The 72089-nt window shown below is 39.7% G+C and overlaps 6 protein-coding genes across 6 annotated transcripts; 4 read left to right on the forward strand and 2 right to left on the reverse strand.

The window, feature by feature from the left end:
• The first annotated feature begins 406 nt into the window (after window positions 1-406).
• On the forward strand, window positions 407-4794 carry LOC111598409. The gene is given in 4 exon segments (XM_023313648.2): window positions 407-980; window positions 2817-3014; window positions 3365-3673; window positions 3746-4794. Coding segments are annotated over 4 exon segments (1599 nt in total). The 5' UTR covers window positions 407-833; the 3' UTR covers window positions 4691-4794.
• An 11452-nt stretch (window positions 4795-16246) lies between these two features.
• Window positions 16247-17200, reverse strand: LOC111598456. The gene is made up of 3 exons (XM_023313711.1): window positions 17162-17200; window positions 16512-16852; window positions 16247-16402 (listed from the first exon to the last, which is right to left on the reverse strand). The coding sequence occupies exon 2, from the start codon at window positions 16850-16852 to the stop codon at window positions 16595-16597; it is 258 nt and encodes an 85-aa protein (XP_023169479.1). The 5' UTR covers window positions 17162-17200; the 3' UTR covers window positions 16247-16402; window positions 16512-16594.
• Window positions 17201-37299: 20099 nt separating this feature from the next.
• LOC111598435 lies at window positions 37300-38263 on the forward strand. Its single transcript, XM_023313676.2, has 2 exons — window positions 37300-37338; window positions 37396-38263. The coding sequence occupies exon 2, from the start codon at window positions 37406-37408 to the stop codon at window positions 37907-37909; it is 504 nt and encodes a 167-aa protein (XP_023169444.1). The 5' UTR covers window positions 37300-37338; window positions 37396-37405; the 3' UTR covers window positions 37910-38263.
• On the reverse strand, window positions 38168-51538 carry LOC115482959. Its single transcript, XM_030223465.1, has 3 exons — window positions 51289-51538; window positions 50440-51233; window positions 38168-38230 (listed from the first exon to the last, which is right to left on the reverse strand). Exons 1-3 carry the CDS (start codon window positions 51446-51448, stop codon window positions 38168-38170), a joined length of 1017 nt encoding a protein of 338 aa, XP_030079325.1. The 5' UTR covers window positions 51449-51538.
• Window positions 51539-64110: 12572 nt separating this feature from the next.
• On the forward strand, window positions 64111-64898 carry LOC111598455. The gene is made up of 2 exons (XM_023313710.2): window positions 64111-64353; window positions 64417-64898. The coding sequence occupies exons 1-2, from the start codon at window positions 64123-64125 to the stop codon at window positions 64726-64728; spliced, it is 543 nt and encodes a 180-aa protein (XP_023169478.1). The 5' UTR covers window positions 64111-64122; the 3' UTR covers window positions 64729-64898.
• A 1205-nt stretch (window positions 64899-66103) lies between these two features.
• Window positions 66104-68136, forward strand: LOC111598432 (angiopoietin-related protein 3-like). The gene is made up of 3 exons (XM_023313674.2): window positions 66104-66115; window positions 66953-68061; window positions 68097-68136. Exons 1-3 carry the CDS (start codon window positions 66104-66106, stop codon window positions 68134-68136), a joined length of 1161 nt encoding a protein of 386 aa, XP_023169442.2.
• Window positions 68137-72089: the final 3953 nt, after the last annotated feature.

A 72089-nucleotide genomic window follows, 5' to 3' on the forward strand; every position in this document is an offset into this window, starting at 1 on the left:
ATAAGCATACAAACTACCGTAAATTTACGTGCATGCGACCATACATACATATGGACAAAAACGCATGCATTAGTTAAATTTCTCTTTATTCGATTGCCTAAAGTATACAAACATACATTTGTAATATAGTTAAACATAAGATGTGTAACGGTTTGAAAGTCACTGACCGGCTTGTAACATCTGTTGACGTTGTTTACAATATTACTACTGGCTTAAATGTGCGTTTGTATGTGTGTTATTTTTCTGGTAACATCGCTGCTGCCCTTCTATGCTCATACTCCCAATTTTACATGCACGCAAACACTAGCGTACATTGCTCTTACACACAAGCACACATACACTCAAAGCCGCCTCTGGTACAGCGTCGCCGTTGCCGTCGCCGTTGTTTTCATTTCTTTTCGCCGCAACAGTCGCTGTCAAAACGAATTTGAACGCCCCAGCGAACGGTCGTGTTGAACGGAAAGAAATCGGAGAAGTTCGGAAAAAGAAGAAGACGAATAAGAAGTTGGAGAGCAGAAAAGTGTAATACGCAAAAGCAAACAAAAGTGCAACTTTTTTTAAAACATTTTTGAAAGACTGTGTGTGTCTGTGACTTTGAAACCGGTTGTTAAATGCGCGCTGCAACTGCAACAATCAACTTTAAAACAACAGCAACAATACTCGCAGCAAAGCAACGCCGTCAGCTTGCACATTTTTTTTCGCTTGCCTGATACAGGGACAACAAAACCAATAACAAGAGCAAGAAAGATAAAAAGAGTTTAGCTGCTCAATTTTACCGTTAAGTTGGGATCGATATCGAAATACCAGCAAAAACAACAACAACAACAATAAACATGGCCCTCTCCATTGTAAGCCGCAGTCTATTGCGTACTTCGAGAGAAATCCTGGAACGCAATATGGCCGCAACGGTGGGCGCACTGCAGCAGCAGCAGCAGCACCAGCCCCTTTCCACCTTTTCAACAAGCGATTGCAACAACAATGTAAGCGTTTGTATACGTCTCTGTGTGTGTGTATTAGTTAAATTAATTTATGAAAAGAGCGGATGAGCAAGCGAGGAGGGAAAGGGGCATCTGTTACAGTTACAAGAAAATGAGGCCACCATGTGTGCGACAGAGATAGCATAGAAAGTTGGTTTTCAAAAACAATTTGTAAGCGTGGCACAGGCAAGAAGAAGAGAATACCAGGCATTACTTATTACTTAATTTTTTTTAGATATATAGATCACTATATAGACATGTGTACATAAAGTCATAGTTCTGCGTCAATAGTTTAATAACACTATTCCTCCCTTTACTACTGCTATAGCAGCAATCAATACTGCCAAAGACGCATATCTTTCAATGCACAAACAACAACAACAACAGAAACTACAATTCGCCGCTGAGTGAAGGCAACTTTCAAACCATCCCCAAAAAAAGAAATAGAAAAATAAAAATGGGGCGACTCGGCGAACTGCGCAAATTCTGCCAACAAAAGCATGCGCAAAGCGCCAAATAACAATAACAAAAAAAAAAATAAACAGCAAACGGCTGCTGATTTATGTTTACCTGGCGAAACGGAAATCGTCAGCTAAGCCTAAGCCTACCAATGGCTTGCGTTGCGGCGATAGTTGTGTTTAGCCGCGCCACAAACCCATTTCTTCCTCTTATTTGCAGACTGTTCTAGCAAATGCATGCACCAGTTGTGCGCTGCTAGCTTCATTCTCTACATTTTCGCACTGTTGTTGGCTTTTGATGTGCGCTTTGTGCTACTTTTCGGCATAAATTAAATGCTATATGTGAACCTGCTTTGTGTTTTGGCACACGCTTAACTATATTTAGATGGGTTTGTATGTGTAAGGTTAGTTAGGAAGAGGCTTATGATCAGCATTTGTTAACTAATTCATACGATATTCCAAATTCAACTATTGTTTTTTAAGATTAATGATGTCATCATAATTATCATATCGATACCAGCTACAGTATCCATTATCAACAAACTTTTGAGCTCCTCGTAGTTGTTGACAACTTTTGTTGCTTGTAATTAAAAACAAAAGAGCAGAAGAGAAAGAAAATCAAAATAGAAACGTTGCATACAGTTATCAACAAATTGTCAACATGCCATAGCAGATTTGAAAACTCATTAATATGTTCATGCACAGACACATGCACACAAAAGATTCAAGATGTTGTAATCAGTCATGTACACATATATGTGTATATACGTGTGCCTGTGTGTGTTTGTTGTCTGAACAGTTGATCTGTAGTCGTCTTGCATGCTCCAGCTCCTAAAGCCAATACGCACAAGGTCAAGGGGAGACAAAATCATAGACCCATTAATAGTTGGACATGCACTGTGGTTGTATGCGTTTGCGCCACGTGGAGACTTGAGCCAGCGGTTACTTTTAAAAGTTGACAACTGTTTAAGGGTCTCAGGGTCGCTGTTAAGCTGCTGTGGAAACCGGTCCACAAGAATCTAGAACTGACCTTAACAAAACAAAAACAAAACAAAACTATAACAATAACAACACAATGCGTGCACATCGCATATAATTAAGAGCGTATTATTTGTTTATAAGTGTACATATAAGCTGAAGGGCGTGACGCAGCGTGAGCGCCAAAAATTGTGAAACAGTTCGCTGTTAATGCAACAGTAAACAACATTAACAGAGTTGATTTATGTGGCTGCTTTGTTGTTTTTTCCAAACAGTGAATTCGAAATGGAGTAGGCAAGCAGTGCGTTGGTGTTGCACAAAACAACAAGCAGTTGTATTGGACCATGACTTCCAAACTGTAACAATAAAAACTAATGATTTTGTATTTTAATGGCTTTTGCAGCGGCTGGTGCCAGCTTCAGCACATGGTGCATGGAGCCTTGTCTACCGTCCGGCATCTGCCCTGCAGAATGTACGCCAATATTCAAAGAAAACTGCTGGCGCAGCCACTATGCGTCGTCAAGACAGTGATTCGGATTCGGATTCGGATGACGAGTTCGAACGACGTCGCAGAAATGCCAATGTGAAGCATAGCGAACGGGTAAGCAAGCCACGTGGCGAAAACTAGTAAACTCAATGTTTGCGTGTGTGTGTATATGTGTATGCGTGAGGTTGGGTGTAAAACATGTTTTGAAAGATGGAATTGGCTTTGGCTCAATGTCGAATTTTGAACTCGCGACGTCTGCGCCGCCGTCGTCGGTGACGCAGGCGCAGACATGAAAGCAGTGCATGGTTGTTGTCTTGGCTGTTGCTTAACTTTAACAGTGTATGTTTGAATATAAGCAGTGCACGCAAGCAGTTAACAGCTTACAGTTATATTTGAAATTTAAGTTTAAATTCAATTTAAAATTAATTTTTTTTTTCGATTTTTTGTTTTTGTTTTAATCTTAGGGCGACTCTGCGTTCTGGCGCCGCAAAATGCGCACCTTGCATCGCATCATGGATGTTAACCATGACGGTGTCATCTCGTATGATGACTTCAAGCTGTTGGCGAAACGGTTCAGCGATTTGGGCCATTTGTCAGACGAGGTGGCCGAGGAATTCAACGAGGTGATCAAGCAAACCTGGGAGGAGCAATTCGGAGAGATAACCCCATATAATCTTGTGACTGCTGAGCAGTTCTTAACCGATTTGCATCATCGACTGAACGACAAGAAAATGGCTAAGCGCATTGGACGCTTCTTGCCCTATTTGTTTAAGGTAAAAGTTAATAGAATTTGTGCCATAATTTGCTAAATGCTTAATTCATTTTCATCGAATTGACTGTTCCAGGCTGTTGACTTCGATCACACTGGCCACTTGGATCTCGAACAATATAAGCTCTTCTTCCGCTGTCTGGGACTATCTGAAGAGGATGCTGCCATTTCATTCGCTGTGATAGACAAGAATGGCGATGGCCAGGTGTCGCTCAAGGAGTTTGTACATTTGGGTCGCCAATACTTTTTAACCGAAGATGATACCAAAATATCGAAAATGTTCTGGGGCCCGCTAATTGCTGATCATTGACGCGTTGCAGTCACTGCTGTAGATCAACATTATGTTCGCGATGCAAACAACCAACACAAGCCAATGCTGCCAACAACGACAACAACAACGATTCCAACACGCGCGCAGAAGGCGTGCGGCAGTTGGCCTTATCTACAGCATGTGGCGCTGCATAAATCGGGACCATTCACAAGGCAAACGACAAGCGACATTAACAACAACAACACGAACATTAACAACAACATCACCAGCATCAACTGCAACAGCAACACCCACGCCAACACCAACACAAACACCATCAACTTGATCACAATTAGAAACATGAGCATTTACGATTATTTACGCCAACATTTTAATGCGGCCGGGAAACGCAATCGTCGCTACTCGACAGACAGCGACGAGGATGTGCCTCCGCCCTCGCCCAAGGTGCGCAAACACAATCATAGCAATCACAACAATCACAACAACAATAACAATCAACAAAGAAATGGCAACCAGGAGAGGGAGCAGCACGGCAAGCACGGCCCTAATTCTAATATGCATAGTTATGATATAAGATTTTTTTTCTATATTAATTCGCTTATACTATTCACAATGTCCTGCCGTCAATACGAGGGCGAGGATCTAAAGCATTTTATTGTTAAGCACATACGAGAGTTCGATCGGCTACGCCGCAAGGCGCGCAAGCGACGCAAGCGTAAAATTAAGCCAACAACTTCGTTGCCATTGTAAAAGCAAACCGAAGTCGAAAGCGAATGTTTTAGACTATACAATGTAATACAAATGATATATATACAGGTGATCCTGATAAAAATAAAGAATACACACTAAAATCCTAACAGTCCGTCTAATGCAATCATATTTTAAATTTGAATGTATAAATATAAATACTACTTAAAGCTAAGAAATTTATTAACAGGATATTTCTGTATATAAGAAGGTGAAGGTAGACCAAGTTAGCAACAAATTAATACAATCAGGCTGAAGAGCTGGCTAATTTGACTAATTAAGAAAATCCATAAAGTTAATATCAGAATATGTTTAACAGAGAGTTGACAAGTTCAAATTTGACATGAGCATAAATCTCAACATGAACTTGGATGAGCGTTACAAAATGAACATCTCAAAAGTCTGTAATGAATTTAATAAATTTGACATGAGGATAATTTCATAATTAGTTCATTAGTTAGTTGAGGATAATTTTTATGAGTTACAAATCTCTTGGATTGCCATCACATAAGGATTTATATATAGAAATACGTATGCTTTAAAGAGAGTGCTCGACTAGTAGATACCCTAACCGAATGCTTTGTGATTTTGTTGATTTTTGTAAGCATTTTTCAGCTGTCTTAAATACATAAATAAATACTACATGTTGCCTAAAATAGAGTATTAGAAGAAGAAGAGAAGCGCGAATATTAGAATTGGCTGAGAAAATTTGAGTTTGATTCGAATTAGATTGAACGTAAAAATAAGATGAAGGATAAATGGTGAAGTAAATTCACAGAGAAATGCATAGAGCAGCTTATTATAAGAATTGTGAGAATCACATAGAGAGGTGATTGAAAGAAGTTAACTCGTGTCCTCAGATGAGATCCGTGAGGTTCCTATTGAAAACGGCAGACTTTCAGATGAGAATCGTGAGAATCGCTTAGGGAGGCGATTGGCAAAAAGAAATTTAGAACATTTTACGTTCTCTCTCTTCTGTCTCTCTCTTCTCTCTCTCACTTATTTCTGCCAAAAACAACGCAAATTGCATGCAAATGGCGCCACTTCCAACTGCCACCTGCCACCTGCTACTCGCCTCCGCCCACGCAGACCGCAGCAGCAGCAGCTGGACTTTAGAAAAAAGCCGCTGCCCACATATCATTATGTAAGCGCTGCAAAAACACAAAAAAGAAAGGATTTGCGATATCAACTGAAAAGTGTTTAGCCTTAAAATGAAAAAATAAAGCTAATAAAAAATGTGTCGCGCGTAAATCTCGGCGTAGACACCGACTTACTCTGCCCCGCCCACTGCCTACCGCCCATCGCCCAGCAGCCTAGCAGCCTGCCAGCCTGGCCAGACCGTAGCTCATTATGCACATTTGTTGCCATGCCACGCCCCATTTTTTGCGATTTTTTTCTCCTCGTTTTTTTTTTGCATTTGTAGCTAATAATTTTAATGTTATTCAAAATTATGTAGCAAAAAAAAATGGATGTAGAAGAAGGAAGTGGAGTAAAAGATGCTGAGCTGACCATGTGAAAGCATTTTTTGGGGCGTCTCGCTCACGCACACACACATACACACTCGCACACACAGTTATAAATTGCATTTGTATCTAAAAGGACATTAATTCGGTGTGTGGTTCACAGCGCCATCTAGACCCACCGGCGGCAAGCAGTGCGGGCAAGCAGTCAAACTGCGTCCCCTGCTTGTGTGTGTGCATTTATATATATACATGTAGGAATGTGTGTGTGTGTGTATGCTTTGTGCATTTCTTACTCGCCTCAATATTTTATAATTTCATTTTTTTTCTTCGTTGTTTTTCATTTCTCCGCGCTTCGCCTAGCATAAATAGAAAAAAAATAAACAGCCACGCACATGATGTCCCGTTTGCTGCTTATCCCCAGCCGAACTCGGACACACAACCACACACACATACACTCACACACACATGCTGTCACATATTGCTACATCTTTCATTATGTAAATGCACGCTTTACACATTTTTTTTATTTCTCTTTTTGTTTTTTGCCTTTGCTGTCCAGCACTTACACTGCCTGCCCATATAGCTCTCTCTGTCGCTCATCAGCGGCTGGGGATTTGCGCGCGCTGTATGTATATATAGAAAAAAATATCGCTGCATATATAAATATATATACATACATATGTATATATGGTAAGATGTTTTCTGTGTGTCTTTTACAACTATTTGCAGCTTCAACGTGTTTTATCACGTTTTAAAAGCAGTTTTTAAAAATTAAAAGCACGTCCTAAGTCCACATTTGGTCCGCACAGCAGCTGCTGCTGCTGCCCAGAAACGAACTCGAGTGCACGGCGAACCCTGGAACAAAAACATCAAAAAAGAACCCAGCCAAATTGACATACAACCAACAACTGACCACTAAGTGCGCCGCTATCTTGACGAAACAATTCAAGACAAACTGAGCTGGCAAACTGACAAAGGAAATTATAAATAAAATGAAGAATAAGGTGTAAGTGAAAGAAGAAGAGCTCTGTGGGAAATTTGTGGAAGAAAGAGAGAGAGAGAGAGAAAGTGGGAAAGGAAGAGAGTGTGAGGAAAGTGATAGATAGAGAAAGATAGAGAGAGGAAGATAGAGAAGGAGAAGAGCAATTTAAATTGTAAGAAAGAAAAAGAGGTTATGGATAGAGAGGGAGAGAAAAGGGGAAATAGGAAGAAAGACGCGGAAACGAGTTCAGCTAATGACTTGCATTTTAGAAAGATATTACACATATCTTAACATATATATGATTTCGATAAGGAGATAAATTCATCAGAAATTCATCTTCATTCAGCCTTCTTCTATCTCACTTTGTTTTCATGTCAGCCAATAAAAATGATCAGAAAATGTTATGAGATTCGCATAGAGAGGCTATACTGCATGCCACGATTGTTTATCGGCAGCATGTGCCTATCGATAGCTTCGTTTATATGCAGCTGAATATATTTAATATGTTCTTATATTACGTGAATTTCGTGGGCGTGGGCGTAGGCGTGGCCATGGACAAATCTGGCAAAGTGTGCTGCAGTTGTTGCTGTCGCAAATGCCTTTTGCGGCGGGCATAAATTTCAGCGCTAATCATAGAGATGCGACAACAGCAGCAGCAGCAACAAGAACGAGCTGGTCCACAACAAGGAGGAGCACTTATCCAACGCATGGCCATAAAAAGTGCGCTAATGTTAACCCGTTGCTGTCGTTTGAATTACAACATTCAGTAGAGCAAGACCGCAGCTAACAGGAGCGTGGTGGGGGCTGGCTCCGCCCACAGGCGCCCTTGCAGCATCTTTACATATGCAGGCAACAATGTCTTAGCCTAAAAGTAGGCAGCTTTACGTAGCTCGCATGATAATTTAATTACAGCAGTGGGATTGCGAGGGCGGTCGGTGGTCGGTGGTCGGTGGTCGGTGGCTTTCGGTTGGCGGTTGCGCGAGGCAGCATCAATCTCGGGCTTAGGCAAGACAATCTGCCCATATAGTACACCTATACATATCCACATTATCCTTGGCACCTCGGCGAGCCAAAGAGCGCCAGATACCAAGCAGTTAGCAGCAACTTATCATTTAGATTGGGTATGTGCGACTTGCCATTTGGCACCTTTGAATGAAATATACATACATATAAGCAAGCTGCATATTTGCCAGCTGGTAACGGAATTTATCCGCAGGATAAACATATTCCATTGGAATTTGACAAGAATTTGTCAGAGATAGGCTCTGTGTGTGCTAAACAAATAGTTATCAGACACTTTAACTGCATGGTAAATACGTACAATGAGCAAATGCCTTACTGACATGAGCTGCATATTTGCCAGGCAGTTAAGCGGCTGTTAAATTTTGTCCACTATTAAAATCATTACAAATTTCAACGTGTTCAAATTGCCATTTGCTCATGCTTAACATGACTGGCAAAAGTTACCAGGCACTTAATCTGCCTGGTATTTTATGATATTTTTTCTCAATTTTATCTTCAAAGTATCTAAAATTTAACTTGGAGTGTATAGCCTTGAGCACAGTTCCACAGTCATGGCAATTGCTCTAGAGATTTCAGCGCGTCAATACGCCCCATTGCCCATTCGATGCCATTTACAGGGTATAATTATATATTAAATTAAGCCATTTGCATGCGCGTATTTTTGGGGCAGAGGGGCTCAGCTAAGGGCCACAGCGCTGTCGCTTCTCAACCCGGTCGTGTTGTAGATTATTAAAAATTATGTCTCACAGTAGGACATGCATTGCGCAGGCAACTGTTAGCCCAGCCCCCAGCCACCAGCCCCCAGCCCCCCTCTGCACGCCACGCCACTCTCCAATCCCAGCTCCAGTCACATAGGCCACATTAATGTGCTACTCAGTCAGCGTTGCGATAAGCAGCAGCAGCAGTAGCAGCAGCAGTTGTAAAAGTGGTAAAAAATTTTCTATTTTCTGGTTTTTACTTTTTTTTTTATTTTTAAACATTTATTATTGTTGCAGTTGCTGCTGCTGCTGCTGCTGTTGTGTTGCAGACGCAAATCCACGCAAAAATTATATTTTGACGTTTGTCAGCGGCTGGGGCCAACGGGGTCCAGGTGGGTGGCAACAAGATGTGGCCTAAGCCAAAAAAAAACCAAATGGCATAAACTTTGAGCCTTCCCCCAAAAAAACGATGCAAAATGCACTTTGGGGGCCTGGGGGGTCAAGTGTAGGTGTTGCCCCACATTGAAAATGATCAAAAGAGGCAGATAGAAGATAGAAGATAGAAGATAGAAGATAGAAGATATAAGATAGAAGATATAAGATATAAGATATAAGATATAAGATATAAGATATAAGATATAAGATATAAGATAGAAGATAGAAGATAGAAGATAGAAGATAGAAGATAGAAGATAGAAGATAGAAGATAGAAGATAGAAGATAGAAGATAGAAGATAGAAGATAGAAGATAGAAGATAGAAGATAGAAGATAGAAGATAGAAGATAGAAGATAGAAGATAGAAGATAGAAGATAGAAGATAGAAGATAGAAGATAGAAGATAGAAGATAGAAGATAGAAGATAGAAGATAGAAGATAGAAGATAGAAGATAGAAGATAGAAGATAGAAGATAGAAGATAGAAGATAGAAGATAGAAGATAGAAGATAGAAGATAGAAGATAGAAGATAGAAGATAGAAGATAGAAGATAGAAGATAGAAGATAGAAGATAGAAGATAGAAGATAGAAGATAGAAGATAGAAGATAGAAGATAGAAGATAGAAGATAGAAGATAGAAGATAGAAGATAGAAGATAGAAGATAGAAGATAGAAGATAGAAGATAGAAGATAGAAGATAGAAGATAGAAGATAGAAGATAGAAGATAGAAGATAGAAGATAGAAGATAGAAGATAGAAGATAGAAGATAGAAGATAGAATATAGAATATAGAAGATAGAAGATAGAAGATAGAAGATAGAAGATAGAAGATAGAAGATAGAAGATAGAAGATAGAAGATAGAAGATAGAAGATAGAAGATAAAGATAAAGATAAAAGATAAAAGATAAAAGATAAAAGATAAAAGATAAAAGATAAAAGATAAAAGATAAAAGATAAAAGATAAAAGATAAAGATAAAAGATAAAAGATAAAAGATAAAAGATAAAAGATAAAAGATAAAGATAAAAGATAAAAGATAAAAGATAAAAGATAAAAGATAAAAGATAAAAGATAAAAGATAAAAGATAAAAGATAAAAGATAAAAGATAAAAGATAAAAGATAAAAGATAAAAGATAAAGATAAAAGATAAAGATAAAAGATAAAAGATAAAAGATAAAAGATAAAAGATAAAAGATAAAAGATAAAAGATAAAGATAAAGATAAAAGATAAAAGATAAAAGATAAAAGATAAAAGATAAAAGATAAAAGATAAAAGATAAAAGATAAAAGATAAAAGAAAGAAGATAGAAGATAGAAGATAGAAGATAGAAGATAGAAGATAGAAGATAGAAGATAGAAGATAGAAGATAGAAGATAGAAGATAGAAGATAGAAGATAGAAGATAGAAGATAGAAGATAGAAGATAGAAGATAGAAGATAGAAGATAGAAGATAGAAGATAGAAGATAGAAGATAGAAGATAGAAGATAGAAGATAGAAGATAGAAGATAGAAGATAGAAGATAGAAGATAGAAGATAGAAGATAGAAGATAGAAGATAGAAGATAGAAGATAGAAGATAGAAGATAGAAGATAGAAGATAGAAGATAGAAGATAGAAGATAGAAGAAGATAGAAGATAGAAGATAGAAGATGGTAGATAGACGAGTGGCAACCCTGCACATGTGACAACCCTGGCGCGCGTGTACCTTGGGGAAGCTGCGTCTGAGATTTGTTTTACGAAATTTATATTCTAAATGTTGTGGCAATCGCGATCAGTTGTTCGACCTGTAAAGACGTGAATTCGAACAGCCTTCGCTTAAGCTCTACTGCTGCAGAGTTCTAAAAATAGAACTTTGCGGTGCATTCTTCAACGCAACAGCAACAAAAACCGCACACGCAGCGTTTTCTTATCGCTTGCTTCCGCGTAACTCAATTGCTTTAATTGCAATTTACGAAATTTCGTCGCTTGGCGCGAGTGCGCCTGCACTCAAAAGCACAATCCGCGATGACATCTAATGTCAATGACCGCGCTACAGCTGTAAAGGTAAATGCAGAAATGCAAGCCCAGCTTAACGTTGTGATGGCAAATAGGCAAGCCTCCATCATGCCAATAAACTCAAAAATAGATATCGCCTCCGTGCAAGGCATCACTAACAACAAAAACACGAAACGTAAACAGCCAAATTCACCAAAAACCATCAAGAAAAGGCTCATCTTCGACGAACCAAGCACCAGCAATGCAGCATTAATATCAGAAAATCGATTTTCACTGCTCGTAGAAGAAGATGAAGACTACAGCGAATCACCTGTAGCTCCAGAAGCCCCAGTATTGACCGACCAGCAAACTACACCGAAACCTCGTCCGCCCCCCATATGGTGTCCAAACATCAAGTCTGTGGCCCTACTTCAACAGATAATAGATAAAGTAATTGATGCTAAATCATACGTAATTAAGCCAAAGAAGAATAACATAGGTGTATTAACCCAATGCAGTGAGGACTATCGCAGAGTTATAGACCACTTTACTAAGCTGGAATTGGAGTTCCACTGCTACCAGCTTAAGGAGGACAAACCATATAGAGTCGTGTTCAAAGGGCTTCACTCCAGCACTGATACAACACTAATTAAAAAGGAATTGGAAACCAAAGGCCACACAATTACAAATGTGCACAACCCACTGAGCCGTATGGACAAAACACCGCTAAATATATTTTTTGTTGACGTGGCTCAGGCCCCCAACAACAAAGAAATTTTGGACATTCGAGTTGTCTGCAGGCAACGCTGCACAGTGGAACTGCCAAGAAGATACAACGACCTGACACAATGCCATCGCTGTCAAGAATTTGGACACACACAACGCTACTGCCACAAAGCTCCCAGATGTGTGCGTTGCGCCGGGAAACACGCATCCAAAGACTGCACCCGCGAAAAGGACCAGGCACCAACTTGTGTGCACTGTGAGTTACAGCACCCAGCCAACTATAAGGGCTGCCAAGTATACAAGCGGTTGCGCAAATTGCAATCCCCAGCACAAAAAAGGAGTCCCACACAAACACCGTCTACGGGTCCGAGTACTGCTTCCGAAATTACAAGGCCCCGGAGCATTACCCAAGCCACGAGCTTTGCAACGCCTATTAGTGGTGTTTCTTACGCACAGGCCGCTAGAGGTGGACCGTCAAATAAGAATACCACAAGTGACACTTTGTTCACTGAAATGCTTCAGCAACAACAACGTCAGTTTGACGCAATTAATGCCGAGCTCAAAGCGATGCGAGAAGTACAATCCCAACAAGCAACCATGCTAAACAGTTTAATGGCCATCATAACCAAGCTTGCCTACAAATAATGGCTTTACGTGTGGGTATCTGGAACGCCAATGGCCTGAGAAACAAGACTCAGGAACTGGCTGCGTTTCTCTCACAAGAAAACATAGATATAATGTTAATAACAGAAACTCATGAGTGCCCCACTACACAAATTTTCGGATACGAACACTATCAGGCTCATGGTGAAGGAGCAAACTGCTTTGGTGGATCCTCAATCCTCATACGAGCAACAATACCGCATACACCTTTACTGCCAATTTGCAACGCAACAATGCAGGTCTCAGCCATCACCCTGCCTACGTCTATTGGAGCGATCGAAGTTGCGTCAATTTATCTTCCGCCAAACACTGGTCTGTGTGATCATCACATGGAACAGGTTCTAGGCCAAAGGTTGAATAAGACCCTCATCGGCGGCGACTGGAATGGATGGCACCCATTTTGGGGAAGCAATAGTGCGAATCGTCGCGGAGAAGTCATATTTGAGGCGATTCAAAACTTACAATTCAGCATATTGGCGACTGGAGCCCCCACCCGTTACCCAATTAATGGACACAGGCCCTCGGCAATCGACTTCGCTGTCTACAAAGGCATCTGTGACCGGCAATTGACCATTGAAGAATCCTTGGACCTATCCTCTGACCACCTGCCACTAATAGTCACAATCCACGCGCAGCCACAGCCCTTGCCCATTAGGAAACAACTACTGCCAGCAGGATCAGATTTAGGAGTCTTTAGGCGCGAGCTCCATTACTCTTTGCACATAGAAATGGAACTTAACACTCCTGAAGACGTGGACTACGCAGCAAACAAACTGCAGGAAGAAATAGTCAAAGCTGCGCACCAAGCCGCCCCACCATCTTGCCAAACAAGACAACAGTCTCCGTACAACATCCCCCTCACCTTGGAGGCCCAACACCTACTAATACACAAAAGATGGGCCAGGAGACGCTGGTTAAGATTACGCACGCCTGATGCCAAATCCATGTACAACGAAGCCACGAGGCATCTTAAAGCTGCTCTCGCCCTGCTTCAAAAGAGGTGTATCAGCGATGCGCTGGTACGAGCTGAATCGCCCACTGACGCAGAGTTTCAATTATGGAAATTTACAAGAAAGCTCAAACGGCAGCCAACACGTCGTCATCCCATTCGGAGCATTTCTGGTTCCTGGCACATTGGAGACGAAGCTCAAGCTGAGGCTTTTGCAAACCACCTTCAAGACCAATTCACGCCGGTGATTACCGCAGAGGCCTCAGAAATCGAAGCAACAGAAGACATCGTTCTCTCGCCCCTCCCAGCTGAAGACCAGATAACTGGATGTACAAAAGAAGAGGTTCTTGAACACATCAGAAGAGTGAAGGCAAAAAATCCCCTGGATATGATCTAATAAACGGCAGAGTCCTTAGAGCACTGCCTGACTCCACCATAGACTACATAACTATGGTGTACAACGCCATGCTCCGCATCCGGCACTTTCCAGCCTGCTGGAAGCGCGCCGTGATTGTGATGATTCCTAAGCCTGGCAAACCCGTGGGAGAAATTGAGTCGTACAGACCAATTAGCCTGTTGCCAGTACTCTCCAAAATATTCGAAAGAATATTTCTGGAACGAGTACTGACACATCTGGGACGCCAGGAGGCCATTCCAAACCATCAGTTTGGCTTCAGGAGACAGCATGGAACACCGGAACAGGTTCACAGAGTTGTGCACCATATCCTTGGAGCCTTTGAAGAAAAGATGTACTGCTCTGCCGTCTTTTTAGACATCAAACAGGCGTTTGATCGAGTTTGGCACCTGGGACTGCTGCAGAAAGTGAGGACCACCCTTCCAGCCCCATTTTTCGCGTTGCTATCCTCATACCTTATTGGAAGAACCTTCCAAGTGTCAAGGGGGCAAGCAGTATCCTTGACTAGACCAATTATGGCTGGAGTACCACAGGGTAGTGTTCTAGGCCCAACACTTTATACTTTATTCACAGGAGATATGCCAACTCCCGAGCCAAATATAGGAAGTACAGATGCAGTACTCATAGCGACCTATGCAGATGACACCGCCATCTTATCACGTCACGTATCTGCGCAAGAAGCTTCAGACTCACTACAAAAATATCTGGACTCTTTCGGACGCTGGGCAAAACGGTGGTGTATCACCATTAATGCACAAAAGTCTGTACATACTACCTTCGCCACTAGAAGAGGAGATTGCCCAAGCGTTGCATTGGGGCCCACTATTCCCAAAGCCTCAAAAGTAAAGTACCTTGGTATCACTCTTGACAGAAGGCTGACTTTTAAAGCGCACATAAGTCAAGTAACCTCAAAATGCAAAAGCAAGCTAAAAACCCTCGACTGGATGCTGAGAGCTTCAAGCAAGTTGTCTTACAGCAGCAAGGCCGCCATCTACAAGGCAATAGTTGTCCCAACCTTCGTATATGGTATCTCTCTATGGGGCTCCTCGGCGAAGACTACAAGGAACAAAATTCAGACCCTGCAGAATAAAGCACTACGCAGATGGACTGGAGCCAGCTGGTTTGTAAGAAACTCAGTCTTACATAGGGATTTAGCAATTCCCACAGTTGCTGAACTCATTGGGCGACACAGTTCAAGATACGCGGACAGACTTGCAGCGCATCCTAACCATCTCGCAAGCAACCTGGCTATAAACAACAATAGGCGAAGACTGAAGAGATTGCATCCTCTAGACAATATTAGAACTAATTAAGATAGTAGCTACAAGTGCAGAATAATTGGCATATCTGCCCTCCCATTAGTTAAGGTTTAGAGCTAAATGCGCTATAGAGTCTAAGACAATAAGCTGCAACAAAATAAAGAAATAAAAAAAAAAAAAAAAAAAAAAAAAAAAAAAAAAAAAAAAAAAAAAAAAAAAAAAATGTTGTGGCAGCATTTTTTGTTGTTTGTTTGCTTTGAGACGTGGCATAAGCCGCGCTGCTTAGTTTTAAAAACTTATTTTAATGTTGCCATTACCATGTTGTTGTTGTTGTTGTTGTTGAGAGGGGCCTTTTGCGATTTGGGCAGCTGTTGTACAGCTCGACAGCGACCCTTAATACATTTAAATTGCTCTGGTGTGGCACTCCTTTGTCAATGTAACGCCATGGTCCGAAAATGCAGTCGCTGCGCTGCAGCAGCCCAAGCAGCAGCTAATGCCAGCTGCACGACTAACAGTTACCCTGTAGTCTTTGAAATTTTTGCTCAGATGCGATGAGTTTTAGATGTGCGAAAGCGGGACAGAGCTATTTGTTTCTCTAGAAGTCAGATATATTGTCTTAACCTATTGTCTCAACATTTTCATAGAGAATACATCTATCTGATATTTATCCTCAGTCGCTTTCGAAGATGCACTGCATCTGAACTGGTTTGTGAGGGACTCAGTGCTACATAGAAATCCTGCACTGCGTGCAGTTGAACAGAGCTGCAGTGATCCATTTCATATACATATATTTATATATCTATATATATATTTACATCGATTATAATTGCATTCTACAGTTTTACCCACTCGCCATTGAAACAAACGAAATCTTTTCAAGAAACTAAGAATTTCATATTCAAATCATATTCTTAAGCATATTCATAAAAACTATAAATTTAAAGCGAATTCAAATTTCCAATTAATGGATGCTCTAGTGCTTCCGTGGCAAAGAGGCGGGATGGACATCAGGTGAAATGGCTCGTGTGATGGATGGTAGCTTTCGACAACTCCGGCCTGATGTGTCCACATGCGGAGCTTTATGACAAAGGATCTTAACAGAGTAACGGAGTACCTAAAGAACAGCTGAAATGCATATTTATACACATATGTATATATATATATACATATATATGTGTAGATATATATATATATCTATATCTATATACACATATGTATATATACGCATCCTAACATTTAGCAACTGGAAACAAGTGGGCTTGAGAATGCAACTGCAACTGGGTAAAACTACAACGAAACGTATAACTGAACGAAAGGTTAGACGCGACGCTTCAGCTGGCGCAACAGGCTCTGGCAACGCCTTAGCCATTGTCGCGTATCCTGCAGGAGGACGCTCGGACTGCGGGCCATGTTGTGCGGCGGCATTGGCAGCATGGCCTCATCCGGCATCAGCTGCGGACCCTCGTAGGTCTCCACGACGGCGCGACGCTCGCGGGTAGCCGGTGAACGCACCGACGACCCCGATCCTGATGCCGATCCCATGGGACTCATGCGTTGCTCCTTTGGTTTATTCATCTATCAAATGGAACATATTAAGTCGGGTCTTCACAATCGATATAGGATACACGAGCAATGCCTATCCCTATATATTTATCTGATTAACTCAATAATTTCTCTTCTAATCGATTTACCTTTACCCTGCTTCCATCCATCTACCTCTTCTTCCATCCATCCACCCATGTCTAGACCCATTCTTCTACTTTTTACCTTTCAATCAATCTATATTCCTTTCTCTCTTTCTATCTATTTATCTATCTATCATTCATCAAAGTTCTTATATCTATAAAGCTAAGTTCAACAAAATTTATTGTTCTTAATACTCACCGCGTAAAAATGATTTTAGTTATTTAATATTTATTATTTATTACTTTAAAAATATATTTTAAGAATTGACAAAAGCAGGAAGTATTTTTTGTAAATTCTTTGAACTGTTTGCTAGACGTATTAAAAGTGATATGAGAGTGTCTGTAGAACGATAGAGCCCAGCCAGACGTAAACCTCAACGGGGCCTACTGAGCTCAATAGGAATTTAGGATAAAGGGCGATGATAGGGGTAGAGGTAGGGGTAGGGCAAGAGTTAGGGGTAGAGCTAAAGCTAAATATATTTTTAAGTTTCTTCTTCTCTCATTTTTTGAAAGATCATATCACTTATATGTGATGGAATGTGCAACCTTTTGTGCAAGAATCAACATAACCAAACGAAACTGCTGGGAGCTTTTCCGTTTTGTTTGTGGAATACATTTAGATAGGTTTGCTTTGGTTAGGTCTTGTTGTTGGCCACGGCACAAACAGAGACAGCGACGTAGCAGGTTTCAGGTGCAGGCCGCCTAATGTATTTCTAACATGGCAAAAAGTGCGTCCGGCATGAAATGGAGCCAGGGCTGGGGCGGGGGTGCTGGGTCTGGGCCCGAGTCCGGCCGATTTGTTGACACAGCTTTGCCGCAAAAACATTGGCGGGCCCCGGTTTAATGAAATGAAAAGCCAAACGCGCGACCGCGAAAATCAAACAACAATAAAAAATAAAGAGTATAACCAAGGGAAAGCTGTGGGTGGCTCTGCCCCGCTCTCGGGCTCTGTGTGTGTGGAATATGAAACGCAGCAGTGTGAACCGTTTGGCAAAACGCCGTGGCAGCATAAAAAATAGTAGTTAAACCCAATTTGTAATTTGTTTGGGCAAATCGCGCGAGCGGCGATAAAAGACAACAACAACAACAACAGCAACAGCAGCAGCAGCAGCAGCAGCAACAACGACTGCTAAACGCCGTCACAATGCTAAAAAGAGCCGCGGCCGTTGAATCCTTTTTCACACTAATACACATAGAAGTCAACACCTGTGTGTGTATGTGTGTGTGTGTGCAGCTGTGCGTGTCTCTCTCTCTCCTTCTCTCTCTGTGTGTGTGTGTGTGTGCTGGCCGCGATGAGAAACGTGCCGATGCATAATCATTGAGGCCATTATCATTTATTTTACTCAAAGGCTGCGTTGTTGTTGTCCCGTTGCCACCTGCGCTGGAAAAATCAAAAACACACGCACCAACAACAACACCAACAACAACAACAACAACAACAATAACAACATCACAACAGCTTTGACTGTCGGTTGTTCTCTTGGCTAAGCCACTAGGCACTAATGCAGCAGGTGATGCCAACCTCTCAGTTCTACCCTTTTTATCTATGTGTGTTAGTGTTGGTGTGTGTGTGTGTGTGCGTCTGTATGCATGTGTTTGTGTGTGTGTCTGCATTGGTTGTACAGTGCTTTAGTTGGCTAAAAGCTGAAATATTGAGCACACTTAAAAGCATTAGATGCATTCGAAGGCGAGGCATTTAAGTGCAGTATTTTTTAAATACCACACAATAAATACAAATTCCTAAGTTCATAAGTGTCAATCGTTTATGCTATATAAAAAAGTTCTTTTACCTTAACACTTCCAATTTAATGGCTTATTTAGAAGGCACGCGCAATCTGAAAGATCAGTATTTTTCTTAGTATAATTTCTAATTTAGATATACTAAAGCATGGGTATCTAGCTTTCACTGAGTTTAGCTAAGATTTTTTGGCATTTAGATATTTATGCAGTATATTTTTCATACTAAACAAATAAAAATTGTTTTTTAACAAAATTTAACAAAATAATAACATAAAAAATAAGAAAATAAATTTCAAACGTTATGTTCTTAACACTATCAAAATACCCAATTATTTAAGAACTTTCAGTATTTTTAACAAAATAAAAATACTAAAAATACTAACTGTTATACAATTAATTATATAATATTATAATATAATATGTGCCTATTTTATATACAAGTCGCTCGCTTACAAACGTTTAAGAACGCCGTCCAAAGCGGAATAAAAAGTTGGCAGCATAATTGAGCTCTGGATGCGAGCGCTGGTCTATCAAAATGGCGTAAGCCCAGATTCGAGAGTGTATTATGGGGCCCAAATGTGCCAACGATTAACAAATGACCCAACAACAACAATTGGCACAAAAACGCGGACACAGCCAGCGCAAACAGTGTCCGCCACAAAATTTACGGCCCAATGAGGGAGAGACAGAGAGAGAGAGTGAGAGTGAGTGAGAGAGGAGCAGGGCAAGAGGTAGCTTTGCCCACCCACTCTGCAGCTCTGCTCGCGCATATTTGTTCGCGCTTTTTGCCTATTTGCTTAGGTCAACTATAAAAATAGCGCTGAGAAATTTAACTATGAACAAATAGTGCATGAATTCAGGTATTTAGCTTATCTTAGCTTGCTCAAAAAACAAAAAAAAAAAAAATAGAAGAAAATGCCAAGAGTTCTTAAAGAGAAAAGAGCTGAGTGGACAATAAACTGATATAGCTAGGAATACTATAAATTATGGGAAATATATTTTCAAGGAAGCTTTGTAGTATTTATCGATTATTATCGTTCATAAGGAATGAAACTTATCGAAGAGAAAAATAATGATAGACTCTCATTGCGTACAAAAGTTTTTGGTCTTAACTCGATGAACAGACAAACATGAATATATAGACTCATCAACCACATGAAAAGGTAATTTTATCGATCGAAATGATTTAGAATAGAATGTAAGGAATATAATTACGAAAAATGAATGAGAATTGATTAGTGTCTCACAATTTCAGAGAGAAGCAATTAATAATCGTCTGCTCATAGAAATAGTAGTGCTGGATGAAAGGAGATGAAAAAATTAATAACAACTGTAACAGTAACAACTGTAATTTAAAAAAAATTTATCAACTATAAGTGGAACTTATTAAATAATATTTTACTTATTGAAATTTATTGGAATTTCAATTTATTTTTTTCATTTTTCGTCGTTGATCCAAGCAACAATTTTAATTGGACAGAAGTCCCTGACATAAATATTCAGACTCAGCTGGCTGTTTTGATTAAGTGTATATATATTCTATGGGGCCTGCCACGCCTCCTTTCGCCTGTTACATACATTTTCACAAAATCAATATACCCTAAATACACATTTTCAATGGGTATAAACAGCATGAAGAAATCTTTGCTATAAACTCTTGAAGTATTTGAATGAAATATATTCAGTAAACTTCTTCATTATTGCTAACGATCTGAAAGGAATATACTCTATATATATATTCCCCTACGGACTTTCTTGTAGAGCATACAAAACGCGCATTGGCGCCATTTGGCGTTCATAAATCAGGTGGTAAATGATGGCAAATGGAAATGCCAAGATATTATAAAAATTATGGCAATAAAGTGTTGGCGGACGTAAAGAATTGTGTCCGTTCAGCTTCAGCTGCCTTTTTTCATTAGCTACGTGAATATAACTTTCATATAAATTCATAAATTAATTAATTAGGCTGGCGCTGAGATGCGGCAGGTAGCCTTCGACCAGGTACATAGCGATGAGTAGCTTCTCATGCCCGAAGATAAGTTCAACATTGAATAAGCATTAAGCGAATTGTTAGATATTGCTAAATGTGGCTGGGGCTGTGGGCAGGGGCGAGTCCTGGGCATGGTGATGGGGCCAAAAGGGTTCTGACAGCTCGCCAACTTGCACAGCGCGCATTCAAGGCAAAGGTATTACAAATATTATACCAACCCACTGCCTCGTAAAAGTTTATAATTCTTAATTACCACGAATGACAGCTGAGAGAGAGAGAGGGAAAGAATTAAATGAAAAAAAGTATATATATAAGTGAATGCTGTAATTATTAAGGCTTATTTATTGAGAGAAGCCAAAAGGCTTATTAAAAGAGTTGACATTTTGCAAGTTAAAAGCCCCTGACGTATACGTAATATTCTGATGATTTGACAGGACAACAACATCTATGAAAATCTATTAACCAAGACTTAAAGTTTTACTATATTTGTGTCTGATATAAGTATACGACTTCTATCTCAGAATTCTGAGATAAGTTTGAAGCGTAAAAAAATGAGTTTTTGGCTTCATTTAAGAGTCGATGGCTCAAGAAGAATTTTATACTCTGGTTTCAAATTCGAACTCAGCACTAAATTTGATTTGATATGTGATTTGACAGGAAGCAGCAGCATCGCGCTGTCTTCTCAAAGCTTATTTCTTGCGTTCTTTGTGCTTCAAATTTTATCTATAAAATTTTACTCAGTTTTGTAGCGAGAAGCAATGTTGAGTAATATTTCGCCTTTATTCAGTTTCCTTTAGCTTAGTTTCTTTGCACATGGCAGCTGATGTCATGTGTCTTTATATTATGTTTCTGTACTAACTTATCGTTTGCTTCTTTATTGCATTTAATGCTGCTTCTCGCTTTGTCTGCTTCATTTGCCATTTTCTTCATCTCGGATAGTCGCATCGGCTTGTGCTTTGCTTCTTGCATTACTTCATGTGCTTATGCCCTGCACTTCTTACTTTCTTCTCCCTTTGCATTGAGTCGTTTTCCGATATGAATGAATTTCGGGCCCTGAAGCTTGTGCCGCAGTTTACTTATTATGCATTCATGGAAACAGCGCACTTAAACAGTTTTTTCTTTCAAGTGGTTTTCCAACATCAATCTAATGTTTTGTGGGCGGTTGCAAGCAGGAAAAAAATGTGAAAAACTGAAAGAGGAAAAGATGCAACGCACACATAAATTTTATAGTCATTTGCGCATTTAATTAAAATTATGATAAAAGCATGCAAAATATTTTTACAACCGCATATACGAAGACTTATGTGCCATTGCACTGATACATATGTAGGGCTATATATATGCATGTGTGTGTTTGTGTGCAGACAAATATATATAAGCCATATAGGAAAAAAAAGGGACAACATGGAAACGGATAAATGGGTGTATGTGTGTGCGTGTGTGTGAGGCAGAAGCGCAAGAAAAAAAGGGAATTAAAATAAAAATTGCTCATAGCAAAAATCTTGCGCTGTAATTACATCATTTATGCAGGACGAATATGTCGTTCTGCTTGCTCCGGCTAGTCCCAGACCCCAAGCCAAGCCCCCTGCCCTCCCGCTCCCTGCTTCTGCTTTACCCCACTCGACTGCTACGATGGCTGCGAGTCAAGCAGCACGCGCGTTCATGTGTGTGTGTGTGTGTGTGTGTAGCTGGCTCTAAGCGTGCGTGTGCCAAATGCCTTTCAAATAAATACGAAACGGTCAGCGGAATAATAAACAGCAGCAGTGGCGGCAGCTCTTGCAGCAGGAGCCGAGACGAGGACACAGCCAGCCGCTGTCTCAGTGACAAGGCGACACGTACAGTGCATAGCAGAGAGCAGAAAAAAAGAGATCAGCGTTACGTTGTCTACAACAGGAAACGGATATATGCACACACACAAACAGCGACACACACCCAAGCTCATGTGAAAAAAAAGATAACATACAGAATGGAGGCCAAACGGGGTTGTTCACAGCAAGTTTCGAGGACTTTTAAATGTTAAAAATAATTTCTCTAAAAATTAGAATAAATTTATAATAATAATTTACAAATAATAATTTATTTATAAAAATATAAAAAAATGCTAAACAAATGAATTAAGAAATAATTGCAATAACCCAACTTCATGTGAGTTGTTTGATGAGCCAAGATTCAAGAGAAGAATAAACGAAGAATTTGAAAACAAGTTTTTGTTATTATTTTTTTTTGTTATCTGAAAATGTTTGTTTCACTGGATTACATATGTGAAGTTCACTCATTATATAGAAATTTATACTTAAAATTAAGTTTGAGGGAAATAAATTGATTCAGAAAACATACTCTATAAATTTACAAGAAATGCTGCTCAACAAATCAGAAACCTTGGAGACTTTCTCATACTCAATTTATCTATTCTAATTTTTCTCTTTCTCTACCTAGCCTAGCCTGCTCTTCTCTCCCTTAGTTCTCTTTCTCTTTCATTGTATCTCTCTTGCCCATTCATTCTGTCTATCTCTTTCTCGTTCTCTTTGGCTCTCTCACTCTCTCTCTCTCTCTTTACCCTTAACTCTCTCCCCCTTTATCCTCTCTCTTTTTCTCTCTCTAGCCTTCTTTCTTCTCTGTCTTTTCTTCTCCCCCTGTCTCCTTCTCTCTGCCTCTCACTGCCTCTCTCCGCTCTCCCTCCCTCTCTCTCTTTATATTTATATTATTGCACTAATTTCTATCCTTTTCCACTCACACACACCCATTATTAACTGCTGTGGTGGCGGTGCCACGCCCATGCAATGCACTCGGCACACATTTAATATGAGAAAACGTTTTCAATTTTTTATACGCTCATTTTTCAGAAACAACTAAAAAATGGAAAAGGCAACTGCTGCTACAGTTACTGGATAGCCATCTTTCAAGGGAGGCCCACAGCTGGCCACTGCCTTCACAGGCGCTCCACATGGCTCCCCACGTGGCAGCTACAGTCCAGAGATTCGCTGATGTCGCTGCGATACTTCCGCCAATGTGGCACAAACAAAAAAAAAAGCAAAATTTACGAGTAGCTAAAGCCGAAGCTTGAATAGCCTAATAAGTTTGTGTGTGTGGCTCAACTATTACTATATAGACCACCGATTCAGAGGGATTCAGAAAATATTGTATTTTCTATGTGTAATAAAAATATTTTTATTTTGATCTCAACAAAACTGAGTTAAAAAAAAATTATAAATTTGTATATAATTAAAATCTATATAAAAAAAAAATATATATATATATATATATATATATGTATATGTATATCATATCATATTATATAGCACTTTATAGTACTTTAGCAGCTCTCAGTTAAATACCAAAATATGCCGATTCAATTGCTTGACAAAATTATAATATCCTTTGCAAGGGAATGGCGAGAGTTGGTAGCGAAAAAAAATGCGCTAAGCGCAGCATTTCGGAGCTTGACTGAAAATAAAAAAAAATAAATAAATATATATACATATATATATATATATATATAGAAAATGCTAAAAGAAAAAAAGATGTGGCAAACATAAATGTATTGCAAAAAAATGGCTATATATTTGTAAGCTCGTACTCGTACTTGGTATTCGCATTCGTACATAGAAATGTAAAGGAGCACTAATTTTGTAAGGACACGCGCGCGAAGGACGGACTCATGGACGGGCGGAGGAGCATAAGTAGACGACGGCGATGGTTGACATAAAAAACGCGACACACACACATGCGTATGACTTGGTGTGTGTGTGGGTGGGTGGGTGGCCAGGAGTCTGATATAGTGGACATGGTTTGTTCATGCTAAATGGACGCTGGTCAGCAGCGGCGTACAAATGACGGCTTCCGCTTGTGCATATTAAGCGTGAAGGATAATAATTTTACACACACATGCACACACACACACACACAGAGACATAGCTATACATATGCAGCATAATTTTTTTTCATAATGCGCATTCGCTGCTCTTTATTTATTTTTAATTCTCTTTTTTTTATTTTTTTTTTTTAGCAAAAATGGGTATTAATATTACTTACGGTTAAAAATAAAAGCGCGACTTCTCTGTGACGTGTGTCGTTGGGGGGCGGGCTGGACTGGGGCTGGGGCCTTGACTGTGGCTAAAATGTGGCAACTGCAAATAGTTGGCAGTTGTGGTTAACAGCTCCGCAGGATGCTGTCAGCTGTTGCGGCAGCAGCTATCGCAGCATTGAACAAGACGCTGCATGTGTGTGTGTGTGTGTGGCTTTACACACACACACACACAAAAGCACACACATTAGTGTTAGCTATTTAAAGCAATAATAAGATATAATTAAGAACTCAAGTTGCAAAAGAATGCCGGGCTTAATTGCGTATTTGGACAGCATCAAGTTATATGATATATACATGGCAATATACAGAAATATATCAAATATGTGTACATCTTTACGAGGTGTGTTCAATAAGTATTATTTGTGTTTAGTTCGGAAGAAATTAAAGCTCATTTATGTGTAGTTTGAGGCATGACGAACTTGTAGACAGGGCTGCTCATCTCAGTCATCTCTTACTTATACATTATGTATATTACATTTTCTTATCTTACTAATCAATAAAAAATACGTTCATTCTCAATATTTTATATTTAGTTCGCTATTTAACAGATTTTTATAGCACGTAGATTGATTTTGCATGAAATAACTCGGATATACTTGGAATAGAGGTTGACCAAATAAGCGTGATACTATGTCCGATAGCTCTGTTTCAGCAGCTGTGCCAGTTATTGATAACATTAAGTTGCTGAAATATTTAATAAAAATTGCCATTTGTTTAGGTATTATTTTACGCCTGCCGAAACATCAGCTCATGCGATAATGAGCATTGCGTTACATCTAATCTAATCTAAAAATTAGATACCTGGTACAATTTGTATTCAGAGATTGAACAAGAATATATACATATATATATATATATACATATATAATTAATTAAGAATTTGTAGCTGCGCTTCTAAGTACCTGAGCAGCAATTGTTGGTAAATTTTGTGGTCTTTGTGTGTGAAACCGAAAACTTCAAACCCCAAACTGAAAGTCAAAGACCGTAACTGCTGCTGCTGCTGCTGCTGGTTAGCCAATTCGAGAATGTTCTGGCTAATCACATACAATTCAATTCGTTTTACAATTTCAACTAATTTCCATTTCAATTAACTTGCTAAAATGTAATTTAGAGAGAGAGCCCCGCTCGGCAAACCCGCCCAAAAACCGCGCTGACTGGCCCAGGCATAGAGGATGATGCTATGGAAGGATGCTAGGAGTGGCGAAAGGGTGGCAGCACAATAACGATGTTGCTGCTGTTAGTGCACTGACAGCAGCAGCAGCAGCAGCAGGACTGTCCGCAGAGAAGTCAGGTGAAAGATGCTGCAGTCAGCTACCCACCTGCTCGTGTACATGGCTAAAGGCTGAAATCTAAAATCTGTGTGCGGTTGGTAAACGCTCAAAATCGTAATTGGACTACAACTGTGAAATCAAACAACTGACTACTCGTTGGCTGGCCACGCCTGTGCTGGCCGGGCTAACTGACGCTCAGACTGACTGACGGATTGACTGACCGACGGACGGACAGACAGGCCAACTGGCTGGCTGGGTGGCTGACTCGACAGGTGCATTGCACGCCATGTTTTTGGGCGCGCCCTGACGAACTGACAAAAGCATAAACGAATCATCCACATGGCTGCATTTAGCTTACACTCACACACACACACACACACGGAGAGGTAGCTGTGAGTCCTGCGACGGCATCCACTGTCTAGTCTTTGGAAATTGCCTTCGAGCTTTTGCGCGCAACAGTTGAAATTAGTCATTAAGTCAGCTGCAGTTGGCACACAGAACGCAGGCAACTAACTCGATCGATCTGTAGTTAACAAAGTGACAAAGCAGCTCGTCGTAGCTGTAGCCGCATACGAACTACAGATCATGAATTGAATGTTGTATAACTAGCCAGAGAAAGCCAAACGAAGCCAAGCCCAGCATAGCCACGTTGTATAACACGGCTAATCTGATTAGAAGTACTTGATTTGCCAACTGGACTAATACCACAAACGAGTAGGAAACCTCTAGTCGCAAGTGGCTGACTAGAAGATACCCTGAATACATGCCAAATTCTTAACTTTGCTTATAAATGATTTTTAATATGACGAATAAAAGAGCCCAAATTATAAAAATATTATTAATGTATAAAATATATCTATAACTAAATAGAATAGCAAGCTGCAAACGTAAGAGACAACTTAAGTTCGATAACGTTACTCATCGATTAATTGTAACCAAACCACTTATCGATTAGTTAAAAATAAATTTGAGTTGCCATTTAAGCCCCTAACTCTTATCGATTCTGAGATAGATACCCAGGCAGACAGGGCTAGATTGATTCAGCACGTTGTTCTGATCAAGACTATATAAACTTAATGGTCTCTGCCCCGCCTTCTTCTGCCTATCACTAACATTTTAATTATTCCACCTTCAGCTACCCCAGCGCAATGTGTTAATAATTCAAATCTTTAGATTATATTATCGACATTGTATTCTAATGTTTGATTAAGTTATATAAGATATATAAAAATTTATAAATAATTTTTCCACACTCTGCGCTGGCTGCAACTACATGCAGCGCTGTTCATTAAAATAGTAGTGCGACTGAGCACCAAATGTTAGGCAACATAATTTCATGATTTATTTACTTATATATAAAAATATTTACGCAGCGTAAAATAGTCACTGCACAGGTGAATTTTCATGGCCTATAAATTTATTTGACTTTGCCAGCCGAAGCAGAGTTTTTCCCAGCAACTCCGCAGACGCGGATGCGCCATTTGGCAAAGTTACGAACGACAACGACAAATTTTGGCTGGCCAAATTGCCAAGCAGAGCTTTTGGTAAAGAACACGGGCCAAAATATATTTTATAGACATTCATTTCTATAGCTTGAAGTTAATAAAAGTTAAATAAATAATAATAAATACTTAAAAATAAATTATATTTACATTTATTTTAAATCTCATTATCGATAGATCTCTCTATCGATAATTAATCGAGCGTAGACAAAATGTGAACTACATTGAAACCTTACAACACTAGATTTTAGTAAGCACACGACGTTCTTCACCCTTGCTAACGTTGAATAGGCTCTGTAGATGAAACTTGCTAGAACAACAGTGAGAGAGGGAAAGAGAGAGTTAGAGAGAGCGAGCGAGCGAGCGGGCGGGTGAGTGAAAGATGAAAAAGAATTATAAAACGCAAAGTTTCGCAGAACTGGCAAAAGCAATGACAATGTTTCCTCTGCGTGTAACTTTTGCTCAAGGATTTATAGTTGACTGTTGTGCCTTAGCCTGAGCCTGAGCCCGAGCGGGAGCCTGAGCAGGGCTAAGGGGGTTGCTGGCTGCTTGGCTCTGGCTAAACCAAGTTGTCATGGCAACAGCATTATAAGCGCCATGGATGTGTGTGGATGTGGATGCCGTGTTGCATGGCCTGCCAGAGCGCCGGGATCCGCATGAAGGGCCTCGACTCATGCATACGTATGCGTGCGCCGACGTCGCAGCCTTAAAAGCCATTTGTGCTTAATTGCGTGTAGGGCAACTAATGAGCGGAGTTATATACCGACCGAAGAACTTGTAGAAGCCAAAGACCGGCGCGACGACGCGCGGCTGTTTACAATTTTCCAAAAAAAAAAAAAACATAAATAATGGAAATATAAATAAAAAAGATGAATTAGTAATAAAAATATGGAGTAAAAAAATAGCAAAACTTTTCAACTGCATTGTCGTAGAGGTGGATGTGTAGGACAGCAGTGGCTGGCAGCGCAAAGCAACATTTTTTGCTCTTCTTTCTGAAATGAAATGTAACATTAATTTGCGAATGGGTCTCCCTTGTGCCTGCGCCACCTTCCCTCTCTTACCCACCCCAGCAAAAGTTTCTGCATTTGAATTATGCGTCGTGGCAAAGGGTTTTGCCTAGTTGCCAACGCGACCAGCGCGTCGAGGCCAGGGCCATTAAGCGCAAATTATATTGGCCAAAAAGCATTGTAAATTACAACAAATGCGGCGCCTAGGTGTTAATATCGATGCTGACAGTGGCACAAGACCTCTCGACCGACTCAAGGCACACAATGCTCAACTCTGTCTCTCAGCTTGTGTTTATTTCATTTCAAGAATTTTAATTTTACAAATTTGAAGAAGGATACAAGTATATATAAGTATATATATATATATATATATATATTTTGTTTAATATAAATTGTATACAACGCGTAGAGCCCAACTTAGTCAGGATCTATTGTGTTCATTTGGGAATCTACAAGTTTCTTAGATCTTAGCTTTATTTCCTACATAGTCTGAGTCAAATGCTGGCAATTCACTTTTTGCGAACTTAAAATATTATGTTTTTGTAATATAAAAATATATCTATATAGAAATATATGATTGAATCTTTGTCTAAAAAAGTCAAGAATATAGAGAACATTTGAAATCGAATTGCAGAGTGGAAATATGAGTGAAAGTTTAATTATAGTTAGCTGATTTTAGTTGTTAAAAATTTTCAAAAAATAGTTAAATATATATAACAAGTTCAAGTTGATTTCGACAACTTTATTATTTATTTATTTAGCTAGTTTGCTTAGTAGCTAAGTAGCTTTCTTATGAAAAATCCAAATAATAATGTTTTTGGTCAGCTTTACATTCGAATTGTATGGCATAGTGCATAATATAAGTTGACTCAATGGTAATCCGATAATGGAGTGTTAAAAGTAGGCTATTGCTATTGATGAGAGTTACCAGAAACTCTCCTAGGCAATTTCTAGCCTAGCATCGTATTTGGGCAAGACCACGAAGTGTCATATTCAAAATAGTTAATGGCAAATGTTATCGAATACATCAGCAGTTAAATGTTATCGATAACTTAAACAGCGGCTGAGATGCAGCAATTTTAAATAGTATCACTTCTGCCTGGTCATCATCTATGCCTAACACTTCCATTGTAATTGAGCTACATTCAACAGCTTCAATGTTGCAATGTTGCAATGTTGTTTAGTACAGTTGCGTTAGGCATTCGTAAGCATATGTCCAAGCCAGACAAAACACCATCAGCACTTGCGGTCAGGTTGTCAGTGGAGGTTGGGGCGAGCTCAGCACTGATTCATGTGACCTGCCATCTACCTCTGCCCTTCTATGGTGCGCCACGCTCTGGCCGGGGGGTTAGCAGCAGCTGCTGCTGCTCGGCCAGAGACCTTCTTACGAATGTAATTTTTATTTACACAATTTTAAGCTAATATTACGTTCGAGCCACGCCCAAAGTCGGATAAAGCTGGGAGGAACACAAAAAAGAAAAAAAAATGTCGGCGAATTTGTCCCAAAAAAGGATTAATGAAATAAAATTATCTCTTTTTCGGCGTAACGCGAACCACTCGCATTGCATGGCATGCGAAGGCGGTAGAGGAAAAGGCGGGACTGGGGCTGGGGCTGGGGCTGGGCCAAGGGGGCGTATAATGGGCGCCTTTGCCTGTGAACGGGGGCAGCCTTCTGTTTTCTGTATGTAGCGAGGTTTTTCTCCACTTTTTTCCCATTTCTTTTTTCCTCTTGCTTTTAATTGTAATGCCTATTTTCGCTATTCCTGTACCATTCTCCGCCACTCGCTATCCTCTTACACACACTCTCTCTTTCTCTCTGTGTGTGTGGTTGGAATTTCAGCTGGGGCGAGTGGGTGGCTGGGCGGTTGACACTCGGCAACCTCATCAAGTAACAACACGTACAAATCTTTGTTGTTTCGTCCTGTCTGGCAAATAGTGGCGTCTCCCTCTCGCTTGCTTTACGCTCTTAGTGCGTGTCGCTGCAGACAATTTTATTTTATTTACTTTTTTTAAACTCTTTTTTTGTTAACAGCCATAGCCATATTTTAACATTTTTAAATGCATTCAAATTAAGTAGCACGCAATGGCTTAGGTAACAGCTAACAGCGGCAGCCGCGCCATCGTTAACGTGGGAAGTTAACATCGAAAGGGTTGCACAAACAGTCAAAAAAAATCCAGCGAAACTAAATTGCGTATAAATAAAAAAGTCTATTGCCTTAAGCATTCCTGTTGCGTCTTCGAAAGCATATTAATTGCCTGCTCAATCCCTAAGCAAACGCGGAGGCAGCCCCAGCTCTTGTAAGCCTATAATTGGCAAAGGAAGCATTCAAATGGCACCACCTGATGAAACGTATTGCTCGATGAAACAATTAAGACTAAAAGCTAAAAAGACGTAGGTAAGATTATTACATGATTGAGATTCGATGTTGTTTTCGCTTACATTGAAACGTAAATAGTTAATGATTTTTTGGAAGAAACTTGAGCTGAGCAGGCTGTAGAGGATCGATAGTTCGATAGACAAATGGATAGAGCGATTGCCTGCCAGATGGAAATTCAGATAGACAGATAGATAGATAGGCAGGTGGCAGAGAGACAGACAGATAGATTAACAGAGAGATAGATGGACAGACATATGATAGAAAGCTAGACAGATAGTCAGATAGACATATGGAAAAATAGACAGATAGTCAGAGAGATAGACAGACACAAATAGACAAATAGAAAAACAGATGGATAGGGATTGATACTCTCAGCTTTTCGCTCTGATCACGCCTTTTACTGTTACACATATTTTTACAGTAGCTAAAAATTGGTCTTCTGTAAGCTCTGGTAAGATTACCTTCGCTTTATTTTTCATTTGTTTCTATACAAATAAGCAAGCCAATGTAATGTGCTGTCAAGCTCCCTACTTATAACGTCTATGCGTGGCCTTTGGCTGTCTGCTCTGTAATCTATTTTCTCTAGACAATTTAATTCCTTTTATATCATCATCAATAAATTATAATCTTAGCAAACTAATATTATTTTTTTCTAAATAAATTTTAAATAGAAATCATCCGGAAAATGTTTCAGTTTTAGCTTTAACAAAGTTTTCTGTTTATGAAATTGGGCAGAGCTTAGAAGTTGTACAAGAATTGAGAGCTGAACTATTTGTAACTCATTTTACTTGAAGTTCTAATATAAGAACCTTTATCAATTGCCATGGTTTCGCACGTCTCATGTCCTTATACTCAACTGCAAATTTCTCTGCCGTGGATAGCTTGCCTACTATTCTCTGTTCTTGCTTGTTGCTTTTTTAAGCAGGAAAATATAGAAAACTAATGCAATAAACTGCAGATGAATAGATACTGAATCTAAGCCACCTGCTTGAGGCCAAGAAGTAATTTGCTTCGCAGTCAAAATCTTGTTGCTTTAGAAATTAATTCAATTAAACATAAAATTTAAATCTCAAAATGCGGTTGAACCGTTTTATACACAAATTTGCTGACACCTAACAGAATGAGCTGGTTGCTTCCAGCTCTAGGCTAAGCCAGCTCTAGCAGCCTGATGGTCCATTCGCCAACTGTAGAAGCTTACCCATACAATGGCCAAGATGATTTGAAAAACTCGCGCATCATTTCGCGCGACAAATGACTGCCGACTGACTGACTGACTGACTGACTGTCTGTCAGTTTGAGTTTAGCTTTGACTATATGCTGTGCTGGCTAAATGGAATACATAAATGTCATTTATTCATTTATGCAAAACTTGTAATAATGACAACTGCGAGACAGAGAGAGAGCGAGCGAGCGCGATAGAGAGTAGGCGGGCCGAGGCAGGTCGTCAGATTCGTGAAATCCGTGCAAGCGCAAAAAAATTTGTTGACTCTGAAAGATTTTCATGGCGCCCAACGAACGATGCTGCTGTCAAAAATGTTGTGTGTACGCGCGCCAAAAATGTTTTCCGGCCAAGGTGTGCAATGGCTTCTGCTGCGGCTGCCAGGCGATTTGACTATTAAGCTCACCTACCTACCTCTCTCTCACTTCACCTTTCAATGCATGCTTGCTGTCGTTGTTGTTGTTGCTGTTGTTGTTGTGTGCGGTAATAAAATTCTTAATGTGCCATTAAATCCTTCCACTGGCAACGTCATCAGCGCGTCATGACTTTTGTGAGCCGCCACCAACGACAACGACAACGACAGCGACTGCGACAGCGACGTCAACAGCTTCGCTATGGCCAGGGAGAGTTGTCTTGGAATTCCGCCAAGCCAAAGAAATCTAACGAAAATTTTGCTGCGAAATGGCACGTAAATAAATTGCAAAGATTTGTCGTCTGTTGAGGATACGGACTTGGCACCACCAACAACAACAACAGCAATGGCAATTGGAATGAGCATAACACCTGCCCCATAGACCTGAGACTGTTGTGCGGTTTGCCCCCGCCTCTGCCAGCCAGTGGCAAAAGGACAACAAATGAGTTAACATTTTTGGCGTCGCTACGTAAAAGCCTTGGCAATCGTTGGCTCTGCCCCACTGATGACAACTTCGGCCCCAGCTCCACAAATATACGTATATCTCCGCCAGTCTTGATCTCCAGCTCTTGCCGGCTCAACCATAAGATTCACCTCTTGTCCGCTGGCTGCTGCTGCTGCTGTCATTATGATTATTGTCATTTGGTTGAGGTGATTCAATGCATTTAGATTGCATAATTAAGTAAGGCGCGTTCATTTATAAAACTCGCGCTTCAAAACAAATTACAAATCGCACTTCAGCTGCAGAGACTGAGGCCTACAACTGCCATAAAACATTATTTCTCTTTAAATATAGATAATATTTATTCATATTTCTTTTTATTTAATCTTTAATGAATGAGCTTATGCAAATCTAATATTATACCTACACATACATATATCTAATTCGATCATGTTGAAATTATCGCTGATGATCAATTTTTCGCTGCCCTTTCTTTGACATTTTTCAAAAAATATTTCCAGAAATTATGAAGAGTTAAATTTTGTCTTATTTTAAGAAGTATGAACTCGAGTTTAATACAAAAAATTTGTAGAACTATGGCTTGAATGATATTTAAAATATTCAACATTAAGGGAGACCTGATAAGGTTTTTAAGTTTATTAATAATATATATTAAAATATTTATTATATTCAAAAGAATTCTCTTTAATGGCTAGCTCAACAAAGAAACTATATTTATATTTATTCCTTAACGATAGCTTTAGAATACTTAAAGATTGTTTCAGAACTATTTAATGTACTTTCTGTAAATGAAAGAAGCTCATGAAGGGAAACAAGAAGCTTGACCGAATTCAGATAGTTATTGCAGCTATTTACACACAAATTTGATAGCTGATAATTCTGAGTATTATTATATCCTGAACCCATTAGAAGTGGGAAATCAGGGAATTAAGGTTTTGTTTAAATGTATGTACAGAACACCAGAAGGAGCCGTGGCAGATCCGATAAAGTATATATATTCCGAATCATCTGTTTCTCTGTCTGTCCGTCTGTCTGTCTGTATATGTAAACGCGTTGATCTCAAGCACTCTTCAGTATGAGTTAAAATGAAGTTTATATGCTCAACAGTTATAAAGAAAATGTTGTTTTTAATACATTAAATCTCATATATGAATACAAATATATGATATATATAATATATATATAAGAATATATGTTCAGCATGATCAGTGGCTGTTTATATAGTTGCATATATTTGTCTGTCTTTTAAATCATGTAAAATGAGCAAAAAAGTGATAAATGTGCTCGTGAGCAGCAAGAAAAACACATTTGATTTACATATATATGTATAGCAAGTATATTCCCGATCAGAATGTTCGCCTTTACATTTTTTAAAATGAGTGTAAATTCTCACTCTCAAAGTGCTCACGAGCTCTGCCGGCGTTGCCTTTTGAGTGACTTTTGGGTATAAAAGGGCGCAGCAGCGGCTGTGGACGATCAGTCAAGTTCGTGACCTGGACTGGGTCAGCTGTGCAGTGCAGTGAAAATTGTGAATAAATTTAAGTTTTTTTGTTAACAAATACTTTGTAATTTTTTAATAAATATTGTATATGTTTAATTACTATTTAAATATATATTTAAGTTGTTCTTTTGTTTAAAAAATATTTAATGTTTAATTGTTTAAATGTTAAAATATATAATTTGTAATATTAATATTAATATTAATAATAATTAATATTAATAATAATTGTTATTATAATAATGACGTTCGTCATAATGGTCATTAGCGATAAAGATCATTAATTTATGTACATGATCATTTATTACTCATTGTGTTAAAATGCCTTGGTCTCTTTAAAATTGTTGTTGTTAATTTATGTAAAATATTTATGTAAAATATCTCTGTAAAATATCTATGTAAAATATTTATCTTAAATATTTATGTTAAATATTTATGTTAAATATTTATGTTAAATATTTATATTAAATATTTATGTTAAATATTTATGTTAAATATTTATGTTAAATATTTATATTAAATATTTATGTAAAATATTTATGTTAAGTCTTTATGTACAAGAGCTTTCTTGCTCTTACTTTTAGTCTTAGTCTTAGTCTTAGTCTTACTCTTACTCTTACTCTTACTCTTACTCTTACTCTTGCTCTTGCTCTTGCTCTTACTCCTACTCCTACTCCTGCTCCTACTTTTACTCTTACTCTTACTCTTACTCTTACTCTTACTCTTACTCTTACTCTTACTTTTACTCTTAGTCTAACTCTGACTGTCACTCTTACTCTTAATCTTAATCTTATTATATAGATTAGGATTTTATTTTATCTACCTCCTTTTTTTTTATAGTTAAGTTATTTGCAAAGTGTGCTTAGTGTATGCCATAGGAAGGGAATCTCTTCTCTTAATATTCATTTTAATAACATTATATTTTTGTATGTATTTGTATATGTATTTGTATGTATATGTGTAGTAAATGTATACAAAAACACGTACATGTCTATATATTTATATTTAAAAAATATTTAAGAACAAGTTTAATATATATGCAAATATATTTAATATATTATAAAATAATAACAATAACATTGACAACTGTTTGCTAAATAATCAATGTATGTAATACAAAATGAATATTTACAACAGTTTTCTCTTATTAAAAATGGAAATAATTTCTAAGAGAAATAAAAAAATAGTAAAAAGTAAAAAGAGAAATAAACAAATAGGAGATACCCTGATCTCAGTTCTATTTGCATTTTTTTAAAAAATATTTTCTATAACATGCTTCGAATATAAAAAGAAGAAAAAAAAAAATAAAAATCGACATTAGGACGTAACTCTGAAGGCGTGATTCTGGACTAAGCGGCGCAGGACTATCAGAGCCTGCGTCTGACCCGCACTTAAAAAGCTACGGTGGGAAAATGTGGTCCAAAGAATGCTACAATTGCTGTGGCTGATCAACAGAAGAAGCAGAGGGTCGATGGAGCAGTCTATGTACACTTGAGGTTTGACTATCTGGCAAGACACGGCCTGTCCACTGACTTAGTCTTCTTAGCTTATCTCAAACATGGGTCTGCGCTCTCCTTGGTTGAGTCTCCTCATCGTCTGAGCTTATAGACAGGAGCTAATTTCGTTATTATTATAATCGTATATTAAAGGGATTGATTTAATGTTGAAGAAATAGTATTAACTAGTAATATAATTAAGATCAATAAGAATTTGATAAGAAATCTATGGGCTTAGGTGAGTTTCTCTCAGCAAATGGAGATGGGAATTCACAGAGCAAAGCCAAGCAATTTCTATTAATATAAACGACTTAATTTTTAGTGGGTTTCATCGAATGCAATGCTGTTCACAGTTTGACTTAAACTAAAATCAGCCTGCTCTATTACATATAGCTGCCATGTACTTAAGTCATGTCCGATTGCGCTATGATTACAGCAAAGTCCTTTGGCTATGAGTGGAGGTGGTGTTGGGGCCGTCAAGCACTTCACCCAGTTAGCTGGAGGCTGCAACAAAGCCATGCCAAATTATAAACCACTCAACCTGTATTACATGTCGAGGCTCGCTGAATCGTTTCGATTGTTGCAGCTGCCGCAACTGCAGCAGCAGCAGCAGTTGTGCTGCTTCGAGTGTTTAATACCTGTCGTCATTAATATTTGCCTGCGGCACAACAAAAGCGTCTACTGGCCTCCAGGGCACTTGTCGATATTTAACATAATTGTGCAATTGTGCGAAGGCACCCACCCACACACACACACACACACATTTCTTTATTTGTATATGTAAAATCAAAAAGAGTTCAAGCATCTGCGTTTAAGTCGCGTTGCTTCCAAGCACCAAGTGCCGACGCTCACTCAGGCAGTTAATGGTGCTGCTTGCAGCGGATGTGCAATTTCTTGCCGACCCGACCTCAAAAGCCAAGCCCAGCTTCTATATGATCCAACCAAATGCGCTGCTCAAGAGTTTTGTTAGATTTCATCTGTTTAGTGGGCATTTTCAGGGCAAGCCTTGGCTTTGGGCTTCCACCTACTAAAAATCAACTGAGATAGAATTTCGAGCATTCATGCAAAATGCTCTAATAGTGAACATTTTTGTGTGCTTAGCTGGCGTTGCCTGTTGAGAGTTGTAAATTGAATGCTTGTGTAGCTTTGTAGGTCATTCGGTTCCCATTTAAAGTACAGATCACATGTGAAACCAAAAAAATAAAAAATTTTTTGAAAAGTTAAAAAAAAGTTCAAATATTCCGGTTCAATATATAAAAATAGTTAAACATTTCATTATTTTTAATATTTCAGCAGTGAAATTTAAAATTCAGGTAAATAAGAGTGAATTGAATTATTTAAATCGGATATTAACTTGATTCGGTCGCAAGGATTCGAATCATGCAACGTTCATCGATTAGGTTCGTACGAGGCTTGTCCGGGCGATCGAGTGCATCGCAACTGCTTGTTGTCAGGCCTAATATTGCGTGCTCCCAAAAGCTGGGATTTGCTAAGGACAGTGGAGAGAAAACGGCGTTGGAATCGCGATCCGGAAACACGATGAGCAGTGCCGCAGCCTTAAAAAGGGACATGACTGTGCCACGGCGAATGGTGCGCGAGGACAACATGTGGACCGATCCACAGTACATGGATACTAGGTGGCTGCGTCCCCGCGATCCTCGACGCTACAAGCCGGACTTTGCCCAGACCGAGCCGCATTCGTTGCGCATCCAGTTTATGCGCAGCCCCGACGAGCGTACTCGAAATGCGATGGGACGCGACTGGGAGGCACTGAAGCGCGTCGCTGAAGGTAGAAGGCGCCAGAGCATCTCAGCCAATCTAAAGCAGGAACAGAACTTTGTTAATATGGGGTCTAACAAGGAACTGGGTCACCCGCAGAAATGAGCCATGCGTTAGCGACCAATTGGCAAAAAGTAGACCGCAGTAGATCGGACATATCGAATTTATCTCGAACTGTAGATATAATAATTAATCAATTTAACCCGCATTTGCGTGCACCCAGTATCCGGCCGTTCCAATCGATATCTATATTTTTGCCAAGATTGTTTCCGAATGAAAAAACTAAACGGAACACCAGTGTAATGCGGACGAAAAATGGTGAAAGCCCAGGGGATGTATACAGGTAGTAGTTTTTATTTGGACCTATTTCAAACAGTCGTTGACCAGCTCCCTGTACAACTCTGATCCGGTATCACTATTTGAATCCTAAATCGGACGGCAATTTTTTAATATTACTATTCAATTGAATTAAATTCATTTTCTATATTATTAAGCAATTAAATATACGTTCTTTAAACCTGACTAACCTTTTTTTGTAAGCATAAGCTGGCGATTCAGCTTAGTGGTCAGGCGAGAGCGATCTTGCTTGCTTCAATGAAATCATGAGCCAAAAGTAAAGTCTCGGCTGGTAATGGACATAGCCGAAAGGCGATCGATAAGCTTAAAATGTATCTACAAATATTAAAAATTATATATATATAGAAATATTCCATATGACATTCTCTATTCATATAGGATTTGTATTGTGAACAGTTCTCGCAGCTGAATGGCGTAAAGCCATTTGCTTTGGCTACTTTGTTGCTGCAGAAAGCGCTCTGGCGGTTGGCAAGAAATATGGCAACACCTTCGCTACGGACATTAATTTTTACTGCTTTTGGGTTTTCAATTTGCCAAAGAAGCCACGTGAACGACAACAGCAGCGGCAGCAGAGACAAGGCGAAGGACTGCGGCATTTAACGCCGCATAGAAAATCAAACGCAAAAGGTCGAAAGACAAAGGCAAGGAGTTGGAACTGGAGCGCCTTGTGATATATATATATATAAAATATATATGCATACCCCCTGCCCGTTAACCGTTAGCCGGTGGGAAGAAGGGAATGGTACCCAGTCAGTAACCCTTTATCGAGACGCACAGCATGGGGCAAGTGTTGATTTAGGGTTGCAAACAGAAATTATGATAATGCCTGTGAAAACAACAGAACAGAAATAGTAAGAGAAGTGGCACGGGATGGGGGGCGGTGTAATGAAACCCAAGCGAAAGAAAATATATTAAATGATATTGAGAGGAACTAATTTTCATTAAAAGGATTAAAAAGCATTTGGCAGCGAGGCGGGCACAGACAACCGCGATGCGGGCTGGTTATGAATTAACATAAAAATCATAAAAATATGACACTATGCGACGCGTCGACCAACGGCTTCAGCGCGATAATCATCATCATCATCTGTATCGCGAACATCATCATCATTATCATGTTCAGCAGGCGGGATGCTCATAATGAGCAGAGCTTCGAGGCGACCCGCAACACCGGCTAAATGGATATGGCAGCAGCAGCAGCAGCAGCCACAGCCACAATCTCCACGAGTGAGCGTGGCAAGCAGGCAGGTGGCTGCGGCAGATGGGCGCGCGGATGGGTAGTTGTGTGTGGCAGCATTGATGGCAACGCGCGACAATCAACACGAGGCGCGCTGATAGCGTCGTGGCAGCGCGCGGTACATTTGGGTTTGGGAGGATTAGTAATGGCATCGCCATGGATTGGGTTAAAAGGTGGGCCAGAGCATGCTAAGCATTATGCTGCTGCTGCTGCTGCTGCCCAAACGTCGTCCGAAACATTGTTTGCTCTCGCTCTCTCTATCTCTTGTGTTTGGGGCGTTGCTGCGGCTGCGGCTGCCAATGCCAATGCCAATGCTTATGAGTTGGGATAAATGAACCACCCAAACCAGGCCGGGCCTTAGCCACTTAGTAACTCACCCGCAGTTTATTATTTTCAAAATATTTAAATTTTTTGGTAATAAGCGAAAAATGGTTTTAATATAAGCAAATGGCTGCGGATAGCAGGAGGCAAACGATGTGCCTGACTGCGACGTTGTTGTCCTTAATCCACCTGGTTGGAGCTGCGCCATTCAGGCGGACGGGGCTATGCAGGCGGACGGGGCTATGCAGGCGGCCGCTGTATCGATATGTACAGCTGAACCCAGCACGCGTACGCAGAGTGTGTGTGTGAGAGAGAGAGAGAGATAGATAATGTATTATTAGTTAAGCTAAAGGGGCTGAATAATCGGCTGTATTTTTCTGCTTCCTTCTTTGCTTTTTACAATTTCTAGTTAAGATAACTATATCATAGAGCTGCCACAGAAGCGGATCAAATATTGATTGAACTCTGCCTGAAGCTGAATTGAAGCTGCCTAGCCTGGAAAGGCCTGCTAACAATATGGCTTTAAAGTGACATTAAGTTCTTTGTGACTAGCTTTAAGATATTTGTTCATCAATAGACAATATGTATTTATGTATGTAATATATCTGCCATGAGTCTTATGTAATGTGGCCTTTTGTGGCGGCTTGAATGCAAGAACTTTTGATGGGAGATGAAAACGAGTCTGGCAACTCGTAAATGCCTAAACAAGCGACCGTTTGGCAGGTTCCTTAAGTTTTTAGCGAGACAATTGTTGTGCCTTGTGCCTGGCCAGGCTGCCATCCAGTGCCCATGCCCGAGTGAAATTAGCCAAAAGTAATCCTTTAAGTTTAGTGCGGCAAGAATTGCACACAATTGTCGGGCGGGGCAGTAGAGACCGACAGCCAGACAGGCAGTTGAGGTTGAGTCTGAGGCAAAGTGACGCCCACACGAATTGGACCAACTGGACGCCTCCTCACTCCACGCACCTCCCACTGCCGTCCAAAACATTGTCAGCCACGTTGATGACATTGTGCAAAATTTTGTAGCTGTCGTCGTCGCCGTCGTCGTCGTTGTCCTCGTTGTCGTTGTTGCTGGTTGCGCCATCTTCAGCCGCCTGGCTATAAAACTTTTATAGTAAAAAGTAAATGCCACAAATGAGCAATCGAAAATTTCGCATTATAATGCAAACTGTGTGCATTTTTCGGGTTATTGTAGTCTACTTTTCGGGCAAGAGACAAACGCATACCACGGGAATGCGACACGGACACGACAGCCATCGTCCTGCTGCTGCTGCTGCTGCTGCTGTTGCTTTGCTGCTTGTTCTTCTGCTCTGCCACTTCATCCATGGCAGTCGTCATGGTCTCCTTTGCCGTTTGCCAGCGCCTAGCCCAGCCTGGCATTCATTTGCGTTGCTTACGCTCGCTCTGCCTGTCCATCGTCTTCTCTTCTTTTTGCCTCTATTAATAATAATAGAATTTTTGGAAATTTTGCAGCAGCTCTGTGAAAGGAAAAGGAAGCTCGCCTCGCGATTTTTGCATTTGATGACAACGAACGGGTTGGTTAGTTGGCGAAAACCACTGCCAATGGCACCACCATCATGCCCAGCATCATTCCAGTCGAATGGCCGTCCCCCCTCACTTCTCACATCCTACCCCACCTGCTCGACATTTCCTTTTGACTGTATTACATAATTCAGCAGCGTTGCCCCTCCCGTCTTCCGGCCCCTCCAGCTGCACTGACAATAATGCTAATAATGTTGATAATGCTCATACTTAATACTCGAAAATGCATAAAATACTCGTATACCGGCCATGAATTGTGCTCGTTTATAGTTAATAGACTCGTTGCTTAACATCTTGGCCACGTCTTAAAGCATAACGGCAGCTGGGCTGAAGATTCTCAGTGAGTGAATCAAAAGAACGTGTTCCTATTCCATTCGTTTTCCGATTCAATTTCTTCTTATAGAAGTAGCTATAGAGGTAGTGAGTATAGATTGAGTAAACATGGTATTAAATTGGTATAAACTATTCCATTGCCTTAGAGCTAGGATCACCCAGATTTGTAGATGAATTGCTAGTGGCTTTCTCTACAGATCAGCCAATGAGTTAGATGTGGATGAGTAGATTATTATGCCTGACTACAATGTTCCTATATGTCAATTTAGTGTGCTTTGCACACTGTGTTCAAGTTTTTTTCCGATTCATTCCGATTCGTTTCCTATTTCGATAACGATTCACATTTCAACACTTTATCGATTACATTTAAAACAGTTTTCTCTTCGCATACGCTCACTGCCTCAGCCATGTTTGTCCATAAAAGTGCCAAAAACTCATTGACTTATGGGCCAAGGCTTGTCTCTAATTGCAGACGCCGCCCCATCCACAACGGTGCTCGAGTCAAGCAGCTGGCCAAGTTCGGACTGGGCCGGGGGCAATTGACGGGGATAATGTCCTTGGCTGGGGCATATTAAAATTGGATTTCCGAAATATGTATGCATATACTTAGACTTATTATTATTATTATTATTACTACTATATCTATCTATATGCTTATAAATTAGCATTTTGGGCGGCTGTCCGGGCGTTCGCCTCGGAATGCGTTATTAATGGCAAATTAAAAGCAATAAAAAACAGATGTGCTTAACGTAGCACATTTTACGCGGCACAGGCCACGCCCCTCCGCCTTGGCCAAGCCGTGATGCAAGTGAACGTGGACAGGGTCTTGGGGCAGCAGTTAGAATTGGGCATGGAGGGGGCGGGGCCTTGGAGCTGGGTTACAGCTCATCAGCTGTGGGCCGCGCACCTTTACTCAAGAAGTTGGCGTCGTTGTCGTTATGAAAATGACTTTGCTCTTTGCTGTTTTGGCCCGCCTGAAAGGTGGGGCGGTCTACATACACTCGCACACACACACACACACACACACACTTGTGCGAAAAAGTTTTGCATTCGAAATTTGTTGGTCTGTTGCGCCGCGCTGCGCTGCCGTTGGCTTATGCAGTTTATCATTTGCGCTCCATCCAGGTGGGTAATTTTAATTTTAAGCTTGAGTAATGACAATATTTACTTCCACTTAAGCGACAACGTCACACGCTTTAATGGCATTTTGATTTGAGCTGTTGTTGTTAAAATTCTTCTTCTTCTTCTTTTCCTACCTGTATCTTTCGTATTTACTTTTTTTGGCAGCTCGACGCCAACAGCTGCTGACAGTTGCCTCTCGTCTCGACATTTACCAGAAACATAAAAAAATATCAGTTTCTTTTTTGTTTGTAGCCCAAGCTGCAGTCTAGCTAAAGGCTAATGGCTTCTAATTTCAAGCGGCATTATGGTAAAATCTGAGTCAAGGAGGGGGCGTGCTGTAGTTGTCATTGAGAGAGAGAGAGAGAGAGGCAGAGAGCGCGAAAGAATGAAAGGCAAAGAAAGAGACTAAGAGATATATAGAGAGAGAATGAGTGAGAGAGGGGAAAAGAGCGAGAGAGAGTGAGATAGAGCAGCTGAGATTTGAAGACAGAGAGGGAGAGAGATAGAAAGAATCACAGAAAGAGAGAGCGAGAGAGATGACAATGATAGAAAGAGTGTGAAAGAGAGAAATATAGATTTCGAAATGCCAAAAAAAACCCAACTTTTATGCATAACTAAATCATAGCATGATCTAAGTCTAATGAGCATCATATTGAAGAGCGATATTTACAAATACGTAGCTGTGCCTTTGGACTAACCATAGTATGTATATATATAAATACACGCTTATCATACATGCTGTTGCATGATTGTGTTGCCTAGCCTAAGCATAAACTTCACTCGTGATATAAGTTGCTTCAACTCTCATGTGAACTGCCAAAAAATCAAACAATGCGTGGCCAGAGCTAAGTAAGGGCGCTGATAGGGCTTGTAAAGCATAAACAAGTAGCTTTGTTTCGTTCTCTCTGCCACGTACGCGCTTTAACTGTACCAAGATCAACAAAAAGTCATAAAAAATATAGATATGTATGTTCCATATAAGCACTTCAGACGACAGCGACGACGCATCTCTATAAATTTTGCTGTTGTGTAACAAAAGATGTGCGCTTGTTAACAATGCAAACGCACGAGTCACGCATACACCAACAGCACACACACACACACACTCGCACACACATCCCCTCAGCATGGCTAGAGTCGAAAAAGCAAAAAAAGTTCAAGGAAAGTAGAGAAAAAACAAAAAGCAATTGACGCTGCGCCTCCATCCGCTGCCATCACGAAGACATTCAAGGCCCAAAGAGTTGTTGGCCCGTATCTCTTAGCCAACTTTCGCTTAGGCTGTGCGCTGAAAGGCGGAAGGTGGAAGGTGGAAGGTGGGTGTTGCCACATTAATGGGGCTGGCGTTTGCCTGCGCCCGTCGCATTGTGTCAAAAGAAGTTAGGCAAAAGTAAGCGACGCACTAATCTCGTTTATGTAGCGTAAAATGCATATAATTGTGTAAACACGCCAACTGCTATGGCCTATGTGTGGGCGCAGTGGGCGTGGCTGTTGTGGCATGGGTACACGCAGGCAACTGTGTGGCAGTCACTGATGCACAGATAGAGCGTTTGATAATTGTGTGACATACTCGTACTTATGTGAAGTGTATGGAGCAGAAGCGGATAGCCAAGTCAAATGTCATAAAATATACGCAGGTTGCTCATGGCATTTTTCTGGTTGGCCTAGACGAACTGTTAATGCACTACATTTTGTAGATTCATGTATGTTATATATAGATATATTTTTCTTATATTCCACAGTAATGTCTATTGCTCTGATTAGTTTGAACTAGTTGCGTGCGAGGTTTGTAGCTATAGGAAAAACTTAGTTAAACGAACTTTTAATAGAAAAAAAAATACAAAAAAAGAATTTTTTTTATTTTAAAGTACGACAAATGCTGTGCAGAAAACCTTTTTGAAGCCCTGTGGAAGGCTGAGGAATTGTGCTCTAGGATCTTTATGAAACTGGAAATATAAGAGCAGATTTTTGAAAGACTTAATAGAGATTTCACTGGCAATTGCCTACAAGAAGATAAGTTAAATAATTTCAAGATCTAATAAAGTATTTCCATGTCTCTCTCTTTCTTCAACTCTTTGTTTAGCTCTTCTAATGCATATAATTTTCTTCTCTATGCATGTGTTTATATATCCTTCTTATGTATAATACTGATAAGAGCTCTTGGCTTCATCTAACTGAGCCTACAGTATGATCCCTCATTAGTCTTTAGTTCTTGCTCTTCTTCATTTCTCTCTCTCTTCATCATCTCTCTTTCTCATTCGTGAACTAATCAATATTTTCTAACTTTTCTCTCTATCACCTAGTCTCAGTGCCTTCCGCGATCTTTCCAGCAAATGCCCTGACGTTTCCTATACCCTCAGCCCTTTCATCAAGCGCCGGCTCGATTCCTCAGCATCTTATCTGTTACGCCATAGCTCGCATGTGCAAATGAGTTCTGGTTTGTCGTCTAGGCTGTCTTTAGGGGCTATTTGGCGTTGGGGCGGGGGGCGAACTTACTTCAAATGTGATATGAGTGGGAACGTCAATGAGCAGCAAAAATTATGAAGCTCATCAAAATGTGCGCTGAATTGTAAAATTGCCGCTTGCCTTTCTCTCGTTTTCGTTTTCGCTTGTTTTTTTTTTTTTTTTTGAGGAGGACGGGGGGCGCAGAAGTTTGTTGCAAGTTATGTGTGCTGTGTCTTATCTGAAGCAATTAAAAAATGTTTTTTTGTTTTCGACTTCCGCTGCGATGTCATCGTCTGCAGCTTTGTCGGCGCCCAAGACAAAAAGCCAACGAACCAAAGGAATCCTGCGCGTATTTCACGCACATATGAAGGGGTTTTTTATGTTTTTTTTTTTTTTTTTGTATTGGGAGTCGGAGTAGATGGGAATGCAAATGCCGGCGAGTCCCACAAATCAGCCGGAGGGTATCAAAAGTTTTGCCTTTGTGTTGATGTGTTTATTTATGTTGCCTTTCTTCCGCATTAACTGATTTGCAGCGAGCATTTCGACAATGTCAGAGTGTCTTTGGCTTGGCTGAAAATCGTTTCCTTTTGCTTAGAATGTTGCGTGTGTGCGTGGGTCTACAACTAGAGCCTAATTTCAATTTAAGTTGTTTTATTTATACCTCATTTGTGAGCTATACTCGCTAAGTGTTGAGGCCTCGCTCAATCGAAACAAATCATAAAAAACATTTATTTATTTATGCATTTTTGGCTATGAAATTGGCATCTTGGGAACTCTAGACTCAAATTACCTTTCTAGTAAATATAGTAAAAATTCTATCCAGTTATACTTTTCTTGCATTGATTCCCTAATTTAATTAAAATAAAGAGCATTAAAAAAATTTAGTTATTATTAGAATTAAAAATTATATTTTATAGATATATTTTTGGTTCTTAACAATTGGAATAAAAAAACTTTACATATAAACTTTATATTTGTATTGGTGAAAGTGTCCGATATAGAAATATATATAATATATTGCTAAGTAGAGTCTTGCACTTCTCCTTGAACCCAAGTCTAAAATTATGCAGAAATATCTATTACTTGATACAGGTAAAACAATTTGCTGGAAAAGTGCTCTGGACTAGCTCTCTGCAAAGTCCATTCCATGTCAGCAGCTTATTTCCATGCTCAAACCGGATCCTTCGACTCGTTTCGACCCGTTGCTGTGTGTGTGTGCGGGTGTGTATGTGTGTGTGTACGAAGGCTTTTTGTCTCTATTAAATTAATCGACGCTCATTTTTCCAACTTAACAAAACGCAGTGAAAAAAAAAATATAAACGATAAAACATTTGCCGGCTGTCAGGGCTGCCGCATACATTTGCCAGTGTTGCCCCAACTCCATTTTACATTTGTTCTTTGTTTTTTTTTTCGGTTTTTATAATTTTTTTTTATTTTGCTTTTAAGTAGCACTATTTTTTAAGGATTCTGTTTAGGGTGCTGCCCGACCCGCTCCGCTCGCCTCGCATCTAAAACAATTTTATTTTCTGTGCGTTTTTCATGCTTATCAAATACAAAACAAACGCACACGAGGGTTGACACTGGCTTTTTGGGGGAGGCGGGCCGTGTGGGCTTATTGCGGTTTTCTGAGCGTTGCTTTCGCTGGCATTTATGTTTCATTTGGCATTTTTGATACGTTTTATTTATTTACTTTTTTTTTTTAATTTTTTTGTCGGCTTCTGTTTCGGGCGTCACATTTAAAGTGACATTTCAATCAATCAGGCAGCTCTGCAAGCGAGCTGTACCCAAATCCGGCAGCTATTAAATGCTCAATTTATTGCCAGCCATAGATTGTCCGATTAGAAGCTCGAATAGGAAACAATGATATGAAATGAGGGGTGAAAAATGTATGCTCTACTTGATAGACTCGAGTTTGAACAAGGCTGGGGCTTGGCTTGGTTGAATCTTCAGATTCGTATGTATTGAATTGATGTGCTTACAGGGTATTCGTCTAGTCGCGCTGCTCTCTAGACTCACTCGTTACTAGTTATGATTGTTGGGCAGCGTCCGGCTGATTGATCCCCACTGAATGCGCTGGCCTCGGCAAGCAGCTTTAGACAAATATACATATTACTAGCAACTGACCTCTGGCTTTTGGACTCGTCCGGCTCGAGCGGTCGTCGGAGTTGCTCAACTTTTCATATCTAACAAACTACGATAATACAAAATAACAGACATTTATCTAAACGTTTAGCCATTTATTAGCGCCGAGAGTTCAAGTCCAGAGAAATGCCACACAAAACCCCTAGCAGAAAGTAAAAGTATCGACCCATTAGTGTGCGTGTGAGGGTGTAAAAAAATATGTAAATATCATAGCATGTGACACACTAGATACCCTGTAATTTACTTAATATTTGTCCAAGTAGTGAATTAATTAGGCATTTTTCAGCACTTTTTATTGCCTTAGTCAAGAGTTCTTTAGATTTAGAGTAGCAGTTTCAAGAGTATCTCAATTCGAAAAGCCTTAGATCAGAGCCTCAGCTTGAGTTTGACATTTGTCTAGCCAAATTCCTAATATGTTGCACAGATGCCGCTGTCGATGATACCCCTTGCTGACCCATTCCTAATGGGTGCTGGGTATAAGTAAAAAGAAACGAAACGAAACGTATAAAACTAATGAAATCCTTATTAATATGCTTTGGACCTTTGCTGTTTGTTTGGTGCCCTTGTGGCGTCACCATCGTCGTCGTTGTCGACCCAACCAAATTGAATATGCAATGAATTGTAAAACGCAAAAGTTTTGCATAAAACAAAAAACACAAATAAAATAAAATAAAAACACAGAGAGCGAGAGTGAGAGAAAATATAAAACATATTTGAGCCAAAGAGAAGCTACTCAACAAATGGTCAGCCCGAAAAAAAGAAACGGAAAAAAATCTACGCACATTTTTCAGCGCATATTATGTAATTTTTCACATTTTTCCAACGACCCATCGAAATGCTCCACTCTTCCTGCTCCTGTCCTTGCCCACTGAGCTGACTTCCTTCGCTCTACATAGATAAATTTTATAGCTTTTGATATTTTGGCTCTGCTTGGCGCTGTGTCCACTTTGACTACTCGCAGCAGCATGAAATTTGTCCAATCAGCTGCCTGCACTCATGCGATTGGCTGCCCGCTTCATATTCTGGCACCGAAATCGAATCCCCGCCGTACATAGCATGGCCCAGCCCAGTCCCTCCCCTTATGAGTGCGTGCCACTCTCTCTCTTATATGTGTGTGTGTGCGTGTGTCTCGTATGTGTGTGTGTGTGGCCAAGTATTGATATCTGATGCGTATTCAATAGCATTCGACGCGCGCATTCATATGGGGGGTGGAAAATTTCACTCAAAGCAACCCTTTCGCTTGCCGTTGTCATGTGTGTGTGTGTGTGAGTGGGGAAATTAAATTTAAAAAAAAAACTTTGTGATCAGGTAGTTTCTGTTGCTATATCAGTTTGCGTTATTAGAGAAAAACTTTATTGCTATTTGTCATTTAGAAGTAAGAAATTGAAATCTGAGTAGAAAGGAAAAATCATCAGAAATATGTCATATTGCAGTCTGTGGAACTGGCCAAATATGTGATATAGATTATTATAGATAGTATGGAACTTCTATAAACTTTTATATTGAGTCATAATACAAAATCTAGTATAAGAGCCTCTCATATCCTCTCAAGATTTTTCAGTTTTGAGCAAAACAAACTTAGCTGCTAAAGTATTCTTTGCTCCCCATTAAAAAACTCGCCTATGTCTGATGATATATAATTATTATTATTATTATTATTATTATTGTTGTTATTATTAGTATTTTTTTGTTTGCTGTTAACAAAAGGGTATGTCTTTTAAATGAAGGGCAGCTGTAAATGGAGAGCGATGCCAATAAAAATACTTATACTTCATTAATAAACAATTATGTGTTGCGTTATTGCGCGCTAAGCGCAACGAATTAATGGCCGTTGTCGGCTTCAATAATTTTAATGGGCTCCATGGTCGATCCCTAAAACCTGCCACCCGCAACCTACTCTCCTCCCTCGCCAGCTCGCCAGCCTGCTCGCCCAGTGCTTTGCAGGATGCCATTAATGCCCATTAAAATGCCAAAGTGTGCGCCATACAAAGAAGCGCCACAATGTAACGCCCATAAATTACGGGAGCACAGCCAAAGAGTAAGCAAAATTCCAAAAAAAAATATATGTAAAAAAACCAAAATAAAAACAAAAAAATTATTAACGCTTCAAAGGCGTGTGTGTGCGGGTGTGTGTAAATATTTTGCAAGTCTCTGCAAACAGCGCGACAGCAAAAACTATAAACGGCTTTTGGTTGGCTGCTAATACATTACACTGGCTAACAAGACATTAGTTTTTATTTGTTTTTTTTTTCCTACATGTCTTGAAATTGGCCAGTTCAAAGAATCATTATCATTAAATATATTTATATATCTTAGGCCAATATAGCACACCAAGTTCTGCTTCAATTTTGTTGACTAGTGTCATCAGAGTAAGCAATAAATGTGCTCTTATTTTATATATATATATATATATGTAGTTTGTTAAAGGGTATAATGCGTGTGCTTGTTCTTGTGTGGGTGCCTGTGCGTGGGGCAGGCTGTAGGTCGTGGCACATAAAATTTATGTGCCGCAAAAAGGACATAAGAACCGAAAATCAACCGACAGCTGAGCAGCTGAGCAACTGAGCAACTGAGTATCAATGCAATCATGTTGAAACCTCAAAACCCATTTTCTCTTCTGTAATCTAACTACTAAGGGCGCTCTCTCTCTCTCTCATTACCATCATGAGTTAGAGATGAGCGTGACTCGTACTGCTGCAAGACTTATATATTTGGATTATGTGACCGCTGCTTTACTTAAGCGAAAAGTAAACGAGTATTAATAATAGTAATAAGAACATTAAAGAAAAATATTTAATATAATAAATAATAAAAAATATAAGAATTTAGAAAATGTAGAAAACATCATTAATATTATTCACTAAAAAAAATTTAACTTAAATAAATAAAATGAAGAAATAATATAATAAAATAATATTTATTTAAAATAATAAATATTACAAAAATAAATGATGTTCTTTTTATCATATATATTTTTATTACATTTACAATTTATTACATATTTTTAGTTTATTTATCAAAATAATTATTGTCGTAATATATATATTCACAAATAAATATATAATAAAATATATATTTAATATATGTATGTGCGGTATGTGCGAGTGCGGTTCACCGCGGGCCATGGACAAAGGGCGCACCTCTACAAAGCCTGGACTCGTTTCCATGTAGTCGTTCAGCACTCGCGTCATATTTGGATGCATCTGTGCATCGTAGAAGACCACCTTTCCGGCGCCCAGCAGACGCATCAGTTCCAGCCATTCAATTAGCCGCCAAGACAAGTCTTTATAGATAAAGTCCATGGCCTTTACGCAGACCATAAAACGCAATGGTTTCTTCTGTAGCTGCGTGCTATTGTTTTGCTTGGATTGCTGTTGAGGAGGATATGTTACAGCTGTACTCGCCTCGTCCGGTTCGTAAACAACGCGCACCAGATTCCTGGCCTTGTCGCAGCGCTTCGTTACCAACGAGACCATTTCGGGCGCCTCCTGCGCCTTGGTGTCGTTTGTTTTCGGCAAGCAGCAGCTGAGGAGCGTGGGATAGACCATGGTCGAGCCGCCGCCCCAGATCCAAATTATCTTGTAGTCTGTCACATTCACTACAACGGGCTCGATGCGATTCCTGAACCAGAGCTGACAAAAGGTTTCCGGATGCTTTACAACGTCACGCTTGCCATAGTGATTGATCATGGTTAGCACGCGGACCAGCGGCGCCTCGATCATCTTCTCTCTGTTGTCGTAGTACGCACCAAAGATGTGATAAGTGAGGTTAGCATTGTTCAAGGTTTGCCAATAGTCGTTGCTGAAATCGATGCCCAATGCAGCAGGCACTTTGCCGCATTTCGGCTCGCCTAGCGGTCGACGGTGCAGCTCCTCGAGCGGAAATGAGGGCATCTCCTTTCGTATCAGAGCCAGTCGCTGCTCCCAGCTGGGCTCTGGAACATGGCTCAGTTCAATTACTTAATTAAAGATCATGACATTGTGACCTACCGTCGCTTTTGTCCACTAGCAGCTCATCGATGAAAACCATTGACTGTTCCGGAATATCCTCAACGGAATTGTTGTAGCCGAAGAGCACGAGCACGATGAACAGCTTTATGGCGATGATCACGAATAGTATTTTGATTAGGCGCACATGACTCGCCTGCATATTGCGCTCAGTTAATGTCCACTTAGTCCGTTAGCTGTTGGATAGATGCGAACTGTCTGGCTCCTTAGTCAATTGACGCTCAACGTTCGATGTTTGACCTACGACAGCTACTTCTGAACTACGGTCGGCAGCTCCGCTCGGATCACGGTTAACTCTCAACCAAGCTAACTTTTGCAGCGCTTACGTTGACATAGTTGTCTTAACGTAATATTTGATAAAACTGTTTTGTGTTGGGCACAAGTAAACACACCAACTGCACACTAATAGATATGCTCTTGTTTTTTTTATTTTTAATTTTTTTTTTTTTTTTTTTTTTTTTTTTTTTTTTTTACAAATCCCCTGGATATGATCTAATAAACGGCAGAGTCCTTAGAGCACTGCCTGACTCCACCATAGACTACATAACTATGGTGTACAACGCCATGCTCCGCATCCGGCACTTTCCAGCCTGCTGGAAGCGCGCCGTGATTGTGATGATTCCTAAGCCTGGCAAACCCGTGGGAGAAATTGAGTCGTACAGACCAATTAGCCTGTTGCCAGTACTCTCCAAAATATTCGAAAGAATATTTCTGGACCGAGTACTGACACATCTGGGACGCCAGGAGGCCATTCCAAACCATCAGTTTGGCTTCAGGAGACAGCATGGAACACCGGAACAGGTTCACAGAGTTGTGCACCATATCCTTGGAGCCTTTGAAGAAAAGATGTACTGCTCTGCCGTCTTTTTAGACATCAAACAGGCGTTTGATCGAGTTTGGCACCTGGGACTGCTGCAGAAAGTGAGGACCACCCTTCCAGCCCCATTTTTCGCGTTGCTATCCTCATACCTTATTGGAAGAACCTTCCAAGTGTCAAGGGGGCAAGCAGTATCCTTGACTAGACCAATTATGGCTGGAGTACCACAGGGTAGTGTTCTAGGCCCAACACTTTATACTTTATTCACAGGAGATATGCCAACTCCCGAGCCAAATATAGGAAGTACAGATGCAGTACTCATAGCGACCTATGCAGATGACACCGCCATCTTATCACGTCACGTATCTGCGCAAGAAGCTTCAGACTCACTACAAAAATATCTGGACTCTTTCGGACGCTGGGCAAAACGGTGGTGTATCACCATTAATGCACAAAAGTCTGTACATACTACCTTCGCCACTAGAAGAGGAGATTGCCCAAGCGTTGCATTGGGGCCCACTATTCCCAAAGCCTCAAAAGTAAAGTACCTTGGTATCACTCTTGACAGAAGGCTGACTTTTAAAGCGCACATAAGTCAAGTAACCTCAAAATGCAAAAGCAAGCTAAAAACCCTCGACTGGATGCTGAGAGCTTCAAGCAAGTTGTCTTACAGCAGCAAGGCCGCCATCTACAAGGCAATAGTTGTCCCAACCTTCGTATATGGTATCTCTCTATGGGGCTCCTCGGCGAAGACTACAAGGAACAAAATTCAGACCCTGCAGAATAAAGCACTACGCAGATGGACTGGAGCCAGCTGGTTTGTAAGAAACTCAGTCTTACATAGGGATTTAGCAATTCCCACAGTTGCTGAACTCATTGGGCGACACAGTTCAAGATACGCGGACAGACTTGCAGCGCATCCTAACCATCTCGCAAGCAACCTGGCTATAAAGAACAATAGGCGAAGACTGAAGAGATTGCATCCTCTAGACAATATTAGAACTAATTAAGATAGTAGCTACAAGTGCAGAATAATTGGCATATCTGCCCTCCCATTAGTTAAGGTTTAGAGCTAAATGCGCTATAGAGTCTAAGACAATAAGCTGCAACAAAATAAAGAAATAAAAAAAAAAAAAAAAAAAAAAAAAAAAATAAATATTACAAAAATAAATGATGTTCTTTTTATCATATATATTTTTATTACATTTACAATTTATTACATATTTTTAGTTTATTTATCAAAATAATTATTGTCGTAATATATATATTCACAAATAAATATATAATAAAATATATATTTAATATATGTATGTCAATCAAGATGTATTGAAGAGAGTCGTATAGGATATATGCATAAGTAAAGCTCCCTAAACTATAAGAAAATTTCATTCATTTAATGTTAATAACTTAAAAATATTCTTAAATATCTTTTATATTTCTTCTTTTAAGTCTGAATGTGTATATAAATATTATAATAATTTTTGTTATATATTATGCGCTCAACATTTCATTTCTAAAGACTTTACGTCTGAGTGACTATAGATTTATCGATTCTCTAAATATTTAAAGGCAATATCGTTCAAGGCTTGACTTCCTGCTCTATCACTCAATTTTGATCTTAAAACTTTACACTTTTCACAAGACTTAGAACTATCGATTCTCTGAATATTTGAAAAGCATATCGTCTACATTAGCCTTAACTTCCTGCTCTTTCCTATGCTAATGTTAATGTTCGTGTCGTTTGCTCTTTATGTGTAGTTAGTCGCCCGCCCGCGTCTCTGTTTGGAGCATGTTTGCTGCGGCGGCTCAGAATAATTTTATAGCATATTTTTCGGCTGTTTTTATATTTATTACGTTGGGGAGTTTTCATTGTTACGCATCGGTCGTTTTGCCCAGCGTCAAGAAACTAGGCGACAGAATTGTGTCTTGCAAGAGGCTCAAATGAAGCCGCACACACACAGCCACCACCCCCATCAGCATCGCCACCCAGCACCACCCAAATGACACAGACACATACATACATCGGGCTCGGTGTTTGTTTTAGCTTAAATTAACAAATGTGCTTTTGTGTGATAATTATAATTTTACATTACCTTTTGGTAATTGTTCAACGCCCGAACGATGCCTGAATTTGTGTGCGTGGGTGACTGTGTGTGTGTTGTTTGTGAGTTGGGCATCTGCCTTGAGCAGTGACTGGGAGCAGGTAAGGTGTTAAAAAGACGTAAATAAGATGATGATGTTTCAGGCAGCGTTGTTAGTGTGACGGCTGTCGTTATAAGTTTACCCACCTCAGCCACAGTCGCAGCTCGCTCCACTATGCACCCTCTGACTGCCGCTACCCCTACTGCCGGCCCATTCAGTCAACCCCAACGGAGGAGTTGTCTGTGTGTGTGTGTGACATATTGGCAATTTGATCATGTTACGTGTATGTCTTTCAGCGAGTGTGTGTCCGTGTGTGTGTGTGTGTGTTACGCATTAATGGCACAAAATTTTTAATGATGTGCTACGTGTTAAGTCATCTCCAGAGTGTAGCAAAAAGCCAAGCCTAATAACCAGAGCAACAACAACAGCAGCCGCAGCAGCAGCAGCATTGAGTGCGACTCGCACATTGTTAAGGTAATATTCGTAAGCAACAAAATTGGTAATTTTCAGAATATGTTTTGGCAACCATGCCACATGCCCCATGCTACATCAATCCCTAACCAGGCGCCGTTTGCCCATTTATAAAATATATAAAATTGTAATAATTAAAATTATGCTTTTGCTGCGGCCGCCTAAACAGCACGAACGAGTAACGAGTATTTCATTAGGACGCACTAAAAGCTCTTTCTCAGCCACGTTGCCACAACGTCTCGTTCTGGCCTAATCATAAAATAGTGTATCACAGTGTACTTGGTAACTTTGTGCTGCCGTTGTCGCTCCTGTAATGGGCTTTTTGGTTAATTAGAAATTTTATGTGGACAGCGCTGTTGAATGCCATTTATACTTATACCTCTATATATACATATATATATATAGAACTATATATATAGCACTTTATAATAAGCATAAGTGCTGCGGCAAATGCATTTCTTCTTTATGCTAATATACTTTGTATATAAACTCCCAAAGCAATGTGACTTCTTTTTATGTCGAACTATTTGAATATATGTCCGAAAGACTTGATTTTATTATTAACATTTAAAAAATATATAGCTTACTGAATTGTAATAAATATATATTTATATATATAAATATTAATATGTTTTTATCTTACAATTTATTTTATATAAATTTTAATTTATATAAATTAACATTTTTTATTAAACTGCGGCAGTTGGCTCAATGGGTTTATATAGAAATTTGGACATGGCTCATATTGCCATACAGCGCTCGACCTGGTGAAGCAGATATTTGCATTCTCAATCATCTCAATTAATCAATATTGATTTGGTCTTAGTTCGAGCTTACAAGCTAACCACTTTAGCTCAAGTCCGATAGTGTACAAATAAGCCTAATCAACTCAAATTGAACGCTTGCAGCTGTGCCAGTAAAATTCTATAAATTCTGTGCCAGCAAATATTCTATATTCTATAATCATATAATTGACCAAATTTTTGATAAATAGAAAACCTCTTGTATTAGCTATCTTTACTTTCATCGCAGATTTATACTCTCTACTCTCACTAGATTTAGTGGCAATTCGTATCAGAATTTCTATTACTTCTGTTCCTATATTAACTTACATTTAAATATAAATTCGTGCTGGCCAACATATGCATTCTTATGCAGCTGAGATCAGGCGGTATGTGACCTTTTTTCGTTGCGATGTCAATAGGAAAAGAGATGAGGACAAAAATGTAGCAAAATTGTTGAATTATTTGCAAGTTTTGTACAAATTAACTTTATGACCGCTGGCTAAATACAGTCAAACATAGCCCAGGTACAATGTGTATATAATACACAAAGCATAACAAGGCAAACACAAAATGCAGAGCGCAAAAAAAGAACCAAGAAAAACCTGAGGACAACAATAAACAAAAAAAAAAATAGAAAAAAGATGACTGTCACTGAATGAAGAGTGAAATGCAGGCAAAAGCTAGCCATGTGTATACATATAAACGTATATATATATATATATATATATATAGATTGTAGATATATATGTAGTAGAGATTGTAAACATTGTTTCCGCTTCATTGTTGGGCAACTGATGCTGTGGACGAACCAAGCAACTGTCAGTGGGCATTGCAATGGGCCCGACAATGACGAGCACGATGACGCCTTAACGCCGCAGCAGCCGAGATTCAAACCGTCAGCCGGTTAGTCAGCCGGCCCGACCAATCAGCCACCCAATCAGACTAACAAGCTGCAGGCCAAGCCAAGCCAGGGCAAGCCAAGCCAAGCCAAGCCAGGCCACGCCAGGCCAAGCCAAGGCAAGTTGGCAATGCTTACATTTTAGAGCAGGTGTCCTGCACGACGAGATGAGCTGATGGGACGACGAGGACGAGCTGACGAGAGTTTTCCACATTTTGTTTTCTTACTGTGACTGACTGTGTTTGTTTACACGGACAGCGAAGCACTCGCACTCGCACTTGCACTCGCACTCGCACTCGCACTCATACTCGCACTCATACTTGAAAGCCAACGAGTACAACAACGTCACAAATTGAGGTTGGATATGCGCGACGCTCGTCGAATCCCGTTGCCAAACTGCAGCAAAAACTCAATGATTTAACAATGAATGCAGTCAACGTCAGTCAGTCGGCGTCGCCTTTTGGCCAGGTTAGCGACAACACGGTCCATGGTCCGGCCAAGCTATACAAATAGATGCCATACCATGTATGTGTGTGTTTCAGCAAAATGTGAAACAGAATGAAAGCAAAACATTGACAGACAACGGGCACTGGCGATGGCGCTGGCGCTGGCGAAGGACGACCCAGTGCTCTGCAGAAATATGAATGCTTCACTTGTTCAAAATGAATTAATAATCAGTAATTCTTGAACAAAAAGATGAATACAAAAAAAAGAAGGAAAATATACAAAAAAAAAAGAGTAGAAAATATGAGAAAATTCAGAGAAAAACCAACGCTGAAAATCAAAACAAAGAAGCAGAAAAAAATAGCAATGGAACGACTTCTAAATGCCCTTTCGAGATGGGCAAGTAAGATATGTCACGTCGTGGATATGTACGTATGTTATGAGGGCGACAAGAGTTAACAAGTTGGAGTTGAATATATTCATTAATTTCACGTACAGATAGCAGTTGATTATGATATGCTTAAATATGATTTGATTTCAAACTGAGTTTAATAGAAAACTTTCGAAGTGAGGTGTGCTTCCTATAAATACCTCAATAAAACCATAAAGTAGACTCGATATTTCATGATAACAGTAGCACGTTTGGCTTAGATTACCTTGACATATCTGTGCAAATTTCATGTCTAATTTTCATAAAATTATTTAGGCTTTTCTTACATTTGATTTGCAAGAAACAGACTTAAGATTAATTACGATGTTTGCTTATATAATCAATAAATAATCTATTCTATCTATTCTGTGCTAGGACAAGCTTTATAGAAGTGGGCAAATATAAGATAACTGGCAGCTGAAAACTGATTCCATATATGCTCTTAGCACACATGTCGACCATACAGCATTGTTACATAGTTGCTGACAAAATTGCATTGGCCTTCGTTAGGGCATAGCAAAGTTGGCCCCTGGGGTCTGCGTTGCAGTGACAAGTGCAGCAGCTGCCTCGGCATCGGTAGCTGGGTGGCTGAATGGCTGCTTTACGTCCGCTCTTTTCTCCATTTGGCTGGCTGACGGAATGTTGTCTCGGTGGTTGACTCCGGCTGTGACTGATTGGCGCAGCTGAGCACCTGACTGACTTTAGGGCTGACTGAAAAGGCCATGGATTTTAATTACAAGAAATTGTTTGCCTTTATTTACCTTTTTTTCTATATATTATTTTACTTTTATACACATATTTTACGGGCACACAATAGCCTTTACAGTTGCGGCTAAAACAAAAGCTTGGCTTGATATATATTACATGCATATATTTATGTATGCAGATATATATGCATAAATATATATATATATATTTATATATATCGATTTAAGCATTAAAACCTGTTTGAAATTTGTATTTGGGAAAGATTTTACTACAAACGGGCTGCATGTGTGCGTTAAGGTGGCTGCGCTTGATAAGTTCATTAAGTTGGCTGCACTTGGAGAGCTTATTAAGTTAGCTGCGCTCTTGAGATTCTCGAAAACGCCCATCTCACGATAGCTTCCTATACAATTCGTGTACTTTCTTTCGAAGCACGCAGTTAAGAATTTAAGAGCTGCCTGTTGCGCCTTGCCAAGACAAACTCTATTGAAAAAGGGGGAAATTCGAGTGTTGAATATAACCATAAAACAAATTGCGTTTTATTAGCAAACAATAAAGAAGAAAGAATGAAAAAAATCGGAGCAAAACGGCTGGTGAAGCCAACAGAAAAAAAGGCAAAATAAAGCAACTATTGTCACATGATTTAGCCCCAGAACAACGTCTGCTGGGCCTGACCGAGGACCGAAGACCGAGGGAGCCGGAGCGAAACGCCGCTCGGTGGGATCGGTCACAATGAAAAGGGTTCGACATGGCTGCGACAGGGATGCGACACAATAGCCACGGCCACAATGCCGCATAAAAAAGGTGTCTCGCAATATAAAAATGGCAAAATTTATTGGACAGTTGCACGCCACCCATTTAATTTATATTTATAGAAAATAAACACCGGCCTGATTTGGCTCCACTCCCCTTCAAAACAAAAAAGAAATGAAGTGAAATAAAAATAATAATCTAACTCTCAATAATACCAAGCTTATACGGATTCTTTATACACTGCCAAGTGACGAGAGCGAAAGTTTCATTATTGAATCTGCAGTTCTGCAGTAAATTATTTATCTCTTTCTAACTATTATACATTTTTTGCATTCGATTAGCTCAACTTTAGTATAAAAAATACTATATATAAGAAATGCCATACACAAGATCTGTTCAAAAGGCATCGAGAAAATCTTTTTTTTTTTAAATATTATTTATTTTTTCCTCTTCAAAGTAATCTTCATTAGATATTTGTTCCTTCATTAACTCATTTTTTTGCGATCTTCCTTCGCAGCCGTCTTTAACCCATGCTCAAACCGTCTCCATTTCATGTTATTCTTCCCCCTATTGGGTGCTGTATCTTTTTTTTGGCCCAAACTTTGATACAGATACTTTGTTCCAGGCGAACATCGAAGTCGAAAATTAACCCAGATATATACTCTATTCTTTTTGATGAAATTGTATTAAGAAAGTTTTAATATCCTAAAGACTTTCATCAGAAATCTATTTACATAAAATATATAACATATAAAAATGATCCAAGTTAAGTTTGGAAATCCTTATCAGAAATCTATACAGATATTATAGCCTCTAGTAAGTGTATTCCAGCAATAACTCAGCCTAGACACATACCTACACTAACAGCAATTGAATTCAGTCTTTTTGGGGCATTTTCTCATAAATTAGCCAGCTGCCAGAGCCGCTCGAACCACAGCGACTTGAGTTTCACAACAAAAGCGCAACAAATTAAATGTCAATTTTGAGGCTGTGAGGCGTGTGGGGTTAAGAACACAAAAAGCATTCTCACTTGGCCTGGCCACAAGCAGACCCCATTTGGTCATATTAAAAAACAATTTCCACACACACGCACAGCAAATACATCGTGAAACTTGCGACACGCGCCACAAACGACAACGAGGATGACGAGAAAAAAGAAATTGGGCAACATACATAAAAAAAGCTGGGAAAAAGGCAAGAAAATTGGCTACAAAAGATGCTAATGATTTATTTAATCGATTTGACCATGAACATATGTAACGCAGTTCAGCGTGTGAAAAATGACAATCGAAAGTTCTTTTGGGCTTCGGTTTCAGTTTCGTTTCTGCCCAAGTGTCTGTGGATATTTTTAATAGTTTCGGCTACGCAATGTTGACAAGGGTTTCTGACCGGTTCAGGGTCAGGGGACATGAATTCCATACTCTTGGGGCCGGTGTGGTCAAGCGTAAGTCGTTTGCCTTTTGCCGTGTAAATTATGCTAAGCGCTTGTCAATTTGAGTGTGATTTGTCTTGCCGGACAAGGTGCGAAAGGGTTGACTGGCATGCCATGGTCACGCGCTATTAACTGCGCTTTATCTCCATTCGTGTGGCGTTAACCGACGATTAGGCATAGAACAGTCGACTAAGCGGTAACTCGAGCTTCTGTCAGCCACAATCATTTATCATTGGCATTAGGCATTGCTCAGCTGAAGAAAGACCAAGTTAGATTCTTGATTATAATCGACCACAAAGTATGCAATACAAATTGAAGACTCTGGAATGCCATAGGCTGTATATTAATATATTATTATTTACAGATTGGCGTCCTGTTCTTATTGCATTTAATCCAAACAGAAACGTCTGAGCATTCTTCTAGTTCTAGTGCGAGGTCTAGCTTATCTTGTTGACAGCTTATTGCTACAACCAAGACATTTATGTCAACTTTGAGCTAAATGGCTGAGCTGAGGCAGCATGGGAACATATATTTTTCTTGTCTCTATTGCATACTTCAAAGTCAATGTAAGAAGATTGCAAAAATAAGTGTGCAAACTAGATCTTTTGGGGAATACTTGCATTTCCATATCCATTATCAATGCCCATCGCTCGCACAGATCCAACAGAGTCAAATTTCCCATCAACAATTTTGGGCGATATCATTTGTCCAGCTGGCTATCAGACAATGGAGGCGAGCGCACAAGAAATTGGTCAAGTCGGTGGCAAAGTTGAAAGAAATGACTAACACTTGGCTGTGGGTGTGGCATGCAAACAAGACAAACAGAGACACAGCAGAGCAGGCGGCAAATAAATCGTCTTCAATATATCAAAGACTTAAATTTCAATTTTTTTCAAATTTCCTGCCATTTAAATGCACTCCTTCGGCCAAGTGCCCAGCGACAGGATTCCATTTGCCCACACCCGCTACATATTCCCAGCTCATTGTTATGGTTGTGTTGGTAAATGATGCGCAGCGTGTTCGTATGGGTATGGGTGTGGGTGTGGGTGTGGGCGTGGCATTGCTGCAGAAATTGTGCCAGGAATTGAAATTCTTTTTTTTTCTTTCTTTTCCTTTTTTTTTATCAACAGAGCGACCAACGGCGGCAAAGACGTCGCAATTCTTTAGCATTTTATTTCAATTTTTTCATTTTTTTTTTCCTATCTTATTTTGCATTTTATAGAGCTGAGAAGTGAGCAACCCAGCAGCAGCGTGAGGTAGGGGCTGGAAGTGATGGCGAGAAGTGTGGAGACAACGCAAGTGTACAGCACATTTACTGCCTCATCTATTTAATACCATAAATAATTGCATCTAATTAAATATGCTCAAATGAAAATGTCCGCTTTTTTAGCCATTTTTTTGTTGTTTTTTATATATATGTATTTTTTTTTATTTTTGCCTTTGCCACTGTCGCTACGTGCTCTGCCAACGTTGGCTGCAGTTGACGCGTGATGGAGCGAATGTCATTCGAAATGAAATTCAAGTTCCAATTTGGACCAAAGAACGAACGACAGCAGCTTTCGAGACACTGAGTGTAAGAGAGATGGGTACAGAGAGAGAGAAAGAGGGAGTGAGAGAGGGACAGATGCAGAGAATGATAGCGCGATTGAGAAAGCGTGGGCGAAGACTGCTGCGAAAAAAGGGCAACGGCGCGTTTAAGTTGGGCTTGATTGAGTTGCAAATACCCTACGAAAAATCATAATAAATATATAGATATAGATATACATATAGCTTAGCTTCTTTTTGCTTTAAATTTCAGATACCATTGCTTAAAAAACATTAATATGAATGTCTATGGAAAACGCTGGAAGATAATAAGTAAAATCTGTCAAATCAGTTTATGTTTTAAATTATGTCTCGATGTATTTCTAATGAGTTCATGAAAGCTTTTCAATAGACAGCAATGACATAGCCGACACTATCTACATCCATATATCTAAAAAAAACGCCATCAAGTGCTTGTTACATAACAGTGACAGCGCATCGGAATACCCTTCATGCCCCCACTTCAATGGGTACGAGGTATAATTAAGTAGCAGCGAGAGCGACAAGAAAAAAAAGACAGAATTTAATAGTTTTCAATTAGGAATCGTTTGCAGCCTTTGCTGCTGCGCCCTTCCTTTTTTATGGCACACACTTGATGTCGCATCAGCAGCAGTGGCAGTGGCAGTGCCAGTGGCAGTAGCTGTCAGTTTTCTCGGCTCTGCAGAAGTGTCGAGCAAATGAAGTCACGGACTCGTCGTCGACTCGCCCCCAGATCGAGTTATTTGTTTGCGCTGTTTGTGTTGTTTCCTTTTGCTGTTGCTTGCGTGTTTTTAATTCAACGTAAATTTTATTTTATTTTAATTTCGCTGCAATTCTTTTAATACACACACACATACAGAGACAGAGACGGAGCGCCCTTTACTTCCGCTCTGCCATTTTTATGAACATCAGCAGCAAAAAATCGAGCACTGAGCAAAGCGTCGCCTCGGCTTTTATGAAAATGACACGTTGTGCATTTGCTTACGTGACTCTTATTTAGCCGTTGAGTTTTCTTTTATTTTTCTCCTAATTTCCCCACAGTTTTCTCCTTCATTTTTGCCGGTTTTGAAGTGCTCGTATTTATTGCTCACATTGCTTTAATTAAACATACTTTGAGTCTATTATTACTGGCAAATAAGGTTATCTATTGATATATATATGTATATACATATATATATATATATATATATATATTTAATTACTTATGTATTTATAAGAATGTGGATCGTCTATAAGTAGGAAATGATATGGCTTGACGGATATGGTACCTAGAAATGATCTACGAGAGATTATTTCTATATATATATATAATTTTATTTTCTGACTGATTCAAGAGACACCGAGCCTAAGCTGTCTCCACATTAAACTGTAATCGTTAATACAATCAATGCAAGGGCGCAAACAAGTCAAGACAGTTATTTCACTAGCTTTGCAGAGAAGGCGGCATCGGCTAGCTGGGTGGGCGGCTGAGTTAATGGAACGACTAGCAGGCATAGACACATAGAGCTGTGTTTCTGCTGCGACCTTCCGCCGGAAGTTATTGAGCATGGCAAAGGCGCGACCTAAAACATAATAACAAATACAACAAAGCAACAACAACAATGACGACGACGACAAGTCGAGGGAAACCAGCTTGGCGCTGCTGCTACCTGCCGTTACCATTAGCTGGGCTGCAAAATTTTGGTTCGATGAATTTATTACTTTTGATGTTCAAACACGAAAACTGCTGCAGGCCATAAAACAAGCAAAGAGCGCTAAAACTTAAGGACAAGCCAAGCCAAGCCAAGTTAGGGAGTATTGCAGACATCCAGTCCAGGCAAACGGCACAGGAGTTTGGAACAGCAAATGCTATTAAAAGTTTACATGTCTCAATAGAGTGTTAAGAGATTAGTTGGCATAAAATATTTGGAGAATTCCAAACCAAAAGGCAGTCGGCCTTGTTGAAGAGTTCAGAGTCGGGTGGGGAAGCAATTTGCTGAGTTAGACTCTAATAAATACATAAAGTTGGAGTCAGTAAATTTTTAAATAAAATTAAATTAAATTAAAAATATATATATATGTAAAAAAACCATTAAATATATTTAAAATATAAAATCAGGTCAGCTTCTATTAACTCTAACCTTCAGCAGCTATAGGTTGTAAACAGAAATGTTTTTAGTATTTTTTTCATATACATTTAATGATATAACCAGACTAGATCCAGCAAACAATATGAACACAATTTGATTACAGTTATGTGCTCGATCCATTAACAAGCTGCAACTGTTTACAGATCGGCGAAACATTGATATTGCATGTGAGATAGGCTCTGGGCGAACGTATATAATGCGCCTGCGCTGTGCAGCACTTGTCAATTGAGTTGTCGATTAGCTAATCATGACTAGTGTCTCGGGTCTGGTGGTCGTTGGACTGATGCTCTTGGTGTATACCGCAGCCGACGATAAGAGCTATAGCTTGGAGCTGAACTCCTTCGATAAGAATCCCAAATTTGAGAACGATGACACCTGGGTCGACTGGGGTACGTTGCGCATGAAGAAGGTGGCACGCAATAAGTACACCGTGGACGGGGAGTTCGAGTTTAAAAAGAATATAGGCGACGAACAGAAGGTAAGCCATATGCCCATCGAGCTGAGTACGATTGAAGTGCTATATAGTTGGTCGACTCCACAGTTATCGCTGCAAGTATTTGCCTACGATGAGGCCGCCAAGCAAAAGGGTCCCATGGTCATGAATGTGAACAAGCCGTTCTGTGAGTTCGTCAACGAGGACGTTGACACGTATCCGAATCTGCAGAAGAAGTCCAATCTGCCGGAGCAGGGCGATTGTCCGTTCCCCAAGGGCAAGTACACAATCGATAACTACGAGATGGAGACAACATTCCTGCCCGAAGATGCACCTAAAGGGGATTACCTATTGGAGCTCAGCTTGTTGGACAAAGATGTTGGCATATCGGGTCTGGTGGCATCCGTCACGCTAACCTAGTGACAGCTTCAAACCTTTTTTTTTTTCTTATCATATCCTTTGTTTTGGGTGGATCCATTTAGCACTGCAAGCGTTTTACATATATGAATACTTTCTATTTTGTATTGTAGCTTAAGTTTTATTCCATTTCTGTTTATGTGACAATTATTAAATGCTTCGCTTTCAAGGACCTAGAACTTCATTTTGGATTTATATTGCAACCTGATATTCCAAGAGAGAGAGAGAGAGAGAGAGAGAGTCTCAACAGAGCTGTGGTAAAAGCTTAGTCAAGTACACACATATGCTTGAAATTGCAAATACAGTGGAATATTCAGTTTATGCCTCAACACCTCGTCTAATTGAAATTTGCAATTGCTATTGCTGCTGTTGTCCTGTTGTTTCACGCTGTGCCATTTGTCATTGACAAGCAGCGTGGCAACAAATACAGCGCCAGCATATGCCAAGGCTCTCCAAAATGCGCGCATAATGACAGACTCCGCCCCTAACCCACACGCCCACCCACACAGCATGCAAAAAAGGGCAGCATATAGAGTTGGCTGGGGCTTTGCTTTTGCTAAAAATGATTATCTGTGCATTAAAATCCATTGATTCCACTTAAGCACCGTTACAATTGCACACACACAACCACAGAGACAGACATAGACAAAGCGACAGCCACATGCGACACTTAATTAACAAATATGCATTACAAACACCCGCAACGAGCAGCAATTGGTTGGTCATGTCATCAGCTGGCTTCCTCTAACCCGCAATCATATCACATACTCACACACCCACCCACACATACACACACACCACATACGTATTATTGCACATTTGCATTGCCTATGCATGTGGATGGCTTTTTATTTGGCTCGTCAGCGTCAACCACCCGCATGGCAGCAGCAGCAATAGCAACAGCAACAGCAACAGCAACAGCAACAGCAACAGCAACAGCAGCAAACCGTTGCCGCCGTCGCCAGCAATTGGGGAGTTGTGTTGCATGTGTTTAATTGAAAAATCATATGCAGCTCGCATAATTATGTTTATTGCAATAATCTGATGCAAATTTTCAAAACTCAAACTGAATGCTTTAGACGACAGTGCCCCAAGCAGGCAACCTGGCAGCCCTGCCAACACCTGCCACCACCTCGCCTCACAACCCACGCACTTTTGTGTTATCTGCTGTTGGTTGTTGTTGTTGTTGGTGCTGCTGCCGTTCGCTGTTGGTGCACATTAAATTGCACTTGAAATTGCACATTTCAACGCCTACTGATTATGACAGATAATTATGTTATTGAGTGTTGCCGCACGCAAGCGTCGCCCCTTTATTCGACGCATCCAAAGTCTCCTGCTATATATATTTGAGTGAGTGCAACCAGATGTAGACTTAGACATGGATATGGGAGTATGTATAAATATGTCTAAGAGTAGAAGAGTTTACTACATTCTACATTCTACATTCTATATTCTCTATTCTTTATTCTATATTCTCTATTCTTTATTCCTTATTCTATATTCTATATTCTATATTATACATTTTTAACTCAGGAAATCAAATTTCATTTTCATTAAAAATATTGTGATATATAATAGTATATAAATGGATTTATTTCATATATGAAACATTCTGTCGGGTACATCATAATATCAGTATATACCCAGTTATACTACACCCTATACCCAGTTCATACTACACATTTTCCATGTGCTAAATACATTATATATATATATATATATATATGATTATATAATTAAAAATAACTCTGAATGAAAAATATATGTTTATTACATAGACAGAATAGCACTTGAAATACATATATATATATATATTATAAAAAGCGAAAAAATTCCTAACTCTCTTTCGCCTCCCTCTCTTATCAGCATATGTTATAAATATAATATTTATGTTTCTTATACACATATATATATACACACTTCGTCAGCATAGTAAGCTCTCAAAGATAAGAAAAGCTTTAGGCTGATCAAGTCTGAAGAGCTATATATTGGAGGGTATATTGGAGAGCAGCTTCCAGAACTTCGCCACTGAAGCTGATTGCGAAATTTAGTGTTGTTTCAATTCATCTGCGCGTCAGTCAAATTTTAAATAAAAAATGTTTGTTAAGCAATTTGTTTTGTGGTTTTTCTTCGTGCTGACAATAGATCAAACTTTCGGAGTGGTATGCTATATATTTAAAATTTAGTTTGAATAATAATATAAACATATTGAGTATTACCCATAAAGGAACTGCAATCGCGCAATCTGCAGTCAGAGTTCAGTGTGAAATGTTTCGGAATAATCCAATCTCTGCTGCAGGACATTGAAATAAAAAAGGAGAAATTTGTTACAGTTGTACAAGGCAAAGACAACAAATTGTCTGAGCTGCAGGGTAAATATGATCAGGTGCAAATGAAACTGGCTGTGGCAGAGACTGTGGCCAGACAGAAGGAGAGCCAGATACTGCAGCAGCGCGACTTATGCAACTCCCATAGAAACAATAGCCATATCAAGGATGAGCTACTAACGGCCTACAGACAGCATGTCAAGGATAAAGCCGCAGAAATTGCTGAGTTGCAGAAGGAACTCAAGGAGCAAGCAGAGATCTTATTCAACTTCACATCTCAAACTAAGCAAAAGGATGCCCAAATAGAGCAGTTGCAAGCGATTCAGCTAATACAAGATGAAAACATGAGTAAGAGCGCGGCGCAAATTGAGCAGCTGAAGTCCCAGTTAGAAACTAAAGATACGTTCATAGAGAGCTTGCAGTCGAAAATACTGTCGTACAATATCAAAGCCGAAGAGCTGCAAAGCAATCTGAAGAATAGAGATGCCCAAATCGAGAAGCTGCAAGCGGAATTGAAAAAGAAATTGGAAGAGCGAGATGCGTTTAGCTTGCAGTTGAACGCGAGCGAACTGCTAAACGAGCAAAAGATATCGGAAGTCAGTCACTTGAGATCGGAATTGAATCAAACACAGCTACAGTTGTCGAAGTATGAGGACCAACTCGATAATGTGCAATTGATAAATTGCTATTGGTATGGCAACTCATCCGCAATACGCCAGATACGTGCTCCCGGCATCAAACCATTTGATGTGCTCTGCGATTCGCAACTGGCCGGGCAAGGCTGGGCCGTAATACAGCGTCGCTTTGATGGAAGTGAGAACTTTTATAGAAACTGGAGCGAATATCGCGATGGCTTTGGCGATCTACACGGAGAATTCTTTATCGGCTTGGAGAAGATCTACAGACTCACACTGGCCCAGCCCAACGAGCTGTACGTCCATTTGGAGGACTTCAACAACAGCGTCTACTATGCCAAATATTCAGACTTTGGCATTGCTAGTGAGAGCGAGTCTTACGCTTTGAATCTTTTGGGCACCTACACAGGAAATGCCGGCGACGGGCTCTACTATGGCAGAAATCGTAACTTCTCCACTTTCGATATTGATAATGACAGATCTGTCAGAAACTGCGCGATAGAAAAACACGGCGCCTGGTGGTACGATCGATGTGGTCACAGGTTAGACAAAGTTCATTTATATACAATCTGCCATACATCTATCTATCTTTTTATCTATCTATCTATCTATCTTATCACCTGCAGTAATCTCAATGGTCTATATTTAAATCAGAGCTCCGAACATCCCCAGCGAATTTACTGGCTTAGCGCACAGTCCACATCCTTTAAGACGGTGCAAATAATGATGCGACCCAAGTCTGCTCAATATAACTAAGCATCTAAGCTTAAATATATTAACGAGCATGAAAAACAACTCATTCATAAATTTTCTATTTAACATTTAGTTTTCTTTTGTACTATTTTGTATTTCATTTTTAAGCATTTATTACCCTTTCAATCTGAAAATTAAATTTGTATATTGCATGAGGAAATTAGGAGTGATCAGTTCAGTCTTTTATCATTTATTTTATTTGTATTATTTTGTACTCATTTATTCCTGGCCTATTTGCAAGGACTGAAATCAATATAACGATTTATCTAATGTGAAACTTATTATATATTTATATTTATAGGGTATTTAGCATTGCCATATGCTGTGAACTCCATTTACTCATATATATATATATTATTATTATTATATATATATATATTTATTTTTTTTATTAAGTCATCTCACAGAGGTCTGGTTAACACTCGGTTCGAGTCGCAGCTGAAGTAGAAGAACGTTTGGGGAAACGTTGCCAGGCCGCAAAAATTTGTTTGTGATTACGCCCAAGGTGTGTGCTGAGGTGTGCTGTGTATTATGTAGGTACACATATTTTTAATCATCATTAACAATAATTCGAGAAATACTTTTAATTTTTTTCCGTTTGCGCAGGGCTCAAGACGACGCAAAGACGTAAAAGATGTTGGCCTGGGTGCACTTGGGCTTTGTCTTATGGCAGGGATAACAGCATATGTGTGTATGCTGGTGTGTGTGTGTGTGTGCGCTCGCGCTTGTGTTGCTTATTCCCGGCGCTACTTGCTGCCACTTCTGCCTCAATGACATTGCACTTACTGCTCCGACGTCGCAGAAAAAGATTTATGAAAATATTGCGTTTGTCCTCCCCCTTCAAGAGCAGCCCCCTGACTGCCCTCCTTAGGGATTGTGGGTTGCTTACGGTATGTATGTATGGACGAGCAGGGCGACAGCGACGGCGGCTGCTGTAGGTGTCCTTTGCTTGTGTGCAATATTAATTATTATAGGCGAGCCACCCACACAAATAAATCATAAATTAAAAGCCAAGACGCAGTGCCGGCCAAGCAGAAAGCTGTGAGCGAGTCCCAAACCCTCAGCGCTGGCCCAACCCCCTTAGCCCATAATAAACAATTTTTATCATTAAACGCATTTGATAATTAAAAATTGTCATTTTTTAGCAGAGCTCGCTTCTCTGAAATATCATTTTTCTCATATACTTTTTTCTTTCATTCCTTTTTTTCTGTTTTGTTTTTGGTTTTTTTTTTTTGGTTGCAAAAAATATTAAATTACCAAATGGGTGTGCTTTGGCCAGAGGGTGTTGGCGGGGTGTTGGTGGGGTTTAGAGGCGTTGGGGCAAGGGGTGTTTCCTGGACGTATACAAAAGCAACGGCATTTATCATTTTGCCAACTGTTTGTTTGATAAGGGGACACACAAAATTAAAAATTAAAAAAAAGAAGAAAATACACAGCTAACAAACGCAAAGCACATAAATAAAAATTAATTGGTGACCAAAAGGAAAAACCAACCAAGAAAAAAAAAAAAAATACGAAGCTAAAAAGGCACATAAATTTTACTTAAAATATATTTGAAGAGTGGAAGGCAAATGAAATAAGTTCTATATAAATAATTCGGGAACTTACAGTTTAGTATAACTAATCTACCTCTATCTCTCGCCAACGCTGACTTTCTTTAGTTTCCTTTCAGCAATGTGGTGCAGAAGTTAGGCATTGGCTCATCTCAACTTTGTTTTTATTTTAATTTCAAGAAACACGTCTAGTGCCATTAGCTACTCTGTATCTGTTACTTTGTCTAGAAAGTTGTTAAGGTTTCATTTCATTAAATTTTATGAACTTTTCGATTTCAGTGCGCAAAAATCGCATTTCCATTTTTAGTGAAGCAACAAAACCATTTGGAGCACTCGTAATGCATCCTTTACTCTCGAATATTTACTTTTACAGTTGCACATTTAATTTTACTGTGGCTTTCTCTCCCTCTCTCACTCTGTTTTGCACTTGCCCACTCGCACTTTGGTCCGACAGCAGACGTAATAACAATAAGCATCTAACTGACAGACAGATGCCAAATTGTAACTGTCTAAATGTGTTGCCAATTGATGGAGCTGCCCACCTTAAGTACACTTAGCTATTGCGCTTTGAGTATGGCGTGATGAATGAAAATGCTATTCAATTTTAGCTCGGAGAATTGCTGGAGTGAAAGTCCAAAGGAAGAATTATGAAGGAAAGAGAGGAAGAGAGAAAAGAGAGCGAGAAAGAGCGAGAGACAGAGATTTAATAAACAGCAGCGCGATATTTGAACAGTGGAAGACAGAAAGAAAGCAACGTCTGATCATGAGTAAATATTGCCTTTAACGTGTATTACTTCCATGATAGGCCTTTAAGTTGCCGATAGTTATTTGAAATTTAATATATTTATAAAAAAAAGCTGGCAAACATTAAGCAACATTATTCAGAAATTACGAACAGTCATAAATTGAATATGTGAAGAGGAAGGCAAAAAGAATAAAAATGTAAAGATAAAAAAGGAAAAGGAAAAGGGCAGGAAATTTAAATTACCTGTGCCGTAATTACACAAAAGAATATGCCAATAAAAATGACTTATGTATCAATTTCCTTTACGACGACTCCGCAGGACGAGAACGACAACGATGATAATAATAAAAGGCAACAACAAGGGCAGTCGCAGTCGCAGTCGCAGTCGCCGTGCACAAAGCGAAAATTTCAATTTTATTTTTATTGCCTTATTGTGTATCAAATATTTACAATTATTTGCCATGAGCCATGAAAATGAGCCATTCGGCCAGACGAGCGGGCGGTGGCGGGGCAACGTGCCATGAGCCATGGGCCGTGGGCCGTGGGTCGTGGGCCGTTGGGCGTGTGCATGCTGATAAATTCAAATAAATTGTGCAGTGTAACCAAGGTGAAAATGATAGCGCCAGCCTAACCCCCAGACTACGCCCTAAGCAGCAGCAGCGGCAAAAGTTTTCGATCAAAAAGCGACAGAAAATTGCATGGAAAATGGAAAATGGCTTTGGTTCTGGTGCTGGCTAAGAGTCTGGCCTAAATGGAGACGCAGCGTCTTTGCCTTTGCTTTTGCTTTTGCGTGGCATTAAAATTTTATTTTAATGTCATCGAGACGCTGATTTACAGCAGGCACTGTGCAAGACTGCACAGATATACAGACAGAGAGAGAGAGAGAGAGAAAGAGAGACGGCATTAAGGTGTATCAGCCGTATATAATTTTATTCAAATTATATTTTATTGCGTCGAAAAGGCAGTAATAGCGCGTAAAATTCCAAAGTCTTGGCAGCAACTGAAGCCAATTCAATATCAATGGCAACCGCAGCCTTTTTTAGTTGCCACATAGGAGTTGTATTAAAATCTGCTCTCAGACGTGCTTCTTTGACGGAAGAACTGTTGAAATTATTATTATTATTATTATATATATATCATATATATTAGATATGGATTGATATACGCTCTCTCTCTGGATTGTTTTGCAAAAGCTGCAGTCATGCAAAACGAGTTATAACCTTTGAAGCCTAGCGAAGCAAGGACGAAGTATATAGCTAACATAGATAAACCGTTTACTTCTTGTGTGTGTTGAGCATACTAATATGTATATGAAATATGCAGCAGATGTTGACTGTATGTGTGAAAAGAG

The sequence above is a fragment of the Drosophila hydei genome, unplaced genomic scaffold (assembly GCF_003285905.1).
Source record: "Drosophila hydei strain 15085-1641.00,03,60 unplaced genomic scaffold, DhydRS2 tig00000211-arrow-pilon, whole genome shotgun sequence".
NCBI lineage: Eukaryota > Metazoa > Arthropoda > Insecta > Diptera > Drosophilidae > Drosophila > Drosophila hydei.

Excerpts from the sequence above, each read along its gene's own strand:
- LOC111598456 (XM_023313711.1), bottom strand. The coding sequence starts at position 16,852 with ATGAATAAACCAAAGGAGCAACGCATGAGTCCCATGGGATCGGCATCA.
- LOC115482959 (XM_030223465.1), bottom strand. The coding sequence starts at position 51,448 with ATGCAGGCGAGTCATGTGCGCCTAATCAAAATACTATTCGTGATCATC. Across the intron at positions 51,234-51,288 it reads GCTAGTGGACAAAAGCGACG|AGCCCAGCTGGGAGCAGCGA; the intron begins GTAGGTCACAAT and ends GCCATGTTCCAG. Across the intron at positions 38,231-50,439 it reads CGAGTCCAGGCTTTGTAGAG|GATTCAAATAGTGATACCGG; the intron begins GTGCGCCCTTTG and ends CGTCCGATTTAG.
- LOC111598435 (XM_023313676.2), top strand. The coding sequence starts at position 37,406 with ATGCAACGTTCATCGATTAGGTTCGTACGAGGCTTGTCCGGGCGATCG.
- LOC111598432 (XM_023313674.2), top strand. Across the intron at positions 68,062-68,096 it reads GGCATTGCTAGTGAGAGCGA|GAAATGCCGGCGACGGGCTC; the intron begins GTCTTACGCTTT and ends GCACCTACACAG.
- LOC111598455 (XM_023313710.2), top strand. The coding sequence starts at position 64,123 with ATGACTAGTGTCTCGGGTCTGGTGGTCGTTGGACTGATGCTCTTGGTG. Across the intron at positions 64,354-64,416 it reads ATATAGGCGACGAACAGAAG|TTATCGCTGCAAGTATTTGC; the intron begins GTAAGCCATATG and ends TCGACTCCACAG.